Consider the following 72,089-nt stretch of genomic DNA (forward strand, 5'->3'; position numbering starts at 1 on the left):
ACCAGAGAGAAGATTTGTGGTCTAGTACTCAAAGCATCACGTGGAGAAGAAGCTAGCCATCTTCAATTCTTTGGAGAATTATTTAGGTATCATTCTGCTTCGTAGAAAAGCATGTTTTAGGTTTCAATATTCTTAAAGCATGATTAATTCAAGTTATGAGCATGATACATGGCAAAATTACGCGAATAGGTTTTGTCTAAATAATCTGCTAAATAGATCTGATTATTATGTGATTGTTATTTATGCGCCCGCTTCCGCTGCCAGTTCCATCAATTGGTATCAGAGCCAGTCTTTGCAGCTTCAGAAGCAGCTACGTACTCGGCTTCCATGGTCGAGTCCGCAATGCATTTCTGCTTTGCACTCTTCCATATAACGGCTCCACCTCCCAAGGTGAACACATAACCAGAAGTAGACTTCCTCGAATCACGATCAGATTGAAAATCTGAATCCGTGTACCCCATCGGACATAGATCAAATGCCTTGTAAACTAGAACATACTCTTTAGTCCTCTTCAGGTACTTGAGTATATTCTTTACTGCAGTCCAATGTCCTTGGCCAGGGTTCGACTGATATCTTGCCACCATGCCTACGGCAAAGCATATATCAGGTCGTGTACACAACATAGCATACATGAGACTTCCAACTGCCGAGGCATATGGAACCTTTTTCATGTCCTCTATCTCTGTATGTGTCGTAGGACACATCTCCTTTGGTAGATGAGTTCCATGTCTGAAGGGAACAAAACCTTTCTTGGAATTCTCCATGCTAAAACGTTGTAGTACAGTATCGATGTAGGATTCTTGAGACAAGCACAACATTCTTTTCTTGCGATCTCTGATCACTTTGATTCCTAGAATGTGTCCCGCATCTCCCAAGTCTTTCATCTCAAACTGGGTAGACAACCAGTTTCTTACGGACGACAACATCTCATTATTGTTTCCAATTAGTAAGATGTCATCTACGTAAAGTACCAAGAACACCACATTTGCACCTTCAACTTTCTTATATACGCAACTCTCTTCTGGGCACTGATCAAAACCAAATGATTTAACAGTTTTATCGAAACACATGTTCCATGCTCTGGATGCTTGTTTGAGTCCATAAATGGATCTTTTAAGCTTCCACACCATGTGTTCCTTGCCCTTAACCTCATAGCCCTCGGGTTGTTTCATGTAAATGGTTTCCTCAAGACTGCCATGCAAGAAGGCGGTCTTGACATCCATTTGCCAAACTTCCCAGTCCATGTAGGCTGCGATGGATAGGAGAATCCGAATTGACTTAAGCATAGCGACGGGTGAGAAGGTCTCATCATAATTGACTAGAAAAGCGAATATAAACAGCTCCCACTGCAATCGCTCCCACTCTAGTAGCATCCCCCAAATGGACAGTGATCTCCCCTTCACTTAGTTTCCTTGATTCCTGCAATAAAGCGGGATCGAAACATACATGATCAGTTGCTCCCGTATCTACTACCCATTCATGGGTAGAAACAGTTGCTAAGTAAGTTTCAAGAACATGAGCTTGGTGTTTACCTTGACCATTTGGACCTTTACCCTTGTTGGGGCAATCAGGCTTCCAATGTCCCTTTTCACCACACTTGAAACACTTTCCAGTTTTTCTTGCTTTGACCTTCTTCTTGCCCTTCCTTGCCTTCAATCCCTTGGCAGCCTGCTCCGCCTTGCCATCCTTCCTAGGTCTAGTGACTTTGGAACTGGAGGCGCGGTTAACCAACATAGCTTGCTTAGCTTGGGCATAAATGCCTTCAGCGTTTTGAAGCTCAGTTAGAAGCTCAGCCAAGTTAAGGTCTTGCTTAGTCATCTCATAGTTGACTTTGAACTGTTGAAAACTTGCCGGAAGACTTTGGAGTATTATGTCTACTTGAGAATCTGGATCTATTGATCCTCCCAAGACCTCAATTTGATTGAGATGGCGCATCATTTCAAGGACATGGTCCCTAACTGGCGTGCCCTCCTTCATCGTCTTATTCATGAGACTCCTAATCGCTAGAGATCTAGCAGATCGACTCTGAGTCCCAAAAAGAGATTTAAGGTTCTCCATGATCTCATAAGCGGATTCGTAGGAATGATGCTGATGTTGAAGTACATTTGACATAGAAGCCAAAATATAGCACTTCGCCATCTCATTTGCCTTAATCCACTTATTGTACACGGCCTTATCTTCCGCAGAAGCATTATCAGCAGGTTTTTCGGGGCAATCAGTTTCAAGCACAAACTTATAATCATCAGCGATGAGAACAATATCCAAATTACGTTTCCAGTCTACATAATTTGGCCCCTCGAGTTTGTTTTCTTTCAAGATCACAGATAATGGATTGAGCGACATAATTGATATTGACTGAGAAAATAAAAGGTATCCATCACACAACCATACATGATAAAGGAATGTAAAAACCATAAAACATTCGAGAATCACATATGCTATTAAAACGCTAAATAAACAAGCACCAAAAGATGTCATGGATTATTTAGATTTTAAAAAGTTTTTCTTGGTCACAATACCGACAGATAGTCCAGAGACCATAAGAATGGCATGGCTGCCTAATATTGCCTAAGCTAGTACCATAATTCTAGTCCTCAAGAATCTTATCTTGCTTTGAATACTCCTCTAAAGAAAGGTCGCACGCCACTCAATGAGATTCTAAGACCATGGTTAACATCTTTTAAACAATGCTCACTTCATGATAATATCGCTCCCACTGGATACAATATTTCTTCAGAAATATGCCTTTCATTTAAAAGAACCATTTTAGTTATTCAAATCTTATGAAAGCTGTAAATATTACTAATAACACAACTCCTCTAAAGAAAGGTCGAAATGTTATCTAATTTACTTCACATTTGAATACCATTTATGGAGACCATATACAACATGACTGTTCGTAATTATCGCTTAGTTATTTTAATAAAATGGTTTTCATTTGATTATCATGCAAGCAAATAATTTATTTAACTCACATAAGATGTAAATCACATAGGCAAATAATTTTGCACACTTTGTCACATCACATATAATCAAATAAATCATTTGATTTTAAACCACTAAGTGTCTAAAACCAAATAATTAAAATAAATCACAATTTATCCTTTCCATGAACCATGGTACTCCGGATAAAAAGGATTAAATAAAATATATATACCCCATTTGAATAAATCAAATATCTAGGGTATAAAAATTAGGTCAAGACCACACATTGGGCCTTGCCTATTAATCGGGCCATCTAAAACCCTAATTAGGGTTTCGCCCTAAAATAAAAACAACTAGCCGCTGCCGCCGCCTTGTAGGGTTCCGCGCCGCCGACGTCTTCATCGGGCTGCCCACCCGCCGCCACAGTATATAGCAACAAAGACGTGTCTATACTTTAGATCCATTCAATGCTATACCACACCAGTGTCACTAGTCATTCTCAAGGTAAAGACGACTTTTGGATGGATACTGCAACCTTTCACGATAGGTAGCCAAAGCCTATCTAGGTTGTGAAAAAGTTTTACTTTTACAAGGTACCGGTTGGGCCACCTACTGTGATGACCTGTTCCACGACCCAACCTTCAATGTAGAAGACTTAGACTGATTTTACTTTCCGGCGCTTTAATTATACAATTTAATATATAATTAAATACGGTCAATACCCATTAAAGTAAAATACACAGTATGAAGAAAACATTTATTATTCTCATTAAATGAAGAGTGTTTACAATATACAAGCAAATTATCAAATTCAAAATAAACTCGAAAAATGCTTTTTAGTATATATGTTCCAACAGAGCGCGATTAGGCTATCGCTGTTCAAGGATGTGGCTTATCACACAACTGCAGCAAAGATGACGAAGGAGATGATGATCATCTTGGAGGATATGTATCATAAACCATCAACGACAAACAAGGTACATCTGATTAGACGATTGTTTAATTTTAGAATGCAAGAGGAAAAGCATGTGCAAAAACATCTCAACGAGTTCAATGTGATTACTTCGCAACTGAACTCGGTTGATATAAAATTCGCTGATGAAATTCGTGCCCTAATTTTGCTATCGTCCCTGACTGAGAGTTGGGCTGACACAGTGACAACAGTTACTGCTGCAGAGACAAACCTGACAGTTGACAGAGTAAGAGATTTGATGATTGGTGAGGAAGTTCGCCGGAAAGAATCGGGATCTTCTACTTCTGGTTCAGTATTGAGTACAGAACAGAGAGGCAGATCGAAGGGAATGCAAAATTGTGGAAGATCAAAATCCAGAGGAAGGAGCCAATCCAAGAAGGATTTGGATCAAGTTAGCTGGAATTGTGATGAGTTTGGGCATTTTAGAAATCAGTGTGAGGCACCGAAGAAGTATAAGAATAAGGAACAGAAAGAGAAGAAGACAGCAAACGCTACCATGCCTGATGATGATGGCGAGGCGTTGGTCCTAAGTGTGAGTAGTCCGATGGAATCGTGGGTATTGGATTCTGGAGCGTCGTTCCATTCATGCAGCAATGTGGAGGTAATGGAAAACTACGTTTCTGGCGATTTAGGGAAAGTATATCTGGCTGATGACGAGCCCTTAGATATCGTGGGAAAGGGAAACGTGAAGGTAGTGACATCCAATGGATACGTGATAATACTAAATAGAGTCGGACACATTCCTGGATTACAGAGAAATTTGATTTCGATTGGGCAGCTTGATGGATAAGGGTATACGGTGACATTTGGCTGCAGTAATTGGAAGATTACCAAGGGAGCTATGATAGTAGCTTGAGGTAATAAGGAGGGTACGTTGTATACCACAACTAACTCCAAAGATTCCATCGATCTTGCAAGTTAAGCAAATAATGTAGATTTGTGGCATTGTCGTCTTGGCCACATGAGCAAGAAAGGGATGAAGAAAATGTGCTCAAAAGGTTTACTGCCTGGCCTGAAAACTGTTGAAGTTGGCCTATGCGAGGATTGCGTGTTTGGGAAACAGAAAATGGTGAGTTTCTCAAGGGGAGACAGAAAATTAAAGACACAGAAGTTGGAGTTGGTCCATAGTGATCTATGGGGACCAGCACCTGTGAAGTCCCTAGGAGGCTCTGAATATTATATGACATTCATCGACGACTCCACTCGAAAGGTATGAGTTTATTTTCTGAAGAGTAAATCTGATGCATTTGATGCTTTCAGGCAACGGAAAGCCCTTGTTGAAACTGAAACCGGGCTGAAGGCGAAGTGTCTAAGATCCGATAATGGAGGAGAATATGAACTTGCAAAGTTTAAGGAGTTTTGCACCGAGAATGGAATTCGCATGGAGAAGACTGTGAAAGGAACTCCACAGCAGAATGGAATCGCAGAGCGCATGAACAGAACGTTGAATGAGCGAGCAAGATGCATGAGGTTGAAAAGTGGATTGCCAAAGAATTTTTGGGCAGATGCAGTCAACACAACTGCATTCCTAATCAATAGAGGTCCATCAGTTCCGTTGGAGTTTTGGATACCCGAGGAGGTTTGGACAGGAAAAGAGGTAACTCTATCTTTCCTGTGTATCTTTGGGTTGTGTTGCTTATGCTCATGTTAGTTCTATTGAGAGAAGTAAGTTGGATGCCAAATCTGTTAAGTCTACGTTCATTGGTTATGGAGGCGATGAGTTCGGTTATAGACTCTGGGATGAGCAGAACCGTAAGGTTATTCGCAGTAGAGATGTCGTTTTCAATGAACAGGTATTGTACAAGGATAGATTGGAGCATCGAGTTCTAGCAGTTCTGAGCCCCAAGTGGTCGAGCTAGACATCTCAAACTCGTGTGGGAGCAAGGAGAGTCAGAATGCTGAAGAGGTGCTTGAAGAAGAACCAAACACTCAAGATGGTGGTGAACCTAAACAGACTAGAGAGCCACGTGCACTTGATAGGTATTCGCCCTCTAATTTCTATCTGTAACTTACTGATGGTGGTGAACCTGAGTGTTATGCAGAGGCAGGAGAAGGCCCTGATAAACGAAGGTGGAAAATTGCCATGGATGACGAGTTTGCCTCTCTTCTCCTGAATGGCACATGGGAGCTCGTGGAACTTCCAAAAGGAAAAAAAGGCATTGCATTGCAAGTGGATCTATCAAATCAAAGGTGAAGCTGATGGTAGCAAGCGCTACAAGGCTAAGCTGGTTGTCAAGGGATTTGAACAACGAGACGGTATTGATTATACATATGTTTTCACTCCTGTTGTGAAACTGACTACTATTCGTTTAGTGTTGAGTATTGGTAGTTGTAGAAAATCTATTGTTACATCAGATGAATGTAAAGACAACATTCCTTCATGGTGATTTGGAGGATGAGTTGTACATGACACAGCCTGAGGGATTCGTAGTAAAAGGAAAAGAAAATCTTGTGTGCAAGTTGAAGAAGAGCTTGTATGGTTTAAAGTAAGCTCCAAAGCAGTGGTACAAGAAGTTTGATGGATTCATGATGGAGATAGGCTATAAAAGATGTTACGCTGACCATTGTTGTTACTACAAGAGGTTTGACAAGAGCTATCTTATCTTGTTATTATATGTTGGTGATATGTTGATCGCAGGAGGTGATCCAAAGGAGATGGATAAGTTGAAGAGGCAATTGTCTGAACGATTCTCCATGAAAGATCTTGGAGATGCCTATCAAATTTTGGGCATGAGAATCGAGCGTGACAAGGCGACAGGAAAATTGTATCTTTCTCAAGCTGCTTACATTGGTAAGGTTTTGGAAAGATCCAACATGAATAATTCGAAGCCAGTAAGTGTGCCTTTGGGCGGTCACTTCAAGTTGTCGAAGAAGGGGTCGCCGAGTACAAAAGAAGAACGTGCTGAAATGAAGAAAGTTCCTTATACTTCAACAATTGGCAGTGCTATGTATGCAATGGTGTGTACGAGGCCTGATATTGCACAAGCAGTGGGAAGTAGTTAAATGGATCCTTAGATATTTGAGAGGTACTACAGAAAGATTCTTATGTTTCAATGGCAAGAATGTCGATTTGGCATGTTATGTGGATGCAGACTTGGCTTCCAATGATCTTGATGGAAGAAGAAGCACAACCGGGTATGTATTTACTTATGGGGGTACTGTTATTTCATGGACTTCTAAGTTGCAGAAGACCGTTGCTTTGTCTACTACGGAAGCTGATTATGTAGCTGCGACGGAGGCAAACAAGGAGATGGTGTGGTTGCAGAGTTTCTTAGATGAACTTGGGAAGGAGAACAAGAGTAGTATACTTTACAGTGGTAGGCAGAGTGCTATTTTCTTGGCAAAGAATCCAGCGTTTCATTCTAGGACAAAGCATGTGGAGTTGAAGTATCATTACATTTGACACTTATTGGAGATGAAAATCCTTCAACTTGAGAAGATACTTGGAAGTGAGAATCCAACAGACATGTTTACTAACGTGGCGATCTTAAAGAAATTGAAGCTATGCATAGCGTCAATTGGCCTTGGAACTTGAAGAGAAGGTTAGGCGATGCTAAGAGGATCCAGGAAGCAGATCACGAGGATATGGTTGTTTAGGAGTTGTTAGTCACCAAGTGGGAGATTGTTAACTATGGAGCCTAAAATATCTCCTAACATATTTAGGATTTTTTTCCTTGAAGTATATTTTCCATGTGAGGTATGTTGCCTAGTTTGACTAGAATTAGGGTTCTTTATTTTGCTTATAAATAGAGGTGCTCCCTCATTGTAAATTCATCCTGAAATTATATAGTGAAATCATTGGCTTGGCATCGCCCCCAGACGTAGATACACATCGTATCGAACTGGGTAAATAATTTCTTGTGTTCATTCTCCTTTCATATTCGTGATTGCCTGTGTTTATTTCCCAACAATTTTCAGGCCAGACAATAAACCATAGATGGTCTAGCTATGAGCATATCATCTACATAGAGCAATAGATAGGCTACTAGAGTGTTGCCTTTCTTCTTTATGTAGAGATGCAATCATCAAACTTAGATCTTGTGAAACCAATCTTCATCATCTGCTCATCAAACTTCCTATTCCACTGCCTAGGACTTTGATTTAGTCTATAAAGGCTCTTTTTCAGTAAGCAGACCTTGCCTTCATCTACAATTTTTACATATCCCTCAGGCTGATCTATGAAAATAGTTTCCTCAAAGTCTCCATTGAGAACATCAGTCTTGACATCAAGCTGCTGCAATTCCCAATCCAACTGATTCACCACAACAAGTAAAATTATAATAGAAGTGTGCTTCACAACAGGAGCAAACACCTCATTGAAGTCCATACCTTCTTGCTGTGCAAACTTGATACGCTCGGATTTTGCACTGTTTTAAGGCCTTTATTTGGTACATTTTTAATGTCAAAATCACAATTCATGTCCATATTTTGCATATTTTCTCTATTTTGGTATTTTGACGTGTTTTGTGAGATTTGTGCATATTTGAGCCTAAAAGACAGCAAAAAATCGAAGTTGGAAATCTGGAGCATTCGAAAGGCCCAGCGGTCCGCTGCAACACGTACAACAACCGCTGAGCCAGTAGCGGTCCGCTCCGGAGAAAGTTGTGCTGAAATGAAGAACACGCCCATCGACCACTAGGAAATGCGCAGCGACCGCTCGAAGAGTTTCCGAAGCTACGGGATTATTCATAGCGACCGTTGCAACATAGTGTAGCGACCGCTATCCAAGAGGAAGAGGCTACAGATCAATGCGTAGCGACCCGCTGCGAAAACGCGACGCACGAATTTGACCTACTTTCTCCCCAAGATTTACTAAACTTAGCCACCTTTTACCTTATTTCATGCTGCTCGATTTTTCCTCTATATATAGCCCCTCAAACCTCTTCATTAAGATCTTCTTTGTGCTATATAATTCTAGAGCATAAATTTGAGAGAGTTCTTCTTGTGCACAAGAGGTTGAAGAAGGAATCAAGATAAGTTCAAGGCTATAAGGATTCTACCTTTGGATTTTATTGCTTTAGTTCTTATGTTCACTTTGTTTTCCCTACAATCTATGTTATTAGCTTATTCAATTATGTGTAACTAAATTCATAAGATTCTAGGGATGTGTTAGCAACGACTTTGGTTATACAATTCCGTTTTCTATTTAATATTCGTTTTGTTTTTACTTCTTTTCTTCCCTAAGTTGTTGGATAATATTTCACGTTTGAGTTACACATTTGGTGATGATTTAATATAACTTGCTACATAATCATGAGAGGAGGTTGGCGAGTGTGATCCACTTAGTAGACACTACAATTGGCTTCCCTTAAAACGACACTGTTAATTGAGAGTGAGGACTTTATAAGGGCCTTAGGCCATCCAGATCCCTATCTATTATCCATCTCATCTCTTCACTATTCATTGGCCCCACAGTACTTTTCACCTCATCTCTTAACTAAGAGACAACACCTGCATCCCTCCATCTTTTAACCATCTCATCTCTTAACTATTCATTCAATTTCATTTTTTTTATTTTTATTTCCAACATATTCAATTAATAAAAACACACATTATTAAATAAAAAAAATACAATTTAAAATCCTAAAAAAATAAAAAAGACATAATTTAAAATACTAGAAATTAAAAATTACGCACTTAAATTCAAAATCTCAAAACTCAAATCATAAAAAAATGGAGGCAAAGAAGCAGAAGAAAGAGTTCTCTAGTGACGATCATCTAACGATTGCCAAATTTTGCCCAAATGTGTTCCATTAGTTCCTCCTGGAGAATAGAGAGTTTATTTATGGTGGATAATTTGTGAGAATGATTTGGTATTTATAGAAGTGATTGGAGGCTTTAAAAAATTGAAAAAAACGGCTATGAACGGCTAGTATAATTTTTGGAATTTTTTTTTATTTAAAAAAAATAATTTTAACGGATATAAACGACGCCCACTTGCGTGCCGGCGAGTGGGCGTCACGGACGAACGGGAGAGTGCCACATCGCCAAGGCGCATGGCGAGACAGCTCGCCAGCTTCCTTTTCCGCGCGAGACGCGCGATGGGCTGGAGACGAGACCGGGACGAGATGGAGTTTGCATCGCTGTCTCGATGCCATCTCGATCGAGACAACGACGAGATGCACCGCGGATGCCCTTAGGAGCTTTTGGGAGTTACGGATCTAGGATTGACAACCCTAGTGTTAGTAATCTACGCTTGTACCGCATGGGCAAAACTTAATTGACTTGTTCTATCGAAATATAAACTGTGCTAGGGTATTGTAGTTGGAATTTGTATAGCTATAACTATGAACACACATCCTTGGAATTCTCTTATCTCTTTAATTATTTGCAATTAGTTGTTTTATTGCTTTCAAACTATTTTTAGTTTTCAAAATCTCCATAACTTTCGGTTTTCCAAATAGTGAACAAAGCTTAGTAGAATGTAGTCAATCTGTGCTTGTTTTTCCTATGTTCGATATCCGGTACTAACCTTTAGCTATACTATATATACTATGTATACTTGCAGGTTTATTTAGTGCTAATAAAAAGTGCATCAAGTTTTTGGTGTCATTGCCGGGGAATACATTCACTTTGTGATTGATATCTTCAAACGAACGAATTTGCTAATTTAGATTTTAATTGCTTTCTTTTTCAGGTAGTGTATGCGAACACGTTCTGGGAAGGACATCTTAGAGCTGCTCGATCTCGAATTTGAAAGGTTATGTAGGAGAATAAGAAGTGATCGAACCGCAATGGAAGAAGAGACTACAGTTGAGTGGGAAAGGCCGCAAGCCTAGGTAAAGCAGTTGATGGATACCCAATATCCAAACCCGAAAAAGCCAGATAATTGGATACCCGAAACTAGATTTTTCGGGTATCAGATCGGGATCGGGTAGTGAGAATTTTGGATTATCGGGTATCGGGTTACCCGATATCCGATCGGGTATACCCGAATTATCCGATTTATTTTCTGAAATTAATTAATTATATTTTTATTATAAGTAAATGTAATTTAATTTTTTAACTATAATTTAATTAATACTTAATAGTTAGTATATAAGATATGTAATTTAATTTTTTAATTACATTTTAATTTCATTGACTTGTGATATTTATAATTTTGAATATTTTGATGATATTATTGTTAGATCTTGATTCTTATGAATTATTGAATTGTGATATTTATAAATGATGAATGTTTGAACTTATTAATTTTGATGATTATTGACTTAATGTGGATGGATGAAAGATATTAATATGTATAACTTATGAATTTTGTATTTTTCAAAGTTTGTAGTTATTTTCTTTTAAATTCGAAATACTACAAGAATTTTGTATCCTAAAAGTTTGTAGTTATTTTCTCTTAAATTCGAGCTACTATAAGAAGTTTGTATTTATAAAAATTTGTAGTTATTTTTACTTGAATATTAGTACTTCAACTTTGTATTAAATTTGAATTAAATAATCTTAAATAAATTCTAAAAGTTTGTAGTTAATTTTCAAAAAAAAAAAAAAATCAAAATCACAATTGGGACTGGATACCCAATTTTTTGGGACTGGATACCCGAGTCGGGTATCCGGGTACCCGAAATCAAATTCGGGTCGGGTATCGGATATTGGATTTTGAGAATTTTAGGATCGGGTATTCGCAGGTATCCAATTTGATAGGCCTAGATGAGAAGATTGCTCGAGAGGCCCAAAAAAAGAAAAATAGAGAGATAGTTTATGTTATGCATATTATGTTTAATCACAGGAACATGATCACATTTCTCGAAGGCCCTTGTGTAGATGCTAATAATTTTGAGCTGCGAATACCCCTTCTACAAAGGGTTGAGCAGCATCCATTTGCAGGTAGGGCTACAAAAGATGCAAACTGCCACCTCTCGAAGTTTGTGGAGATTGCAAACACGCTGAAATTGAATGGCGTGGACGACGGCGCCATTAGGGTAAGACTCTTTCCCTTTTCATTAACTGATTCTGCTAAAGAGTGGTTTGAGTGTTTACCTACACAGCAAGTCTCCACGTGGAAGGATATAGTGGCAGCATTCCTCGATAAGTACCATCCGCCGGGCACCATTCTGAAATTGAAGAACGAGATCTTCCAGTTCATTCAAGTCCCCGATGAGCCTCTCTACGAGGCCGTTGCTCATTTCAAAGGCCTCATCCGCAAGTGCCCCAACAACGGTTTCACCATGGACTATCAGGTAGGTATACTTTATAATGGTTTCACTGAACAAATTTGTGCTATGTTGGAATCAGGGGCCAACGGAGGATTTCTACGGAAGAGTGGACCAGAAGCCATGGCGGTGATTGACGAGTTTGCCATCAACCGAAGAGGGTGGTCAAAGGAGAGACATAGCTCGCGAAGAGTGGCGGCCATAAATGACACCGAGGATAGCTCTTTAGCTAAGGAATTGGTCGAGCTTAGGGTGCGGGTAGGCCAAATGGACACATCAAGGAGAGAGGATCCGATTCCACCGACCTCCGTCATAGCGGTCACCAAACCCGACGCTCCTCCCGCTCCTTCCGAGGATGCCAACTATGTGCAACAAGGAGGCAGTCCCAATAGGCCTTATAATAGCAACAATTATCGTCCTGGCTAGGGGGCGGTAATTTTAATAATTATAATGGGAACCGTCTTCATCCCAACCTTTCATATTCAAACAACAACTTCTTGCAACCCCCTGCACGATTTAATGTGAGTAAAGGTGGGGTAGTTGAGCTCGTGAAGAAGGAAGAGAAGTATGACCAAAGGATCATGAGGATCTTGGAGGTGCTAGTGCAAGATAGAAAGACCAATGACACCAATATTGGGGTCGTTGAAGCAAGGTTGAACAGTCTCGAAGCCGGAATAAAAACCATTGCCACCGTCGTCATCAACATCAAGAACCAAATGGACCAAGTCTAACAAAAGATAGAGGAGACAAGGCAAAGGCAACAACACGAGTGGCCGTTATCAACAAAAAGTGGGTTGCAAAGCAGAAAACGGGCGAAGACAGCAACCCCGGGAAAATTCTTGGGGTCTACCCAACGCCCAAAGGGCCGCTACAAGCTCCGCAGCGGGCCGCTGCCGAACAGACAGATACACCCACAAAGGATGGACTCGTGCGGCACAATGGGATCATACTCCCTTTCCGGCCAAAGAGGAAGTTTAAGCTTGAAGAGCAGTTCAAGCACTTTTTAAACATGTTTTGCAGGAAATACCTAGGTACGCAAAGGTACTAAGGGAGGCCATGTTAAAGAAGAAGCCTACAAAAGCCGACCTTTAGTTGCCTCATCACTGTAGCGAAATCATACAAAGGGAGAGGGCCGTGAAACAAAGGGATCCCAGTCAATTCATCATTAGATGCTCAATTGGGTAAGGAAAGGTGGACAAAGTTCTATGCGATCTTGGAGCAAGCATAAACATCATGCCATTGAAGTACTATGAAAAGCTCAACATTGGATGTGATTATAAGGTTGGCCGATATCAATGCAGTGGGCATGATCGAGGATGAGTTGGTGAAGGTAGATGATTTTATTTTTCCTGTCGATTTCATTGTGCTTGATATGAAAGTAGATAAGAATGTACCTCTAATCCTAGGCAGAGATTTTCTAGCCACAAGCAAAGCTCTTATTGATGTAGGTAGGGGGTGATAAGGCTCGTTTCATGCATTGGTTTTGGGTTAAAATTCTGTGCATTTGGGGCGCTAATGTGTGTTTCTGAGTTCAGGTGCGTAGTAAATCTGCCGGACCTAGGAGTTGTTGTTACCTGACCTGGCGGATGCAAAAGAGATGAAATTGAAGTAAAAATCAGAAGTCGTCGTTCGGACCTAGGAGAATTAAAAGTTGGTGACAGAAGCAGAATGGAGCATGAGCAGATTATTTTAAAGGAGTCTTATTCAAGGGAAAAAATGTCTAATTACCAGAAGGATACCCTAGGGATTAGAGCCTCACATATATAAAGAGCTCAACCTTGAAGAACAAGACAACCACTTCTACACACACTCTTAGCTCAAGCTCTTGTTCTATTCCTTAGTTCCACACTTCAAATTTCTCATTTCACTTGTTGCGCACTTGGAGATGGAGTGATCCTGGCTACCGTGGTGGTTCATCGTTGTTCTGCTGCTGTGCAACACCGCCTTGTGAAGGCAAAGAAACAATATTTATCTTGCTTTGTTTAGTTTACTTTCGGTTTCAAGTACTTATTGGTTTTTAAATTTCGTAACTCTAGTTTCTGACTTTGATTTGCTGGATTCGAACCTATTTCTCGTTATTATGGAAGTTCATGTTGGTTTTTGTTGGATCTCGCCGAGTTGATGTTTATTTCTCACTTTTTGCTTTCGGTCTTGTTTATTGTTGGATGTTTGGAGCTGAAATATGTTGGTTTGTTGTTGGAGGTTGTGGATTTACGTATGGAGATGTTTGGATTTGTTGAATCGTGGTGGATTTGAGTTAGAGTTTCGTAGATATGATGTGTGTTGTTTACATTTTGCATGATTATGGCTATTTACTTTTTGTTTCTGCATCCTTTAGGTCCAGTAGCGTAGATCTGTTAGTTTAGGCTTTAATTTCTCGTTTTAAGTTTAGATCTGAAGTTTGCTCTGTTTTCATGGTGTTTAATACTCTGTTTTATCTGCTATTCTCATTTGATTCCCGAAGAAGATGAAGTTGTTGGTAGTTAGAACCAGATCTGCTTTTGTCAGTACTTTCTGCATATGTACTTTGCTTTTTCTGCATGTTCTCCAGACCCTGTTAGTACTCTCTGCATTGTCTTTTTACTTTTCTGCATGCTTTTCCAGACCCTGGTAGTTTAAGGAAACTTGTCCCCACTTTTTGCTTTATCTCTGTCTGTCCAAATTAGGAAAGTCCATCTAGTTAAGTTAACTCCAGTTGTCTTAGAACTTTAAAATATCTCATTTCTCTAAGTCATGCATGTTTCGTACGTTCTCATTTCTTAGACCCAGTAGGTAGAGTAAAGTTTTTCTTATCTCTCAGACCCAATAGTTTTAAGTTCTTGACCCACAAAATTGCGTGGCAGCAGCCAACCCCTTTTTCCCAAAACATCCTCAAATGCAGTTTCGTAACACATTCGTCCTCGTGGGATCGATTCTTTACTTCCCTAGTGCTGGTTATAGTATAGTGGGTCTGATAGTTTCATGATCTTCTAGCCTCTGAAGTCTAGTCGAATCCTCTAGACCTGTTAGATCGAGTGATATCACACCGCACTGCACATTTCTAAGTCTTTAGGGGGAGATCACGCTTAGCGACAATCTTACAAGTCAACCTATAAGATAGAGAGCGCGATGCTCAAGTATGAAGAGGCGCAAAAAGCAAAGACGGAATATGAATGCAGGATGGTTATGATGACCGACAAAACAAAGCCTAAGGGGCCACAAAAAGGGGAAGATCTTTTTAACCCTTCTATTTTTGTTGTTAATGCTTTGCCTCAAGCTCCTAGAGAGGGCAAGCCTAATCGACCCCGTCACAGGAAAAAACCAAAGAGGAAAGAGAAGAAAACTCAACCACAAGTCGACCCCGAAATCTATGTGATCAAGACCACCATACTAAATTGGGCACTAAATTGGTCCAATTAGGCACTAAATTGGGCACTAAATTCGGGGGTTTCAGTACAAGGGTCGTCGATTCGCCCACCTAGTAGGGTTACTTCAAGTCGAGCCAACGACTTAAAACAAAGACGCTTGTTGGAAGGCAACCCAATTTGTTCTTTCCTTCTTTTTCGTTAGTTTCATTATTTTCGTTTTTCTGTAATTTTCATGCATTTTGCACATATAAAGTAAAAAATATATTTACTCGAAGCGGCCACTGCACGATCCATAGCGGTCGCTACTCGTTTACACGTGTGCAGGTACAGGGCGGAGCCCTAGGGCGGGCTGTAGCAGTCGCTGCGCGGGCCGCAGCGGCCTAGAGAGACGTGCCATTTTTCAAAAGACGCGCAGCGGTCACTGCGCGAGAGGCAGTGACGCGAAACAGCCTCTAAAGGTAAGATTTCTCATTCCATTCTTTATCTTTTCTCTCCATTCTCTCTTATACATGACCCCAACTCAAATTCTTCATCAATTCCACACAATCACACTCTTATTCATCCATTGCATCTCAATTTTCAAGTTTTCATCGTCCAATTCACTTTAACACAAGGTATGAATCCTAACTTTATTCTCTGAGTTTAGTTTCAATTCTATCATGGATTTTGCTCTCTATTGTTGAAATTGTTCGGATGAAAAGCATGTTTTAGCATTGGGGATGATTGTGGTGATGTTTATACTTGTTTTTCATGGTTAGATTTTTGCGTAGGGTGGTGGATTGTTAGTTTTTCTTGGTGAATTCCGTCTTGTTCTTCAATGTTTATAAATTGTAATCATGTTCATAGCACTGTGGGGCTATTATTACTTCCATGAATTGCAATACATGTGTTGATTATAGAGATTGTTGTTTTGTGATGAATATGTTGATATGTCTCTGCATGGGGGATTAATTCACGTTGGAGGATGGATTATTATTGTTCTTTTGTGTTGATATTGTTGTACATGTTCACATGCTACACTCCAGAACACATATTTGATACAAACTTCATCTATTTGTTGATTTTTGATATATGTTTGGTTGAGTGCAAGTTTGGAGGAAACCCTTGTTTGTCAATTTGTTCGGTGCTCTTCTAAGAGCATGATTTTCTTTGTTGGAAGTTGATAACAAGAGGCAAGCCCGAAAATGCGAAGAGCTATGGAATTAGCTTTCCGTTGGATGTCCATAAGGCTATGTGGAGGAAGGTCTCGGCTAGAGACACGATGCCTTCTAGGTACCCTCACGAGATTCCTCTCGCCACCTTGGGGATCATTGAAGATTTTTGGGCGTTGTGCAACGTCGGGGACGGGAATGGCTTGAGCCACGTGTTCCAAGGGAGGTGGCCGTCCTATAGGAGACTCACCCTCGAGTTTTTAAGCACTCTCAAGGTGCACAAAAACCGTCGTTCCCGCATCCCTAAGACGATAGACTTCCCCCTCAGCAACCGCAACCATTCCTTCTCCATTGAGGCTTTATGCGAGGTGTTTCAATGCTACAACCTCAACCCCAGCGAGCAAGTGAAGTAGGACTACTCCGATATTTAGGGTGCCATGACTCTCGAGGGGGATGACTTCATCTCGGCTTATGCCAAGTCTTCCTCCATCCGCAACCCCGTTCTAAGGTACCTCCACCGAGCTATGACTTTATTGATGTTTGCTCGAACCGACGGTAGAAGTGTCTCCCAAACCGAATTGGACGTGATGTGGAGTATCCTCAACAAGAAGGGGATGAACTTTGGAATCCTCTTCATCATCTATGTCGACCGCATCTCGAAGAAGGACAGGAGCACTATTTGTTGCGGGGGCTTGATCATGGCGATTGCCGAACACCTTGGCATCCCGACCACGGACTTCACTCCATACATGGGTGTGATGTTCATCACCTATGAAGTACTTTTTGCGGTGGGGTTTTTGAAGACCGACTTAAATGGCCAAGCCTTCTTTCTCCAAGTGGAGCGAGATCACTTTCCCGATCCAATCCCATATTTGACTAAGGTTAACACGTGGGACAACAAGGCCAATTGGAAGCTCGACACCGCCGCCCACCAGGGAGCCATTGAGGCTAACCACATTCAAGGGGAATTTAAGAAGAGGAACATGTCGTTGTGCACCCCCTCCCCCCCCCCCCCCATCTTCAACCCCGAGGAGGATTCCGCATTCGAAGCCATCGATCAATACCATGAGGGCGGAGAGCATTTACATGCTCAAGGAAGTGGGGCACCGCCGCAACAACAACAACAACAACAACAACAACAACAACAACAACAACAACAAGAAGAAGAAGAAGAAGAAGAAGAAGAAGTTGAGGGTCACCGCCGCCGAAACACCTTGTACTTTGAATAATCACTATGAGCTCCATAACACATGTAATCTGGAGTTTCTAACTTTAGAGCAGTACCAGGGCACTTGTTGATTAGATAAGCAGTATACACTGCCTCTCCCCAGAACTTGCTGCTCAAACCAGATCTTAGAAGTAGGCATAACCCTTTTCAGATTAGTTATGTTCATCCTCTCTGTAGCCCTATTTTGTTGAGGGTTGCAAAGGACAGTCCTATGCCTCTTCATACCCTTCTCTTTGCAAACCATATCAAACTCAGTAGAAAGATATTCTAGGCCATTATTAGTCCTAAGGCATTTCACACTCATACCTTTCTCTAACTCCACTTCCTTGCACTACATTTTAAACTTTTCAAATATTTCTTACTTCTCTCATAATATAGACCCACAGCTTTCTAGTATAATCATCAATAATAGACAAATAGTACCTTCCTCCACCAACAGAATTAATAGGTGCAGAACCCCATAGATCACTGTATATGTAGTCAAGAGGGGTTGTAGTGGAAATGAATATTAAGTTTAGTTAAACAAAAATTTGGAACTTAGCATTTTTTTGCCCGATTAGCCCGACGGGTAGCACAAAGTCTGGAGGCTTAGGGTTATGGTCGAAAAACTACAACTCCCAAAAAAAACCACAACCCGAATAGCCTGCCGAATAACCTACAACCTGAGCGGGTCGGTCCGATTGACATCCCTAAGTTGAAGCATAGTATTTTGTAGCCAGTCTGTGACAGTATTCCCTGAGTTCTACAACCTTGTGCTTACCCTTTGGCTTTATTATACTCCCTCTGTCCGCCATTAAGAGTCTCATCACGAGTTTTAAGAAATTTTAAGAAAAGTGGGTGAGAAAAAGATAGTGGAATATGAGTCCCACTTATATATTATTAGTTTTAAATGAAATGTGAGTGGAATGTGGGACCCTATTACCATTTACAGTAAAATTGAATCACGACTCCTATTCCCGGACAGACTAAAATGGAGAAAACGGGACTCCTATTCACGGACGAATGTAGTAATTGTCATGTCATACTTGCAAGTAGTTGTAGTGCTAATAAAATAGTGCATCAAACACCAAAGCTTGGTTCTATCCGGTTTGTTTCCCAGACGGTGGTGTGTAACTGCGGACGTGGACAGTGACCATGGCGGTCCGTTCCTGTTGGTTTGGCGACGGCTCTGGGCACCGAATCCATATCTGATTCCTCCCAATGACAAGTCGGCACTGCCGTGAGCTTCCACAGTCGGGTAAGAGGATGTCGGTGCGGTGGCATGATTTTCCATCAAGCCATCTCCCTCTTCACCCAATGTAGGCTGCTTCAACCAAGGGAAGGGATACTTTTTTCAGTACATCCAGTCAAATATTTTCAAACTCCTCGTTCAGCCCGGCTAGGAATTTGTATCACCGCTTCATAGTTGTATGTTGCTGAAGTCGGCTAGCTCGGTTGTCGCAACAATCAATTGGTTGTTTCCGGCCTCCATCAACGTTTATCCATAATCTATAGATACGACAGTAATACGTTTCTAGATCCAAATTGCCTTGTGTGATTGTGTTTGCCTTTTCCTCTAGGTCCTACAAGAGGTATGGATCCGTGGTACTCTCGAACATTGTAGCGAGGCTGTCCTAAAATGGCCTTCGGTGTTGGTGATGGGAAAAGTTGGCTATTATTCCATTCTCGATATTGTCAATGATCCAGGAGAAGACTTTGTCTCATCCCAATCTAGGGGTGTCGAAACGGGTAGCAGGTATCAGGAAACCCTCAACCCGACCCGCTACCCGACAACAATGGAAAACGAGGCGGGATCGGGTAGTTTGTTTTATATTTTTGCGGGTATGGGTGTACCCGCTACCTGCGTGGGTATACCCGTTAAACCCGATAATACCCATTATTTTTAGAGTTAGGGTTTTCAAATATTTTACTTTAGTTTATTAGTTTCAAATCTATCATACTATTTGCTTATTTGAAATTTGGATTTGCATAATATATCATACGTAGTCATATTATATTTGAGATGAGAAATCATCATATTTGTGCATAGTTAATAGTTGGAAATTATGCAAATACAACAAAGTAAAAAAAAAATACAAATCTAAAATCATAATGTAGCAACTGGCAACAATCCCAAAATTCATTCTAGAATTCCAAACATGTACATAAAATTATTGTATTAGATGATTAGCATTGATGATAAGCGAAAACTAAAAGCATAATACCATTGAATAATATAATAGACAATTCAAATTATGTCTGCGGGTTTGGGAAACCCGATGCGGGTATGGGGTTACCCGTTTAACTATACGGGTCGTGATTGGATAGTCTAATATTGAAGTTTTCGGGAACGGGTACCCCCAAAATCGGGTTTGGGTACCCGCGGGTACCCGTTTCGACACCCCTATCCCAATCGTTATCTCATTCGATTCTTGGTTCCGACGGTGCTGGAATTCCAGTGATGTGGGAGTGATACGCTCGGATTTTGCACGGTTTTAAGGCCATTATTTGGTCCATTTTGAGTGTCAAAGTTGCATTACACGTTCATTAATCGCATATTTTATCCATTTTGGTATTTTAACGTGTTTTGTGAGAAATGTGCAAAATAGAACAGAAAAAGGGAACAAAAAGGTGAATTTTCATAAGCAAGAGCTGCAGGGCAACCCAGCGGCCTGCTGCACCCAATGCAGCGGTCGCTGCAACGAGTCCAGGGAGTTCTGGAGCTGTCCAGCGGCCCATTGGGCCTTTGCCAGCGGCCCTCTGGTAAAACGCTGCGCGCGATAGCTGTCTTCAAACTCGATTTGCCGGTAATCCTGAAGTCCAATCAGGGCGTTCTACACACCATTCTCTTCTTCTTGAACATAGCTTCAAGATGGTACAATAATCACCTTAATCAGAGTTCTGTGGAGAGAGTTATGGCCGTTCTACCAAAGTCGCGCAAAGCTGCCAGCTGCAGTCTAGGCGGAAATTTAAAGAAGGAAAGAAGATATTACCTTGTGAAGCCAAATCTTTTCCTTCTACAATGGGGAACGAAAATTACATCTTTCCTAATGTTTGGAGGAAACTTATTACCAAATTTAAATCCTTCTCAAGCCTATACATACCCCATAACCTCATTCATAGAATTAACCAATTCATAGCCCCCAAAAGTGGAGCCTTCATGGTTCCCCCCTCCATTCTCCAATCCTAATTCCTCCATCCGTCCTTCCATCACCATTCTTGGAGATTGGAGCAAGGCAAGAGAAGACTAAAGATTGCACAACAATTCATCCTTGGGTTTTGTTTGCTTTTTCTTTATGTTTTGTTCTTTAATTTTTAGTTTTTGCTATTTGTCTATAAGTAGCTAAACTATAAGACTTCTTTGGATGTGTTAGTAACTTTTATTGGTTTATACAATTCCTTTTCTTATTTAGTATCCGTTTTGTTTTTACTTCGTTTCTTCCTTAAGTTGTTCCGTAATACTACATGCTTGAGTGACACATTCGATGCTGATGTAATATAACTTGCTACATAATCGTGAAAAGAGGTTGGCGAGTTAGATCCACTTAATAGACACTACAATTAGCTTCCCTTAAAACGGGTCTGTTAATTGAGAGTGAGGACTTTTCAAGGGTCTTAGGAGCTTCTAGGAGTTACGTATCTAGGATTGAGAACCCTAGTGTTAGTATTTACACTTGTACCGCATGGGCAAAACTTATGTGACTCGTTCTATCGAAGTATAAACTGTGCTAGGGTATTATAGTTGGAATTTGTATAACCATAATTGTGAAACCATTATTCTTGGATTTCCTCTATTTGCCTAATTTACTTGCTTTATTTTATGTGTTTATGCTTAGCTAATTCAAAATTCTCTTGTTTCTCTAGATAGTATTTGACGCTTAGTACATGATACCCAGTTGCAATTATATTTCCAGTGTTCGATATTCCGGTATTGACCTTTAGCTATACGAGATCTATCCTGTATACTTGCAGGTATTTTTAGTGCTAATAAATAGTGCATCAGTGAGTAAGCCCCTCCACTCCCAATTGCGACTTTCATAAGCTGTGACCAACGGGTAATTCTCCCCGTTGAGCTTGAACGCCACTGCCACTGTGGCATTCTCACTAGTTCTTAACTCGTTGAGGACTCAATATTTGGTTTGGTATCATCTGCCATTTTGTGGTGCAGATTCTGGTTGGTTGTTTCTAGGCTAGTTTTGCCTAATTGGCCGAGAACAACGTATTTGCTATGATGAAAACGTTCTGCCCCTTAATTTTCCTGCTTTAACGCCATGTTTGAGAAAGGATCTATGAATGGTTTTTAGTATAATGTTCAATACTGTGTGTTTAAAATAATTTTACTAGTGTAGATTTACATGTATATAAGTCATAAGATAAGCACTATATGTAGGATCACAATCTTCTAATCTTGGTAAGATAACCATTCCTCTAATTCTCTGCTTGCATTTTTGGTGATTTGATTTCTTTCAAACAATTTTCGAGCACTCTTGGTAAGACAATCATTCCTCTAATTCTCTGCTTGTATTTTTGATGATTTGGTTTCTTGCAAACAATTTTCAATCATTCCTTTTCTTTTTTATTTTGTTGAATAAAGTATTCTATTGGGTGGTGCTCTGCGTCTTAGGACATAATCGATTACTCCAGCTTATACCAAAATAATATTTAATAGCTTTGAACTAAGCTAGTCTCGAAGAATTTTAGATTAAGATAATTTGTTTCGTGTTGCTTGTTTTACAAAATTTGCATGTAAAAGGGAGAGCACGTGAAATAAGAGTTTGACTAAGATTAGAGTTGACCGAAAAGCTATTCACCTAAAGTATCTGACAAGTAACGAGTGAGAGAAATGATAACATTAATTATCTTAATCAAAATATTTAAATTAGGTGGCCAACTGTTGTTAAAACTTTGAATTATCTTAACCCACCTTATATGTAAATAGTTAAATTGCATATAAAATTATGAATTTTAGTCAAATTTAGATGCGGTGTTATACTTTTCGCACTTTTCTATTTTGGCTCGTATAAATAAGACTTAGAATATTTCATTAAGATATTAGAGTTAATTAAGCATTCGCTTTGTTCACTTAAAATGCTAATTTAATCATAATAATTACTCAATTCTTAATTTACGGTTTAAAGTGAAAAGTACGAGTAGCATGGGATGAAGAGAGTAATATCTAAAAAAAAAGTATTTACTGTCACACAATAATTTTTTCAAACAAATTTGATGCTAAATTGTTGTCCATATGTTTGGTGATGTCAATAAATAATTGTATGGATTATTAAACGATTTTGTGTTGAATTTAATACTAAAGATATAAATAAGTAAATCAATCAAATTGATTCAAATCGAAAAAGTGATTTTTAAAAATTTAATAATTTGTCATTTAAATTTTAAAAAATATAAAATAATTTGATAAATGTTTAAAGTAGAAGGCCAAAATAAATGCTCCTGTCTATAAACATAACAATTAAGAACTCTTGTGCATTAATGTTTACCAGAATTTAAAGGAAAACTTTATCGCATTTGTACCACTCATTTCCTGCCCAACTTACATAACATGATCTGATATCTCATACCTATAGAATTTTGTTTTAAATAGCATAACATTAAATCATCATAAAATAGTAGTAATAAAATCCAGGTGTCTACTAAATTACCATATCAATCTTCACTTATTAATTTAAGCACCTTCGATGAGTTAAATTTTCTAAATTAATTAGTCATTCACGTTAAGTGTTTAATTTTTATTTGTTAATTTCTTTGATGAAATTATTTTCAATCTTTATAGCTACCTTAAACCAAACGATCCTACATATTTAGCATTAAATTAAGTCACTTGACGTTTAAGCAGCTATCAACAGCCAACGGGTCACTAAATTAACAAACAAACCATGCAAAATTTTAAAAGAATGATTCGATCAGTCATTCAACCCTTTGAATTAATTAAGTAACTCATATTGTAATTACAATTAATTTTGGCATAGACTTGTCCAACTTAGCAATATAAAAACTGCAAAAATCAGAGGATAATGCATGCAAGTCTAAGCCAAACTTACGTAGTAAGAAATTAATTAACTGTTTTTTAAAAATCGTCATTGTATGGACTTGGAAGTTGTGGATGGAGATTGACAAATAACGTTCTAACTTCTAATGTGTGCTACTCGTTTAATTTTCTTTTACTTTTATGATAATTGTAAATAGCTTGCTTTTTTATTATTTAATTGTTTTTTAGTTTTTTAAACTTTTTTTTTTCCTAACCTCAAACATCTTGCATAAGCACTTTGTACTACACTAAAAATAATCACGCTTTTATGCTAACAAAATTAGTTGGCTCAAATTTCCAATTTATAGGAAGCCTTAGTCTAAATCAATCATCTGAATTCAATTTAGAAAGATACTACATATGTATGATTTGAAATTTTGCATTAGATTCTATAGTTGAGAGGTCATCATCATACTTCATGAAAAGCAAAGTGAGTCATACAATTGGTGAAACCATAGGTAAAATGTCTCGTTCTTATATGATTTTTTTTTAAAATGTGTGGTTACTCATTATGAAGTCTTCACCGTGTGACACCCCCCATGTCTGGACTAATTCACTTTCGTTGAAGCATGAATTACATTTATTTTTTTAATTCTAAGAGTAGTAAATTTATTTTTGTGATTCTGTGAGTAGGTGGAATCAATTTTTTGTATTTATGTTTATTTGAATCATGTTGAGATAAGAGCATCCGCGTACACTCTCCATTCGCGTAACCAAACGCGGGCTCAGATGTTACAGGTCTTCCGAGAGTGGAAGAACGCCACCGACCCCACGGAGAAGAGGATTCTTTTCGAGATGCTCGAGAGCATGCGTGCTGATTTAGAGATCGCGACGAGGAGGCTGGGGGGTTCCGACGTGGGCTCGGATACCACGGGTGGCGGCAGCGGCGGCGGCGACGGCCACGAGGAGGGCGACGGCGACGGCGATGAGGAGTAGAGAGTGGCGGGGCTCGGGTGTTGAAGCCCTTTATTTTTTTAAAAAAAATCATGTACTTTTTTTTTTTAAAATCTTTGTACTTTTTTTTTAATGGAATGGATTATTTTTCCCGTATATGTGTCGTAAATTTAATTCCGTATATCGCAATTTTAATTCCGTAAATGTAGTATATTTTGAATTGTTTTTATTGCGGCTGGCCTATGGCTGGCCTAAATCTGACGTGGCAGATGGTTTTTTTAGTGTTACTGACGTGGCAGAGGAGAGAATGGCTGGCCTATGGCTGGCCTATTAACCATTGCGGATGCTCTAATAAATTGAAATTCCATGTATGTGCTGTAATAAATTGATTCAGTCAAAATTGATGGCAACCTGTCAAGAATTTTCAATTGAGTAGTTTTGCCAAAATTGTCATCATTGACCTACTCTATATGCCCTTTGGCACCCACTTTCTTCTCAATATTTTCATCTATTTATTAGGGATTATATGCAAAATTAAATAATGAAATTGAATCAAAACTCTAATTAAACCTAAATACTTCGACAATAGATGTTTCAACAATGAAGTATGTCTTATTTTGCTTTGTAGATTAGGAGCTGCGTTGTAAGGCTTGGGCAACGCTGGGAATTTAATTAATTACAGTAAATTTTAGTTTGATTCCTGTTGAAAAATAAGCGTTCGGGATTTCCTTATAATAAAGGTGTTGTTATGTAAACCAAATGGTATCATTATTAATTGAAAGTGTGAAGTAAAAAACTGGTATACAATGAAATTTGGATATTTAAATTATTTAATTTTAGAATTTTTAGGTAAAGAAGTGATTTTTGAGTTTTTAATTATTTGTTTTTTATTTAGAATTAATCTTAAATTGTCATATAAAATCAGAGATTAATAAAAATAATGAAATAAAAATATATAGTTCTGCCATAAATCTAATAAATGAATAGTAAACTTAGTGACTAAAAATCTTGGAATAAGTGGGTTCGATAAAAAAAATTTCTATAGTCCAGACATGTTGTCACGTTGTGTAACCAATCATTATTATATTTTTTTACTTTTTCAACTTTTTTTTTATTGTGATTAATTGGACACACAATGTAGCAATATGTTCAGATAATAAATTTTTTTTCTTACTGTGGATAGCGTTATTACGTATAGATTAAAGTAGATTTAACTGTGTACTTTGGCCCATTTATTCCAAAAATTGAAGATTCTTGTCGAATTATGCCACTAAAAAGACGTAGTAATATCTTTTAATCACAATTATTGAGTTTGAAACATAAAATATTAGAGTAACTCACATTTATCTAACTGAATGGGCTAAGAGCAACTCCAAGGAAGAGGTAAATGGAGAGATAAAGAGAAATAACTACCATTTTTACCTCTTCTTCATAAAATTTCATGCTCCAAGGGAAAGGGTATTTGAGGAGGTATTAAACCTTCTTTTATTTTGAGCAGGTATCTTTACCTCTTCTTGATAGAAAAGGTATAAAGTTAGTTATTTTATTTGCTTTTTGAATTTACCTTATTTCCTTGGAGTCCATTACTTTTTAAGAAGGTATAATAATCTTTTTGAGGAGGTAAATGAGAAATATACCTTCTTAATATACCTTTCCCCCTTGGAGATGCTTTAAGAATTCTTCAATTTGTCACTTACAATATCAAGTACCTAAGATGGAAAGTATGACCTTCATATCATGATACGATTTCATAATCTTATAGCAAAACTATTTTATTCCATGATTATTACTACTAACTATTTAATTTTTTGTGCATCTCACTAACATGACAAACAAGAACGAAATTAAAAAGAATACTATCCTTCACCCACCAAAAATACAAATAATTGTGTATAACACTAGTTTTAATGTGTAATTGATAAAATAAGGGAGGAGAAAAAAAAAAGCAAGAGAGAAATAGTATTAGTGTACTATGGGGTCCACATTATTAGTACTCGTATTTAAATATTTAATATTTTTTCTACATTTAGAATTTGATTTTAGTAAAATTAATCTATTTTTTATGGATCGAGATAATATCATATGAAAGAACAAACACCTACAAAACCACAATTGATAGTTCCACCTGATGGATTTGATTAAGGTTAGCACTGACCATTTTTTTCAGCAAGAATATTTTACAGATCACATCTTGTAAATTTTATGGAGAATTTAATACTACTTCACTGTTGCATTTTGTTTGTTTTTTACCTCGACATTTCAAAAGTGTGCATTGCTTAGTGGAGTTAACTTTGTAGTATTCCTCTTTTGCATTCCACACAAACTCTCTCATAATTACCTTTTTCTTTTGAGATGGGCACACCTGAAAAGAGAGAGAAAGTGAAATATTGTGAATTTTTTGTGACTTACAAAAAGGAAATCTGGCCTCATCAAAAAAGAGACCTTCTTTTCACCTTTTCTTCTTCAATGGAATCTGAGGAAATAGATGAGAATTGACATCACCAATCCCAATTGTTAATCGTGTTACGCCTTTTAACAAGGGAATTTCATGTTCTTTGCCACAAAAATTATAAAGCTGCCACAAGATAATCAGCCAGTGACTATTGGTTGAATTTATCATTTTACATTTAAAATGGTTTCATGAATATTAATTGATTTAAAGAGAATTAATATATTATAGTATGTGTAGCCATCTATAATAAATATATGTAGATTTTGGAAATGATTAACTTTTTCATTAGATATCTCCACAATTATCTTCCAATCACACTGAAATCATGTAGAAATGTAACACAAATCTTTTTAATCAAATCTTTTATTATTTTTTAAAATATAATAGAGGCAATTTAGTAAGAAAATAATACTCTTTGATAGTAAAATCAGTTAAATAAAATTGATATGTTTTGATTGAAAATTGTAGGAGCATCATGCATGTATAATTTATGTATACATGTATCTTGATGAATGCATATACTAGTATATTTATTGTAACGAGGGTAATCGCTTAGAAAAATGCGCTAAAATTGGAAATATTCACACTATTTACTTTGAAAATAGTTATGTGTAACTTTGAGGAAATTTTTAACTGTATGTGATTTTTGCTTATAAAAGTTTCATTTAATTAACAGAAGAAGATTTCAAATTTCTCATTGATCAATGTTATTATGCTAAGATATAGAATTATCTAATGAAATAACGAAAGATTGAGGTTTTTGTATAGAATAAGAATCTATTCTTAAGAATCCATCAGTGAGCAGAAAAGAACAAGATAAGAACTTTGTAAAAGGCTCCTTGCACATAACTTTTAAAAAAAATTTGGAGATAAAGAAACAACACTAGAATAACATTAATATAGACATAATGCAACGTTTTTATGTTGTTTTTATTTTATTTTATTTTTGAGTGGAACTTTTTATGTTTTCTGTCGGGAAAGGAATTGGCAAAGAATTTTTTTTAGCAAAGTCGCCCAAAAGTACAGGCCTATTTTGGCTTCGATCTTCATTTATATTGACAGATTCATTAACTTTATAATGGTGTTTTCCGTTCTAAAGCCTAACGATGAGGAATGATAGTTTATATATATAGAGAGAGAGAGTTGTGATCAATGTCGAACCAATTTTAAAGACCGAACTAAAGATTAAATTTGGGCCATTAGATCTAGTTTTTTTGATGAGATGTGCTGCTGGGAAATTTTTTTTTCTGCTTCATTACTAGCCCATTTTACTTCATTGTATAGGTTTATTACTTCATTCTGTACGTAATACCTTGAAACTACAACATGTTTTTACTTGCTTCCAGTAGGTTTTGAAATGATTCAACATATGCTTCATTCAAATTCATTGACGTGGATTTTTGCTTGATTAACATTTAAATATGCAATTTATTCAAGTAAGCTTATTACTTCATTCAGAAACGTTATTACTTCATTGGATAAGATTTTTACTTCATTCCAGTAGGACTTCAAATGCTTCTACACATACTTCATTCCAATAATTTATTATATTATTCCATGTGTTTATTAAACCATATTAGTGCCATGGCGGTGGTGATAGATATTGTAGAGAGAAAGAACGGCACGCGACGGCGAAACCACATTTACGTACTGGAATGAAGTAAAAACCTACTGAAATGAAGTAAAAACCTACTAGAATGAAGTAATATATTCTGGACGAAATTAAATCTTCGTAACATGTTAGTATGACTTATTTACCTTCGGATGAATAAAAATAGACTGGTGATGAAGGAGAAAATAATTTATAAATTTGTGAATCTCATCCATAAAAAACTAGATCTAAAAGCCCTAATTTGGTAGGGTTCGGTGGTTCGGTCTTTAAGAGTGGGTTTGTGGATAATGGGACTCGATATATATATATATATATAGGTATCATAACCCATATTTATGGTGATAACCTAATAACCCTCATTTTATGGACGCAAAATATCATTTTATGGAATAAAAGTATCATTTTATCGTGTATAAATATCATTTTTAGTAAAAATGATACTTTTGACCCATAAAATGATAGGGTTATTAGGTTATCACATAAATATGAAGACCAGATTTAAATACAGAAACGCAGAACAAAGTCATACATAGGGCATTTTTAGGTCATAGTTAGTTTATTTTTAGGTCATGCTAACAAAGCATGACCTAAAATGATCTTAATATGACATAAACCCAAATCTTATAATATGACCTAAAACTACTTAATTATGACATTCCGTGTTTTGAGTTAATTATTGACCCTTAGATCATCTAATCCTAGGGCCAAGATTTGGGCCGCATTTCTGAATTTAAATGCATTCTTATTTTGATCATCTCCCCTATATATATATAGGGGTATATATATATATTGTGTGATCAAATACTAACTAAGTTACAGTAATAACTAATAACTAATATCAATTTTGTATGTTAAAAATATCAACACAAAGACATAAATTTATCAATTTTCTTGTGTTGATAAACTTATGTCTTTGTGTTGACATCTTAAATTTACCTATTGTATTGATATAATTATGTCTTTGTATTGATAATTTTAACACACAATATTGAAATTTATTAGTTATTACTATAAATTAGTTAGCACACTAACACAACCCTTATATATATATATATATATATATATATAGGAATCAATTTAACCATTGATCTATAATTTGTAATCATCGTTAAAATTTGCATTATTGATAAACGCATTTTCACATGCAAGCATTTTTATAGGTCTGAACTCTTCTTACCAATATTTACCAAATGATTTACTAATATATGGCGCACGAGCACACACGATCTATTTTATCTTAATAATCTATTTTTAGATTGTTAGTATAAATTTAAAGTTCGCGTTATGGTGAATTCGAACCCAAGATTTTTTATCTAAGACATTATCACTCTACCGCTTGCTCAATTCACATACACCCTTAACCATCTACTTATTGAGGGGACAATCCTTTATATATAAAGAATGTTTATTATATGCGCATACTATATTTATGGTTTGTTGTTATGTACTCCCTCCATCCCATAAAAATATGTGTACTTTCTATTTTCATCCGTCCTATAAAAATATGTGTATTTCATTTTTGAAAAGTTCAATATAATGATGCAGGTCTCACTATCCACTAACACTATCTTAACTATTACTCCTCCTCTCTCTTACTTTATCATACAATTCTTCTCCTCTCTCTTATTTTACCAATTTTGTCTTAATTCTCGTATCATATCCATTGTCTATATTTTATTGGGGCAGAGGGAGTATAAGACTGTTTTGATTTTAACGTACCCGAATTTATATACTTCTTTCGTCCTTTAAAAATAAAAACTTTTTTGTTATTTGTCCGTCCCCAAAAACTAAATATATTCTATTTTAGGAATTCTCTCTAATGTGGTGTACCTATTTTCCACTGAAACACTTTTATTAACTTCTCTCTCTTGCTATCTTATATTTTCATTGAGCTCAGTGTTGTTTCAAAAGTTCCTATTTTTAGGGACGAATGGAGTATATCGATAAATAAAAATATGAAAAAAAAATATGGAAAAAAATAAAAGGGGCGAGACCGCTCCTAGATTTTCCCTTTCAGACGAGCTGCTCATCCTTGGCACCATGGGACGGGCCTCTCATGTTGTAGATGCTATAGATAACACATTATGAGAAAAAAATATTTAGACGATCACATTCTTTGAATTTGAAAACGAAAGAAAACCCGGTAACCTCAAATATGAATCGAAGGAACTTGAGAAGACATCTGTCAATCATGTCTAAGGCCAATTCGATATGATCCCATTCTCAAACATAAAAACAAAATATGAAAATGCTTTGGTTCCTTTTGGCAGAGGGCATTTAATTTGTGGAAAAATGATCGGACGAAGATATACATGAAAGTGGTAGGTACCAATTAGTGCGTTGCGTTCAGTACCATGGAATTCAAGCTTTGGTAATGGAATTGAAGCTTCCGATTCCACTGTTCGATATCACAAAACTATATGGATTTGGAAGGATTTAGAAATGAATTAAGTTCAATTCCAATTCTATGTACCCAACATATTCTTAGACAAACACAAAAGTGTGGTATGCCGTATGCGTATGCTTGATAGAATTTTTGATGAGTTCAACTGTCAAGATTAATATTTGATTTACTCATGCAATCTAAGCTAATTAACTATCTAACTAAAACCATATACTATTACAAAGGGAAATACGGAATTAAGAATTCATCAATTTGGAGAAAGAACTTTTAGTTTATATGCAAGTTACTTACGTTGCATTAATTTAAAACTCACTTATACTCCATTTAGATTGAGTAATGTTATTATGTATTATAGTATGCAAGATTCAGTTAGATCTATTTTGTGGTCCAGAGATTAATATTAATAATAATAAGAGTATGTAACAAATTCTTGCAATATGACATCCCATGTTATTAAAGGAGAGATAAGACAGAAACGAAACCAATAATTTACAAGTTGGATCCCTTTTGGTAAAGTCAATAGGATTAATAGAATTATTATTGTTACTGAGGAATTCTTGACTCCATCTTAATGTCATGTAGCAAAGATGCTATTCCCTTCCACATTCATCTCTGTTTATTCCAACTAAAATAACTCATCAACCTTTTTCCCAATTAGTGTCATATCACATTAATTAATTATCCATTTCAGTCCTTTCTGTATCCCCACACAATTAATTTATGCCATCATCCAACACTGCATTTTAGTTAGAAACTTTGTTTTCTGCTGACCTGTGCTTCCTTCTCCCATTTTTTCCATAGGGAAAATTTCATTAAATTGACAATGATCCAATTTTAGGTGTAGTATGAAATAAACTAATTTGGCTGAGTGCATTATAAGTCTATTAACAGTATCATTTTTTTTATTAATTACGGCGGATTCACACTAGCAATATTTATAAATAAGAGATAATGTTTGACTGTGATAATTAAGTGAACTATATCTATATATCTACTATAGATAAAATGGGTAAATTCTTTTAATTAGAGATGTTTAATTTGGTAGATGGATTAACTCAATTTTGGTACCACTAATAATCATCCAGGTCAGAGTACACAATGAATTATCTTTCCATGGCCGACTATATGCAAATAAAATCTTGTGATGAAGTTTCAATTATTTTACTACTGAACTAAACACTTTGTTTTGTTGATTGAACGAAATGGCATCTTTCCCAGTTTATTACCAAAACTATTAAAGTTTATAAAATTGATAAAAGAAGAAGTATAGAGAGATAGAATACTAAAATATTACTCTACTGAGTACTGAGTCTAAATAGTCTTCATTTTCCGTTTTGGGTTATCTCTAAAAAATATGTATCTTTCATTTTTAACAAGGTTTTCTCTATTAGATCACATTCATAATACTAAAATCACTTTTTCTTTTTGACCTCTGTCTTACTTACTAATTTTGTATTAAAACAATATTTCATCTCTAAAATTCCATTTGATAGGATAGAGGGGTATCAGTAAAAAGAAAATTTCCGTTTACCAAATTATCAATTTTTTATACAAAAATGAGTAAAAAAAATAAAAAAAATGAGATTATAAATTTTGAAGAGAGTAGTTTCCTGTTTTGACAAAATATATAGTGTTAAATGTGTATAAAAAAAAGGCGTAATATAAAATATACAAGCTCGTCTCTCATATAGTGATATGCAATAAATGCCACCTCAGTGTCTCTCTCACTGGATGCGGCAAGCATGATCTCCGTCGACCCTGACCTCCTCCGTTTCTGGCGCTGGAGGATTCTAGCCGCCATCATTCTCATCCACTCCGACTCCTTGGGCCTCACCACCGACGGCGTAATCCTCCTCTCCTTCAAATACAGCATCCTCAGCGACCCTCTCCAAGTCCTACACTCCTGGAACTACACCGACGCCACTCCCTGCTCCTGGTACGGCGTCACCTGCGCCGGCCCCGCCTCCGCCGTCACCGCCCTCTCCCTCCCCAATTCCGCCCTCCTCGGATCAATCCCCGCCACGCTCGGAACCATCCCCCACCTCCGTCTTCTAAACCTCTCCAACAATTCCATCAACGGCTCTATTCCGGACTCTCTCTTCTTCGCCTCCGAGCTTCAAACCCTCGATTTTTCCAACAATTTGATCTCCGGCGACCTCCCGCCGCTCCTCGGAAACCTCAAAAGTCTCCGCCTTCTCAACCTCTCTGATAATGCCCTGGCCGGAAGGCTCCCGGCGAATCTCTCAGGTTTGCACAACTTAACAGCTATTTCCTTGAGGAGCAATTACTTCTCCGGTGAGATTCCAGGTGGATTCAACTCTGTTAAATTCTTAGATCTATCATCGAATTTGTTCAACGGCACACTCCCGGTGAATTTCGGAGGCGAAAAGGTCGAGTATCTCAACGTCTCCTACAACAGACTCTCCGGCGATATTCCGCCGGAGTTCGCCGCCGGAATAGCGGCGAATGCGACAATCGATCTCTCATCCAACGACCTCACCGGTGAAATTCCAGAATCCGACCTCTTCTCCAACCAACGGAGCGATTCCTACTCCGGAAACGCTAACTTGTGCGGCAAGCCGTTGAAGAGCCTCTGCCCGATTCCGTCTTCCGCAGCAATCGTGCCTAATTCGTCGGTGCCGGCGATCGCTGCGATTCCGAATACCATCACCTCCAGCCCCGGTCCGCCGCAGCAGGGGAGAACGAGCGGGCTCCCAACCGGAACAATTATAGGGATCGTCGCCGGCGATGTGGCGGGAATCGCGGTTTTATTAGCGATATTTGGTTACGTGTACAGTGTGAAGAAAAGAGGAAGCGCGAAAAAGGAGGCGGAAATTGGGGGTGAGTTTGACTGGGCTTCGGCATCGGCCAGCTGGCTCCGTGGCTGGACGTGCCTCAAAAAGCAGCGCAATGCGGCGGTGGACGACGCCGAAGAAGCCTCCTCCGATTCGACGAGCTCAGACGGAGAATCGGCGCAGCAGAAAAGCGGAGGAGCGCTGGTGACGGTGGACGGGGAGAAGGAGCTGGAGCTGGAGACGCTGCTGAAGGCGTCGGCGTACATTCTAGGGGCGTCGGGTTCGAGTATTATGTACAAGGCTGTTTTGGAAGACGGGACGACGCTGGCGGTGCGGCGGATTGGGGAGAGCGGCGTGGAGAGATTTAGGGATTTCCACAACCAGGTTCGGGTCATCGCGAAGCTGGTGCATCCCAACCTGGTTCGGATCCGAGGCTTCTATTGGGGCTCCGAGGAGAAGCTCATCGTCTATGAATTCCTTCCCAACGCTAGTCTCGCTAACGCCCGTTACAGTAAGTTCGCATTCTTTATTTCATTTCATTTAATTTAATTTAATTTCATTTAATTATTTACATTGGTAAATGAATAGTAACTGAAAGTGTAGGATATGTGAATGAATGTTAAAGTGCAATTGAAGCGGTGGTGGAGTAGTTGTAACTGAAACTTATTGTGGGAGTATATTAAATGCTTCTCTTCTGCGCGCCACCACCAGTTTAGTTGGTAGTCAGCTTCGTCTTCTAGTGTGCGACTTTTTTCATCATAGAATTCAATTTTTAGTCCTTCAACATTGCATTAATATCACTTGTGCTCCTTATTCTTTCAAAATATCATCATACCTCGCTACAACGACTTTAAAACATTTTTCACCAAAATACCCCCCAATCTATGAGTGCTATTTATTATGAGAGAGAATTGTCATTTTGGCGGTTTATTCATTTCCGTCGCCAAAAGATGTGGCGAATAATTACTCTTCATCACACATACTTGAAGGAGAATGAATGAACTAATGTGTCGTCTCTTTCTCATAGAAGAAGACATAAATAGCGATTATAGCATGAAATATATTTGGATTAAAAAAATACAAACGTCTTTCATGCTTTATTGTATCAATCTTCATATTTTTGAAGAATATAGACTGTGGATGATATCAGTATATTTTGATCCAAAAAATGCAGTCTTTTATGATGATAGTTTTGAAGAATAGAGACCGTGGATGATATTAGTGCGGACTAAAATTTTAATTGTCGATATAATTAATACACTCAGATTTATTGTTACATGCTAACTTGTTCTTGGGCGTGTGATTTTCTCAGGGAAAGCTGGTTCCTCGCCATGCCCTTTACCGTGGGAAATGCGGCTCAAGATAGCCAAAGGCGTGGCGTGCGGGCTGTGCTACATCCACGAGAAGAAGCATGTGCACGGAAATCTCAAGCCCACTAACATCTTACTGGGCTGGGATATGGAGCCCAAAATCGGAGATTTTGGACTCCAGCGCCTCGTCACATGCGACAACAGCAGCTCCAAGGCTTGGGCCGGCAGCTCGGCCCGTAACTTCGGGAGCAAGCGGTCCACAGCCTCGCGGGACAGCTTCCCAGACTATGCGAGCGGGGCCACCCCAAGCCCGAGCCCTAGCATAATGGGCGTGTCACCATACCACGCGCCCGAGTCCCTTAGGAGCCTGAAGGCCACTTCGAAGTGGGACGTGTACTCCTTCGGAGTGGTGCTACTGGAGCTCCTTACGGGCAAAGTTATAGTGTCCGAGGAGGCGGGCCCCGGACTGGCATTAGCCGGGACCGCGTCGTCGGACGAAGACAGGGGAAAAGTGGTGAGGATGGCCGACGCGGCAATCCGTGTTGACATGGAAGGGAAGGAGGAGGAGTTGCTGGCGTTGCTTAAATTAGGGTACAGTTGCATATCGGCGGCGCCGCAGAAGAGACCGTCGATGAAGGAGGCGCTTCAAGCACTAGATAGGTTTCCGGCGGCTTCGTTTTCTTCTGCTTGTTATTGATTGATTGTAGGCACAGTGTGATATGAGTGATGAATGGCTGACATGTTGTAGTTTTTTTACTAAACTATCTTTGATAATATTACTATCATAGGTTAATTTGTTTTCAAGTTTTGGCTTCGATTGAATATTTTGTATTAATTAAATGCAATTTTTCTAATACATATGCCAAAAATAATGAGCACGTACCTCTCAAGGCATGGAATCGGTTATTTTGCAAGAACGTTGCAGGCCATAGATGTTGCAAAAATGCTCAGACACAATGGTTCCGGAAATAATAATTTTGAAAATAAAAAATTGGAAAAGTAATGAAGTGTTTAACTACATAGAAAAATATCAATTTTGTTGAATATCGTAGAAAATGACAACAGTTGCCCTATTAAAAAAAGTTTTTAAGTGTTGAAATGCAGAGCAGTGCCGACACTGCTCTGTATCAAACTTCTATTCGGAGTATATTTATAATTTGATATCAAGGTAACATATCAGAAACTTATATCCTTTCTTAGCTCCATATAAAAATAGATCTGTCTAAGTCAAGTGATAAGAAAACAAATACATACATACTATAATTTAATTTTTTAGTACTTTATAGACCATCTCCTACTATATATTTAAAATGCGTTTTGGTGTTATTAAAAATTCTCCAGCTATACACCAATCGAACCTACTATTTTTTTGATTTTTATTATAGAACAATACCAAATATGGTACTACTACAAAAATTTATAAAACATACTATATTCAAAATAGTGTAAAATTTAAATTTAGTGTAAATGAGTGGAGTAAAACTATTTTTTAATGTGATATATACTAAAAAATATATTTGAATTTAAATAGTAAGGGATGATATTATTTTTTTATTTACACTATTATTTTCCATTTAAATTTTGTTAATAATAATAAAACTCTATCCTCCATAGAAATAGCTTGCGAATGATCTATTAACATAAAAGTAGTGGTGTGGTGTTCATCACTAGTTTAAAATTCTCCTCTAAAAAACAACCGTTATTCTAATCTCCCTAAATGGGCCTAACGCGACAAAAAAAGCCCAGCGCATCACCACTCCCGAAACCCTGATGATTTTTTCAACTACAAAAATAAATTGTCCCGCTCTCGCTTCATTTCAAAACAACCTCACTCAACGGCTCTCTCTCTCAAATTCAACACCAGAGCGCGTCTCTTCTTCCTCTCCACACTAAATCAAAGATCCAAACACACTTTTTCAAGGCAGAAAATGGCAACCAATATCGGGATGATGGATTCAGCATACTTCGTCGGAAGATCGGAGATTCTCTCATGGATCAATTCCACTCTCCGTCTCAATCTCTCCAAAGTCGAAGAGGTACATTTCCGATCCCAACGCCATTCCTAACTGATTTCCTCACCGTTCATCAATCAATTATCTCTCACTGTCTTCAGGCTTGCACCGGCGCCGTCCATTGCCAGCTGATGGATGCGGTTCATCCGGGGATGGTTCCGATGCACAAAGTCAATTTCGACGCTAAGAGTGAGTACGAGTCCATCCAGAACTACAAGGTCCTTCAAGATGTTTTCAACAAACTTAAGATCACTAAGGTATCTATTCGTCCGATCTAGGTTTTGATCAAGGAAATTGACGATTTAAGTAAAAATTTCTCTGTTTTTGCCATCTAATTTGCATCCGTCCTTAGGTTTTACTTTTGTGTGAATTTGTTGTATTAAATTGGTATTGTTTGCAGCATATCGAGGTGAACAAATTGATCAAAGGAAGGCCTCTGGACAATTTGGAATTTATGCAGTGGATGAAGCGATACTGTGATTGTGCTAATGGAGGTCAGATGAACAGGTGAATTCTGCGCTCTAAACCTTTTTTCACCTTATCCTTTGTGCTTGTTGATGAATGCTCGTTATTTGAGTTACAGTTTGATATGTAAATATGATCTAGATTCAAATTTGATGAGGCTAATCATCGCTCAGATAGGTTAAAACGTAGAATGAGTTTGGCTCTTTTGTGCTGTATAAATCATATTCATGTATCCATTTGTTTATTCAATTTATCCTTCATGTGGTTCGCAATGTGATATCAGGACGGAACAGTAGTCTTAGACCTTGGTTTAGTTGTTTGCAGTTTTCTCTGCGTACCTTATCAATTGTTGTGGGATTTTTCTTGTTCCTCATCTTCTGTACTCCACTATTTAGCTACTGATCTAACAGAAGCTTTAAGAGCTACTATGGTACAGTTGCTGGGGCATTATGGGATCGTAGTACTTAATGGACACCCTTGGAGCTTATATGGCATTATTGTGTTGATGTTATTGATTAACTTGCTATACTCTTTTACTATAGTAGCTTGCTTTAAAAATACAAAATGGTGCCTTCATGCTTATAGATTGAGCCATGGCAGAGATTTTCTGAGTTTGTAATATTCTGATTATCTAATGTTTTTTTGAGTAATGTTTAGTTACAATCCCTTGGAAAGAAGAGAGGCATGCAAGGGTGGGAAAGAGCTGAGCAAGAAATCTGTAGCAACACAACCTTCAACCAAATGTTCAGCCTCTGTACCCAAACAAGCCACTCATAATGGTAGAAGGACAGATGCTGCTCATGCAAATGCAGCAAATCAATCCATTAAGGCAGTTAGACCTTCTCCAGGTGTTGGACAATCTGGCTGCTCCGAAGCAGAACGCACAATGTTCGAGCAACAGGTTACAAATTATATCCCCTAATGAATAATCAGTAAAGCCTTATGGGCATTTGAAAGCTTATCTAGTTTTGTGTGTGTGCAGATTACAGAGCTGAAACTATCAATAGATAGAGTAGAGAAAGAGAGAGACTTCTACTTTGCCAAACTGAGAGACATTGAGATCTTATGCCAGACCCCTGATATTGAAAAACTACCTGTAGGCACCACTCATGAACCCAACTCTTCTTGTTGTCATTATGAATGAAAGAATGGTGATTGAATGGTTGTGATATATATTGATGACAGGTGGTGGGAGCGATGAAAAGGATCTTGTATGCTGCAGAAGATGATGCATCGGTTGTTGCCGAAGCTCAAGCTATGTTATCAGAGCAGCAGCAGGAAGTGGAGGAGGAGGGAAAGCAGAAGAGTGATTCTCAGAAGAGGAAAAGCATTATCAATGTTGATGTTGAAGCTGCTGCTAGCAACACATTGTCTCCGAGGCAACGGTTGTCTGAAGTGTCTGATGTCCACTGCAGTGGATCTCCTCTGGTTACATACTGATCATCTCTGTTATTATGCATCTACTATAATATTGCCGGTTCAATAGATTATTGGCCTGCAGCAAACCTTGTTGTTTGTTAGATCAATATAACAGAAAAATACCATGTTTTGGATATTGTGCTTATTTTGGCAGCCTGCTGTAATTCATGTGTGCTACTTGTGTTCTGCAAATAAGATCATGTTATTCATGGTCGACTTCATTCTCTCTGTTTTGAGTATTATTTGGGCCTTCTCTTGGTTCTTAGCTGTATTTTATTATTTAATTTGGGCCATATTTATAGTATAGTAGTTACTTGACGGCCCAATAATAATTTTTGCGTTTCTAGTCCACAGCAAAATAACCTAGTGGTATTCACACAGTTGCATAAAATATTCTAAAGTCTAATCTTAATTCAACCTGAAATCATTAGATTTTTATTGGATTGGCCCAATAAAAAATCCAAACTTTATTTGGTTTGTTATTGTATTCAAATTTTCTAGCCCTACCATTAAAGATGGATGCAATTCGAGTTGACGCTATATAGTAACGATCTGAACCCGATTTTATACGATTAAAACTTGGTATTATACGATAAAGTCTGATATTCCACGATAAAGAACACAAAATACCACGATTAAAATTTTATCAAGATTTCAGTCTAAATAATAAAATTAAAGTATAATACTATTTTTCAAAATAATATAAATGTTTAAAATAATAATAATGGTCAATCGGATAAAGAGCCAAAAGCATAATTTTGTACGTATTGGTATCGGATTTTCATGTCGTGCAAAGATTGTCGGTCCTAAGTCCCATACAAAGTAGTAGGTTCCACTTATTAAAACAACTTTGTTTGGTATATAATCCTTTTTTTCCATCTATTTCTTAGAATGCTGACTGAATTAGGATTGAGGAATGTATGTTGGACAAGCATTTTCCCGATTATATCGGAAGCAAGCAGTTTCCATAGCCACTTCTTTACCAAAAACATCGGAAACAAATTCTCCAAAATAAAAAAAAATGAAACAATCATATATTAATTTCCTATAAAGAATCTCCAAAATATAAGCAACCAGCAAACACAAATATGAATGCATCAGCAAACCAGAAGGTAGTATGTTTTTCTTTTATATTTCCTGAATTGCTAAAATGACATGATACTTGAGATTTTTAATTTATCATAGAATTGAATTTTAGGAATCTGGGGATGGTGGTGTTGGACAGAGGCAAATGAAAAAGGTAGAGACCGTTGATATTTGCGAATCGGCCGGGCAAAGGCAAGAGCCGGTTAGGCGCGTGCAGGTTGTGCACGAGGTGCATCCCCAACCGGCTCCTGCCTCAAAGACAAGCGGCGGCATTTTGTCAAATGCCGCCGCCTCTGTCGTCTCTACCCTCGAGTCGGCCAAGGATACTCTCCAGAGAAAATAGATCAACATCATTCATAATAGTACATCATTTTTCATTGCAAATGGCAATGATTTTGTAAGGCCACATTATGTATAGTGTTTGTTCATATGAAAATTGAAAATGGTTAAAATATGTAGAGTTAATAGTACCCATAATTATTGAGGTAGTGTTGTCACAAGTTACATAGCTTTATTTTGTTGTGAAGCAGAAGCCTGCCCTCAATGCTTACTCATTTACTACAATATATTCTCTCATTACCAATCTTTATCTGTAAAAGTAAATGCTAAATTTATGTTTTGACACAGCTGTTCATCTCAGTCGTTATACCATTTATGGCCACTAATTAATTTTCAGCATCGATTTCAGTTTTTTTAATATGCTATATACGTACCATACTATGCCACACTTTCTTGAATTTTCTGCAAAATCAGAATTTTCATGAATTTCTGACCAAATCAGAGCAATTTATTTTTCTAGATTATGGTAGTTTTTAGTTTTTTATTTGTTTCGACTTTAGACTTCAGTCAAATAATGATTTCATGAGACCATTATTTTATTTTACACATATTAATATTGTTAGTTAAAAAGTGGTAATTTTTTTAATATTCAAACAACCTCACGTCGGAAAATTAAAAAATGTGCAAGTAGTAATACCTACTCAAGGTCTTTCGGAAAGTGTCTAAAGAATAAAACTATATAATTGTTTAACTCAAAACTAATACTCCCTTCGTTTCCTAAAAATAGTTGGAAACAACACATTTATGCAAAATTAATAAAGTAAACGAGAGAAAGAGAAAAAATGGGTAAACTAAAAGAGATGGAGAGGAATTAGTGTTAGTAGATTGTGAGCTCCATTTTCTAAAATGGATAGGTTCTATTTTTAGGAAACAGGCTGAAAAATAATAATTTATATTTTTAGAAACGGAGGAAATAGTATCATATTAATATAGAGTTCAATCGTGCACCATCAAATCCTCACCATTTTCAAGTGTTTAATTTAATTAAAAGAATGACCCATCATTTGAGTGTGTACGAGAATACAATTATTAATCTCCAAATGTGCTTTGAATTATTGGATTAGTTAGGGTTAGGTGTATGAATAATTGAGAGCAGATCATACAAAGGGTAACATAAATACTGCAGCTCTCAATTGATGAATGTAACTGTGAAAAATGTTACATATATATATGTGTCAACAACCGTATAAATTTCAATTATTGACATCATTTGAGCAAAACCAGCTGTCCAATTTTGACAACATGTTTTATTGAATCCAATATACTAAATGGGAAAGCCAGAAAATGAATTATCTGGGGTCAGAAATTCATAAATTAGTATCATAACTGCTTTTAATACAAAGGAAGCCTCTGAGGTAGTAGTCCTTATTGTCATCGACCGAATCACGCAGGGGGTTGTTGGATTTTGGCCCATTCTTAAATTTCTTTCTAAATTCAATCTTTGACTCTATTGTACAGGTTAATTTTTTATTTGACCTTGAATTCTCAATCGTGTTTTTAGGCCATTCATGATATAATGAAATGAAATGAGGATGGAATGAAATGAAGCATAAACCCATTAGGGCATCCTTAACCTCGTCCCGGATTTGGGCCGCAAGTCCCCTCCACGTCATCATTCCCCTAAATTTGGGGACCCAGGCCACAACTCCATTAACCCTGCAGGCCACAACTCGGGCCACAACTATTCATTTGCACTATTTACAACTCCAACCTATTTTACTCATAAAATTGAATACATTGAACAATTAAAATCGGGAAAATTAATTGTTCAGTCGAAAAATAGAAATTAGAAATCCGAGGAAAAAATTTTACAAATCCTAGAAATTTTTTTTATTAAGACCTAGAAAATAAAAATTACGTCCTAGAAAAAATATTGAAATAATTTAGAGGATAGAAATGGAGAAATTGGGGGAAAAATGTTGAAGAAATGGGTATAATAAAATGGCACAAAATCAAAAAAATAATAAAAATAAAAATTTTGGGGGTTTGCGGCCCGTCCCGATGCGCATTAACCCTGAGCCGGGCCAGACCCTGGGAGCGGCCTAGGGACGGAACTGCGGCCCCGGGACCGTCCCGGGCCGTGACTCTCCCCCCTCCAACGCTGAAATCGGGCCGGACTCGTGAGTTGCGGCCCGGCCCAGCAGCGTTAAGGATGCTCTTAGGAACAGGACACAAAACATGGACCTAAAATATCAAATCAATGCGTGTAGGCGAATTGAATCTACGGTGTTCTACCTTCATGGTATATGTAAGAATGAAATGACAATCATAATAAGCCATTAGGATTCAATATAAGTCAGAAAGCATGGATCTAAAATATCAGAACAATGCGTCCAGGCGAATTGAATCTACTTAAAAAGGAAAACTGAAATGTTGAAATGAAAGTGGATGTACATACACTTAGATTATGTGTGGGAAATCATAAATTGCATATGAGATATAATTATATTTTCAGGTGGTGTTTGTTTTCGTAAATAAAATAGTAGTACCAAGATACTATAATTTAAGATTGAATTGTGAGATTATATTAATTGGAGGGGTTTAGCTATGACCAACCATCCTATAATTATCCATCTAGGATTGAGTTGTGGGATTGAATCTCATGAACCAAACATATTATAAATTTAATATTGAGATATGCAAACCGAACACCCCTCATATTGTGTAGACATTAAATCAGCATAAATCCCAGCCTTTTCGTATTAGAGAATTAGTGAATCGTAATTTCATTTTGCTTATGCTATTTTTTTACTTCTTGTAATTATTTTATTCCAAAATCCACCTCTTAATTTGCAAATAGTATAGGACTAGTTACACTCTGTAATCAAAAATTAAAATAAGAAAAATCTGGTCATACACTAATTTAATCCATATTGGCCATTTACTCCAATCCATCTTGCATTTATGCTATAAGCAACCATAATGTCCCACATTAGTAATACAAAATTAAATAAATGTCAGTGCTCTTGGACATGTTTGGTGACACATTTAAAAACAACCCAGATAATCAAATACTATAATTTATTTAAATAGACATGTAAATTTCTTCCCCGACATAAAACTTGATTTTTGATTACATCCATATTTGACTTTGAACAGACGCTTTGATGTGAATATTTCTACTCCAGTGGACTGTGGGGATCGTCATTTCCCACTTTCACTTTTATTGACTATTCCCATCATCAAAACTCTACAAACTCATTACATAATTAATAAGCCAAGTCTAGTACCTAAATTCATGTAAATACACGTTTTATCAATACATTTATAATTAAATGTCCTAGCACTTGCCGAGTAAAGGACCGATCGAGTAGATTACAGTACTCTGATCATCTACAATCATACAACAATTCTCATTTTTGGTGTAGAAAACTTTTCTAATAGCATATATTGTAGCTACTGCAAAATATTTTTAAGACATAAACTCAAAAATTTTATAAATTTGAATAAATTTTGTGCTTTGTAACCTAAGAAATGTCATCGGAACCTATGACGACATAAACTCTAATTAACCGCATTAACCAACCAACCCTATGTTCCCGAGCACACAATTTCTCAAAATATTAAGAGATTATTTAAATAAATAAATTTACTGAGTATGATTCTTCTCTGAAGCAAATAGTAAAAATATATGTCGAGCAAAAAAGTACACTTGGTAACATTAATGTTAAAATAACTTTCTAAAATACCGATCACCAAATTTACTTGGTAATAATTGGATTAATTTAATACTCCCTTTGTCCCGTTAAGATGATACATTTCTTAGTCATCGCGAGAGTTAAGGAGTTATTGGTTAATGTGGTTAATTTGAGAGAAAGAGAGTGTAAATATTAAATGGAGAGTGCGTATGTTGTCTGTCACCCAACCAAAAACATTATCCAATAGAATTGAACGAAAAAATAAAGTCTTGGATACTAAAAACTGGAATTAAATTAAATAAACCAAAAGAGTTAGTCTCAAATCCCTAGAATTCAACAAATTAGTTACCCATAGACAAGGTAACAAAATCGACATTATTGAAAGAAAATACAAAAACAATTCAAAGACAAAACTCAGAAGGATGAATCTTGAAGTCTTCGTCTTCAATCTAGCCTTGCTCCAAACTCCAAGTGTGGGATGATTGATGATTAGTGGAATGAAGGTGGATGTTTTTTTTATAACGAATTCTCAATTCTTGACTGAATGAATTATTAATGTAGAGTTATGCAAAGTATTTATAAACTTATAGGTGTTCCTCCATTTTGGTGACAACTCTAACCCAAAAGGTATGTCTTGGGCGAATTAGGGCTTAATGTGTGCATCACTCGAACTCAGCAAACTGCTGGCAGTGTCTCAGTAGGCCGTCGACTGCTCTCGGGTCTCACGGCATTGGACTCGGTAGGCTGTTGACTTTGACATAGTGGACTGCTGGGTGGGAGGCTAACTCAAGCATAATTTTCGCAACGGGCCGTTGGACCTCCATTGACCACTGGGTGGCTCGGCGACCGCTGACTTTGTGTGATTTCCCTAATCTTCGAATTTGACTTTTTTTCTCTTTCTCTAACTCTATTACTAACAAAACACTACAAAATAGTATCAAATTGTACAAATAATGCAATTAAAGAACCTATTTCGCATGAAAGATAATTAAAACGAGTCAAACGTAAACCTCAAAGCATGCCAAACCCATATTTATCACCACTTAACATAAATTTCTTAAATTCCGTGCTCAAAATAAATATCTCAACTACAAATAGGTGAAGGAGATCTATTTTACTAAGTATATGTACTTTTCAAGAGTTGTTCGATTGTTTGACATAAGAATATATATGTGACTATTTACTTTTAGAATTTGGACGAGTAAATGTATATTGTTAATTAGGAAATGAAATACAAATACATGCTCATCCTGTAAAAAGGAAATTATTTTGCAAAACAAACTAAGCAAAACTTAGCTTTTATATAATTGTATTTTATAAAGATGGTGAATGAGGTATTGTGCAAGGCAGCAAGCTAACTTTAAGTCTTTAAGCACTGCAGGTAGCAACTCTAACAAAATATTTTGTCAATAAAAAAGAAGCAGCTGTAATTGAACAAATCCCCGAATATACAAAACTCACCATATAATTTCCTTTCGATAGTAATTGGTTACATGTATTTGTGTGCAAATAACGACTCCACATTAAAAGCAGTTACTGACTTACATCTCTAATAAATTGTTGAGTCACTATCCAAGAATATTTATTTCATGGGACTTGAATTTAACTATTAGAGAGACAGATAACGGATTATAACATTAAAATACAATAAGTATATGCTGATCTCTTCCTACTAATAATGGGAAATAAATGCTGCAAGATGATATTTCTATTTTTCATAAAAAATTAATTATGAGCAATGCCAAAAAAGTAAGTACTAATAAATTAAAAATAAAAAGTAAAGAATAATTTCATCAAATTTAGGGAGACCTTACTTGAATGATCACATATAGCTGTTGCCAACTATGTAATATATTTATGCTGTCTGCGTCTCCTCTGATTTGCTCACATGAATACTATTCTGTTAATTTCTAAAAATAATTGTACTATTTCCATTTTCATGTATCATCACTTTTCCTTATCCTTATATTTTTCAGAAACTAATGATGAGAGTAAGAATGTAATTTGAAGTTAAATAATTCGTTTATGAATGATACATAGAAAAACTTCCATCATTTTCTCATTACCCTCACTTTTTTTCTTTTTACTAGAACCTATTATTTGAGGTTAGAAAATTCAAAATAGCATTTCTTTTAGCTGTTTTTTACTGTCGTATTTAATTGAGTATATTTCAAACTTTTTGATTTAATTAGGATTAATTATGGAGTACTATAACTCTTTCATTAGAATTTTCTCTTCTGTAGTCTTACTAGTTTATTCTTTCTTCTTAAGATTAATGAGGATATATCATAACTGGTGTACTTCAAAGATAACTCAAATTAGAATCACAACATCCTTCTAATCATATGCTGTCACGTGGCATATATAAGCAACAAAACAACGTTATTAAGCAACAAACTTAGTGGATGACTTAGATGTGCGGATTGCATAAAAGACAATTTATGTTGCATTAAATGCAAAAGACAGTTTATGTTGCATTAAATAATTGCATTTAATGCAACATAAATTGTCTTTTATGCAATCCGAGGTAATTTTTTTGTGCCATCCTTTGTTGCTTAATATCGTTATTATGTTGCTTACATGCTGCTACGTGGCAGCATGTATGTGATTAGAAGGATGCTGTGACTCTAAAGATGAAAGGACGCTAATGCCCCCTGTATCATACTTCAAACAAACATGCATTTACTATTTCAAAAATGTAACAACCAAATTGTGAAATCCTTACATCAAACGTAATTAATAAAAATAATTTTTTTCCCCACACTCCAATTAATTTGTTGTTGAAAATTTCTGAAATCCTTAGGTGTTAATTACGGTACATGTGTTAATGGCGAATTGATGATTAATTTTCAACCAATATTAATTAACTAGTGATTATGGGTTTAAACTCATTGGCAAATGGTATTTTTTTCGGTGGACTTTATAAGTTGTTGTTTATACCTATTTTTATGAAAAATGTCATTATTGAGAGTACTAGAGTTTGCAGCTGATATTATTGCACACTTACATTAAATTTATCACAACTTATAATTTTATTGCAAATTTCTGCTTCTTCATTTCTTGGGAATATTAGTTGTCCTGGTTATTATGGGTCAGTAACGTTTATCCAAAATAGTACTAATTATTTTCAGTCGTTAGATTTTCAAGATCTATGATAAAATCATTACTTTATTTAACGAATTTATAGTTTAAGCTTCCAATTCATAAATGACAAAAATTCCATTTTTATACTACATCGAATTTAAATAAATAATATAAATAGTTTTATATACTACTAGTATCAACTATATAGAGAGAGACATGTACATATATCAAGTAAACACTGGTCACGTTTAATCTACATTATAGCTAGTATTTGTTTTGTTTTATACAGTTATTATAGTTCCAATACTTTAAAGTTTAGAGGGAACATCATTTTTGGTCCACGAACTTTGCCAAAGTATCATTTTAGGTCCGTGAACTTTGAAAATATCATTTGAGGTCCATCAACTATTAGATAATATCATTTGAAGTACTCTTTTACTATTTACAAGTTTTTTGGACGAAGATACCCTCAATATTTTTAAGGGTATATATTTTTAATAAACTTATGATATACTCATATTTTTTATAAATATCTTTACTATATATTTTTGATGAATTTTCTAAATATAATTTGACCTTCAATATTATCACTTAATATTGTGACATACAAGAAATAATCCTTATTCAATTTTTATATTATTAAAGAAGTTCTATATTCAATTTTAAAATTCTTTAATATAAATAATTGAAGAAGCAATTTAACTTGCATGTCACAAAATTAAGTGATAATATTGAAGGTCAAATTATATTTAGAAAAATCGTCAAAAATATATTGTAAAGATATTTATAAAAAATATGAGTAAATGATAAGTTTATTAAAAATATATATCCTTTAAGGTATTGAGGGTATTTTCGTCCAGAAAAACTTGTAAATAGTAAAAGAGTACTTCAAATGATATTATCCCATAGTTGATGGACCTCAAATGATATTTTCAAAGTTCACGGACCTAAAATGATACTTTGGCAAAGTTCGTGGACCAAAAAAGAAGTTCCCTCTAAAGTTTAATATTGACATCATCATTCATCACTTATACTCCCTATGTCCGCGAACATGAGTCTCGTTTTTTCATTTTACTCCGTCCGTGAATAATAGTCTGAAGGAACTGGCAGCGGAAGCGCTGGTGGCTCAATTAATTTGCATGAATTAACATAATTTAGCAATCATTAATCGCACCAATAAATCACATAATAATCAGATCTATTTAGAAGATTATTTAGACAAAATCTATTCGCGTAATTCTTACATGTATCATGCTCATAACTTGAATTAATCATGCTTTAGAATATTGAAACCTAAAACATGTTTTTCTACGGAGCAGAAAAGTACCTAATTAATTCTCCAAAGAATTGAAGATGGCTAGCAGCTTCTCTACGTGACGCTTTGAATACTAGACCACAAATCTTCTCTCTGGTTCCCGAACTGTACTCCGATATCAGTGTGGGCTGATCTCACCAGAATACTAGGACTTAAATAAAGAAGACAGAAGAAATCATTTTGTGAAAAGGAGAGGAATTCAAAAATCTCCTCAGCTGGGGAAGGGAATTTTCGAAAATTGCAAGGCTGGAAAAATTGTTATATCTGTCTCATTTATTCTCCTATTTATATTAAGTTCCTTTTGGGCCCAGACAGGGATCTATGGAAGGTTTTGGATATGAGCTCATCCAATTTACTTTTTACTAATTAAATTGAACCCACAATTTAATATAAGTTATAATTGGAATATTATCTACAGAAGTAATATTGAACTCTCCCCATCCAAATCCGAAATTATAAGTAATCCGGGTTTCCGTTTAACTTTCATTTCCCACGCTTAAGATAAAAATGTCCATTAATTAATTAATGTCTGCTATGGACTTAATTAATTAACTTTATTAATTCCAAGAGTGGACTTAGCATGAAACGCTTATTTATTATTCATAGAGTAATCAAACTCCAACTAGCTAGGTTCCGAATAATAAAACCTTGTTTCGCGCTCCTCTTGAGGACATTATCAAACGAGACTCACCTCGCGCACGATTCAATATAATAGCAATCCTAGCACCGCTAGATATTGATCAACACTACCCAATATATCAGGATAATTGGGTTACGAAAAACCTGCACCATTTGATAAGTCAAAGTAATGCATAATCAATACCGTATGCTCAATGCTAACCTACATTGATTAAGAAACAAATATTATCAAGACCTCGCCTTTCAGTAGGTAGCCCAAGGACAAGTCTTGCTGTTAGATCCGTTCAGTGCTATACCACACCAATGTCATCTTATTTCAATTAAGACTTAGAAATATGCGGACTCGACATTGCAACCTTTCTCGATGGATAGTCAAATTCCATCTAGGTTGTGAAATTTATCTTTTTCTTTGTTTAGAACTGACCGTGTTACCTTAAAGTAGACGACGCCCACAACCGGTCTACTAATACAAAGACTTAGACTTTGTTAAGTTAACTTATATATTTAAACATGCATTAACATCCATTAAATGTAAAACATAACAACATTATGACAAAAATAATCTGTTTTATTCATTGGAAAATAAAATAAGAGTTTTACAGTATTCAATCACTCGAAACGTGATTTCTAGTATACAAACTCTAACATAGTCCTGGTTCACTTTTACCATAAATGGTAATAGCGTCTTACCTTCCACTATCTCATTCCACTGACATTTTATTAAAACTAATATATACAAGTAGGACCTCTATTCCACTAACTTTTTTCACCCACTTTTCTTAACATTTTTTTAAACTCAAAGCCCATAAATGAGACTCCTGATGGCAGACGGAGGGATTACAAATTAATTAATCCTCTATAATTTCAAATACATAAATAAACTATTAAATATAGCATTGATTATTATGTGAGATGTGAACTTTAAAATGTTAATAACAATTTTTACTATATTATAATCAAACTAAATATAAACAATAGTAACATAAATTACGTTAAATGTGCATTAATCGAAAATGGTACTGACAAGGGATGCTTATAAAGGTATGTAAGATAAAAAATTTCTCTTATATATGTGTGTGTTGCACATCTTTTCACATTAAACTAGTACTACATAATTATTGTTCAAATTCTAATCTTAATTTTTTTTTCTACTATTAACAATTACATCTCTTTCATTTGTAACAGTGTCACTGGCATTTGAACGCTTCACTAAATATACTTACGATTATATATCAATATTTTACTCTCAACCAAAAATGGTAACCTAATTAGTAGGTTGAGCATTCAAATGACCTAGTGTATGTATCGATGTAGTCAATTCGCAACGCAACTGGAATCTCGGTTGTCGTTGCACAATGATGGAGGGTCGAGGGTGATTCTTTATTTTACTTATTTATTTTTTTACTAAAATTCATCTATAAATACATCAACATGTTCATTTTTCATAGCATTTGAAATTACAGTCCATTTCATCCTTCGTGGCTCATGAAACGGCAAAGGGGAAGGCTCTGGAGACGACGAACGTTGCATTTGGCCCAGAACCTTTTCTCATCAAGCATTGCGAGAGAATGGAAAAGCTCGGGGGCGCATTGTTGATCAAGCAACACTCCTCTCTTCTTTACTATGATACATCGATAATGAATACTGGGTAGCACAATTATAAATATAGAGCTGATTTCCGCTCTCTTTCATGCACATGGTTTGGATTTTCTACAAGGTTTGTTTTTTAAATTTTTAGTTAGTTTTTTTATTACTACTATATTTTATAGTATAGTAATTTTTATCTTAGTTGTATTCTTAATGGGTTTGTAAGAATTAGATTTTTTTTTTTAATATCAGATAGTTAGGTAGCATTAGTATTATTTTATCCCAATTATATTTTAATGCCTTGGTACGAATTCGAAATATGCAATATGCCGCCATGTCTTCTAATTAGTTTAAAAGGTATACTACTTTTAATATTAGTTTGTTTTTAATATGCCATGTAATTATTAATATTATACGTAATTCTTACTTTTGATTCAAATTTCTGAATATGCCATTGAGAATGGGACACTACATGGCAACAATTTCAAGCTTTAATTACTTGCATGTAAACTATGACTATGATTTTTCTAATTTCAAATTTTAAATATTTAAATTTGTATATTTAATTATATAAATTTAAATTAATTAATTTTTGAACTCCTATTTATTGATTTATTCTGTTTTCATAATTTAAATAAATATATAAAATTGAAGAATAGTAAAATGATGAAATGGATAAAATTAAATCGTAGTGTGACAGTAAAATGAAACCAATTCTGAAGAATGTCGTATTTATCAAAGGTTAGGCGGCCCCCACTGAATCTGAACCCTCACAAATCATTATTGTTTCTCATTTTCTATATAATCCTAATCATAGATTCATAATCATACTCACTGCTTATATTGATTGTATCACTCTTTACTTTTCATTCTAAAATTTTAACTCATCCAAATGATACATACCTATTCATACGTATGAAACACTAAAAAGTAACTATAGTATTAAACTTATATAGCCAAAACTACTTTATTTATTATTAATAGGATTAGTATTTAAATTTAAGTCCAATTATTCGTTAAACAAAATTCAAACTTAATCCCACCATGTACACATCATTCTTGAAGTCATCTCGATTACTTCCCATCCTAATTTTGATGTCCTTGACTGTTTCAGCTTTTTCCACTTAGTGATATTGCAAAATATACAAGTATTTCACCTTTGTGCAATATATATATTCGAAGACAATGGTCCCATCCCAAGATGTAAATTTTGTAATATCTTATGGTCCCCTTAAAGTGTAAAAAATATCTTAATAAGCTAAAGAATCAACCATGTGAAATCTTCTAAAAGATAACTCAGCACCAGTCATTCACTCATATTCAATGCCAACCACACTAGCAAAAATTTCTCATCAAATTCTCATTAACCCTAAACCCTTTTCACAATGAGGTGATCCTCACACTGAACCCGTCCGACAAAATTTGGCCATGAGACGATCTCACACTACACTCATCCGATAAAATTTGACTATGAGACGAACTCACACTAAACTCGTCCGACAAAATTTGACAATGAGGCAATCTCACACTAAACCAGTCTGACAAAAATTGACCATGAGACGATCTCACACTAAACCCATATGTCATAACCAACTGATGCGGTACATAAAGTCCTCGACTCGATACATTGCTTTCTAACGTGCACTGATGCAACAAAACGAACCCAACAAGCAATCAACCACAACTCTCCAAGACTCATACTGATTAATGAAAAGCTAATTGGATAAATTCATCTTGAGACTCTTGTCAACTATCCTAAACATGAAAATACTCTAAAAATAAACCAGAGATCATGTGATTGTGAATTAGGCCAAAAATAAAGCAAGAAAAGCAAAAGTTGAATGAGAGACTTCTCTTTGCATTTAGACAAGCAATAATAGGAAACAAGTTGAGAAGCACATAGTCCTTTGACAACCTAATCTATCCTAGATTAAAAACCTTTTACGTCTTCAAGTACCCCTACGCACCCATCCCTCTCCGTGCTTCTTCATTAAACCGACCTACAGCCATCATCTGTGTATGATAGTATGCAACACCAACGCAATGTATAGTTCAAATGACCATACTCATCAAACCAAAATGGTCTACAATTAGAGGGTAAAAAACCTCAACAAGCCTCTCTCTTCAATTTCACTCTCCATCCACAATCAAAGAGGCGGTGGAGTCGATTGTTTGGATGTATAATCCATCATCTCACATGAATAGGTCAGAAATACAGCAAGTAATGTTGCAAGATTTAGCTAAATTATGAGTTGAAAAAACATTAGAGGAGTGATTATTAAGTACCACTGCCAATATAATGAAATAGAAGAGTTCAAGTAGCGCGATTAGCCAGGCCGGCAGACATGCTGCTTAGAGGAGCTACATCCCTGCTTCTCTTGAACAAAGGCTCCGGTGAAGATGATGCTGACATTGCAAAGGCCCATGAATCCACAGAGCTATCAGAGCTGAAGTAGGCATCAATGACACCGCTCGGGCTGCTTGGAATCGAATCAAATTTGCGCTTCAAGAAAGATTTATGGCTTATACCACCAGTTGCCTCCGAGATGAGGGAGAGGCAATCATCAATCTCTTCCTGCGAACAATATTTAGCAAACAAGAAATCCATTAACAACGGGTTTCCATACACAAAACTACATTACATCATTTGTTAATAGGATTTTTTTGATCGAACAAATGAATCAAACATTCAAACCTTGCTAGCTCTCAACACAATCATAAGTTGATCTTCATATTCCACAGCAGCTTCATCTTCAATCTCTCTAATTGCATAAATCATTGTTGCAGCAGCGACCACAGAAGGAAGATAACGAGTCAACCTAGAATCTGCACTAACATGGAGTAACATTTTTTGGTCAAAAAACAATCTAAATTTTCAAGAAACCATAAAAATCATTTCGACAACAGATCAATCTATCCATTCCAAACCCAATCAAAGATGTAATCAAGCCACAAATCAAGTGATCTACATACCAGCAATGGCTGAGAGAATCACACTCTCGCATCTCCTCAAAAATTCCCAATGTAGGTTCTTTACAAACTCAAATCTCCTGGCAATGTGGTCGACGAACAACATCGGCGTCACCGGATTCATCCTCCATTGGAGCGTGGAGAGCACAAGAAGCTCCATTCTCTGAATCGTCTTCGCCTCAAACAAAAACTTAGATTCTTCAACCTAAAACACGCCCAAAGCAAATGAATAACTCTCACAGGCATTTCAACAAACATTTACTGGACAAAAACAGCATTAGATCAAACCTACTTGCAAATCTAACAAAAGGGGCACTTGCGTCTCTTCCACTTTCGCAGCTACAGAGAGACAAGCGACAGCAGCCAACTGACTCATCCATGGCTTCTCCCCTTGAAAGCAGCGGCTAGTGACAAATCTATCGTAATAGTTCACGGCCAAGGCAGCGGTGGAGGCGTTGAAGGCGTAGCAGCGAATCACCTTCAACATCCACGTAATAGCCTCATTTCTCGCCGATTTCAGAGGCGAATCGGAATCAATTTCATCGATTATTAAGGGGATTTCATTTTTCTCCTTGATTAACAGGTTTTTAAGCTCCTGCTCCTCCCAGTAAAAGTCGTGGTCAAGGAGAATCGCAGAAGGGGGTTTTTCAATCTCGGAGAGATCCTCGAATTTGGGGTCCTCTTCGCAGTAGAGAGCGTCAAAGATTGGATTTTGGTGATGGGTAAGCTGGATTGGGGCAACCATCTTCTTCTTCGGAGAAGAAGACGCAGGGGGCTCTGCTCATTATCTTTCAAGACAAGAAGCGAAAGCTCGAAAGGTTGAATCTTGGGCTCACTCGCATTCTAGTAATGTTTGTTTTGCACTTTCTGAGAAGGGTTGGGTTGCAGAGAGAGAGAGAGAGAAGAGAGAAAAGGGCTTAACCAAGATAGGTAGAAGAAGAGGGCTTTTATCTGAGAGACCTTTCACGCCTGTCCTCTATTTTGTTTTTCTTTTATTTTTTTATTTTTTTGTGAGTGAAGATTTTTATTTTAAGTAGTAAAATTAAAAATTTTGGCGCTTTGGCGCCCTTGAGAAATTGGAATTGGGGGGAATGTTCAGAGGCCATACAATAATGATCTACATTCTTGTACGGTACAACATACATACCACTGTAAAATCATAAATATCGCCACTTAAATTATTGTTACCCTCCAAGAATATGAATTCGAATTATACAACCTATACAATTTTTTCAATATGAACAGCGACAAGCCGATAAAGTAGTTAGACAAATGTGTAAACTAAAAATTCTGTATAAATTTTTAAGCTATAGGCGCCAAATCAGGGGCCCAATCTCGCGTGATCGGGCTCCAGATTGAGCATTCATTGCGGATGCTCTAAGGGTTCTAATTAGACCTAGGTAAACAGTGCTCCGATACTAAGTAAAGTCATTAATCAGTTAGATTCGATAACCACTGGCCGGTTTAGTACTAGTAGGTGCAATTAGATTAAATTTTAATTTCAATTTTGATTTTTAATTAATAAAAGTTAAGGAAAATTATTTATTGTTAGGTGAAAATAAAGCACTTGACTGTGTGTGTTTTGTAACTCTTGTTGGATGAAGTATGAATATCATAAATCGGTTTGCACATTCTGTTTGAATTTCGATTATTAGGTGAAAACTTGATTAATTATTTTGGTACTAATATGTGATTAATTCTGTTTTAATTGTTGGACACTGATTAATCTTATTTTGATGCTTAATTAAAAAAAAATTCTTATTTTTGGTTTAATTTAACTCACTTTAAATGCTTTACTATAAATATATCTGCATCACATAATATTAAAATAAAATTCATGTAGTATGGATGGTATAATGGTTTGTTTTTCACTTGCCAAACTAAGGATTTAATTTTACTCACACCTTTCTTTTTATTTTTTTATGTTTAATGATCCGTTAATTATAATACACAAACACGTCATACAAAAAATTAGAGATATAAATTATATTACAAAAATATTTTAAAAATCTAAAAAGGATGCATGATTTCTCTAATAAATACTACTATTACTCACTTCGTCCCCAATTAAAAGTCTCATTTTTCCTTCTTCGCTCGTCCTCCAATAAATATCTCATTTCACTTAAACTTTTTTTGGTAAGTGGATCTCATATGCCATTAACTAATTTTACTCACTTTTTATATTAGAGTGAGCTACGCAAATGGTCCTTAAAATATTACAGTACGAATATTTAATTTTTAATTAATCCAATTTTTAAATTTTTAATATTTAAAAAATAATTGAATTACAATCAAAATTAAATTTAGCTACAAGTTATTTTGATAAATAAATTTATAAATTTAATTTTTATAATTAGTGTTACATAATTTCATAGTATTTTTTGTTTAATTTTTTACCATCTAAAAGTTTTAGAGAAATAAAAAAATGACAACATAAAGTGATTGAAAAAATGAAGGGAAAAATATCATTTTAGATACTCAAATTATAAGAAAATATCATATCCAATACTCAAGAGAGATGGTGAAAATATCATATCTGTACCTAGTGAGAAAGTACCATGAATGTGATTACTATCCATGATAAAAAAATCACATATTTGGTTCTATTTAATTGAAATTCCAAAAATATCCTCCATAATAAAAAAATCACATGTTTGGTACCTAAGGTTATTTTTGTCATGGAATACCAAAAACGATATAAAATAAAAATCAGATACCATTTATGTGCGAAAGTGAAAGATTAGATACCATTTATGTAGTTCACTCTTATATTAAAACCAGTATATAAGAGTATGACACATCTTCCACTAATATTTTTTTCACTTTCTTTCATAAAGTTAAATATTTTCTAAAATTCGCACAAAACAAAATTGGAACCTTTATTGATCGACACATGGAATAAAAAAATTAATCATATTTATTTATTGTAAAATACTCCATTAAACTGGGAGAATTTTAGAAATTACTCATATACATGTACACTGAAGCATGATTATTGTAAAAAAAATTACTCATATACATGTACACTCAAGCATGATTATTATTATAAAATTTTAAAAACTAGTACGATACTAGTATTAGATAAGAATGATTTCACATATGTTTTATATTTCAAAATATTTTTTAGGGAACATGATTTTTTCAGTGCTTTATCTATTATAGTACATTTTATTACTTCCTTGCTCTCCTTATATTCATTTTTGCGATGTTTCACTCTAAAATATACTCCCTCCGTCCCATTGAATATGACCCACTTTCCTTTTTGGTTTGTCCCAATCAAGATGACTCATTACTTAAAATGGAAATCCCTTTATCTCTACTTTATTCTCTCTCTCTTACTTTACTCTCTCCACTTAACACACAAAATAAAGTTGCATAAAATCCCGTGCCGCCCAAGAAAGGGGTCATCTTCCTTGGGACGGAGGGAGTACAAAATATATTTCTTAAAATAAAATATCACTCTTTTTATTTTTCCGTCTCTTAATTTATTATTTATTCATCTAACTCACAAAACAACACTTCATAAAATTTTATGCCGAATAAAATATGTTCCACTTAGAGTGGGATGGAGGGAGTATAATAAAAATCAAAACTACAAATATTACAATATAGTATTAAATAGAAATTGAAGATTTAATTTATTTAGCATGATTATCATTGAATTACCAAATTATTGTCAAATAGTAATACGAAAGAGTAGAGAATAGTTGTACTTAAGGTTTTGGAGTACTGAGTTTAGAGTTTAGTTGTCAAATACTGTTTCGAAGTTTTTACAGAAATATGGAGTAATAAACAACGCTATATACTTTTATTTAAAATCAATTCATGTTCATAAACGAATTAGTCTTGGGTCGGGTCAGGCCCATCATTGAGAAGTACAGTACTTACTCCATATACATATACATGCCTTTATCTTTTTCTCTTTCTTTCAAAAGTTGGATTTTGTTATCGTACATCAATTTTTTTAGCATCAGTTTTGCCTCCATTCATGATCATGCATGGAGTACTTTTTTTTTCTTGGTCAAAAGCTATTTTCTTTATTTCAAGAAATTAACAGCCAAAGTATCCGATTTTAGTAAAAATATGATCAATAGGTGATAAAGGAAATGCTACTTATAATATATCCAAAGAAAAAAAATGAAAGAATATAAAATTAAAATAAACCCTATTAACTTATGTAAATAACCTATATAAATCAATTATTCAACTAATAAGTTTGCATCTATTTTCAAAGTCTGCATCTATTTCAAAGTCTGCATCTATTTCCGTAAATTTCTTTATGAGTAAGAAGTCATTGCTCTTTTATAAAGCTCATAATGTCAGAGTTTAAATAATTGAGCTTAGGTATTGAAAATTGAATACAAAAGCACAATTGAAATAAAGATAAAAACAAGAAGAGGACAGGTTGGAAATAAAAAAAATACAATTGTAATTTTACTGTTGCTTATAACTTATAAGACACTATACAATAACAACGATAATGATAAATTGATAAGCTTCCAATACACTATTCTGACTTGTTCGATATTTTGCCAAAATGTGCAGCTAAAGCTCTAAAGGGCATGTGCAAGTGCAAGTGCAACAACGCTTGTAAATGCGCTGCACCCATTACACAACATTGCAAAGTACTTCAAACACAACGCGTAACATTCGATGTGTTACAAAAACATCTTAACGTGTACTACTATATAATAAGCGCATGTATTCTAATATGAAAACTGACTTTGTCAAGTTAGGAGATATTTAGTAGCTATGTTACAATAAGATAAAAGCTCTTATCAGGTATTAATAGTGTATTTGGTTGTAATATTAGATTTAATTAGAAACCCGTGCTAATGACCAAGCTAATTCATCTCAAAGCTTATATTTTAAGAAATTAATGTAACTCCATATTTTTATTGGTTAGATTATAAGCTTCTCTAATCGAATCAGTAAATGGAAAGGTAAAAAGAAATAACTATCATATTTTTTTGAAATGAGTATGTTGCAATTATCTTTTTTATAAAATAAATTGTTATGTCATCGCCCTCTTCTTATAGTATCTGGAGCAATCTAATTTTAATCCCAACAAAAACATTCCATTTAAAATACATAATTAAAAAAATTATAAATTAAAATTCTAAAAATTAATATTTGTATAATTAAAAAATAAATAATTAAAATCCTAAAAATTTAAAAATATACAATTTAAATTTTAGAAATTTGAAATATATATATAAAAAAAAATTGAAGGAGGTTTTGTTGCTGCTCAAACAGCGAGGCGACGTCAGGGGGAGTCCCAATTGAACCCTCAAATGCTCAATTCCTTGGCAACACTATTGAAACTGTAACAACGTCATATGAGAAGCGTCGACCATTGTGGCGGCGAACCACAGTCCATTAAACGGTCATACCGCTCTGGAGTTGGTCGTTGGGCTTGGTTCACCTCCTCCTCTGCCTCTAGTTCTAGCCACCTTTACCGCCTTCACACCAATCGGACAACGTCGCCTACTGGAGCTCGAGCTCCCTGCATCGACTCTCGCGAATTGGCTAGCAACCTCCTCCTCGCCCGGCTCGGATTGGCCACTGCCACCTCTTGAAGTGTATTGGCCATCTGCCTTGTTCTTCGTAATTAATGACCTGGAGTCCATGTTGGACTCGATGCCACCCACCCACCTATTAATATTTTGTACCTTCTCCCAAGTATTGTCATACTCGAAGGCCTGCCTGGTGTCTTGTTGTAAGACAATCATAGCCGCCTTCAAAAGGTCGGTTGCACTTGTTGCACTTTGGTACTGCATTTCATCATTCCTGTGCATGCTGGAAAATTTTTTAAAGTCCATGTCAACTAGAGCAAAATAACAGCGAGGCATCTTCGTTGTGTGTGTGGGGGGGGTTCCCCTCGGGCGCTTGTTGTTGTATGTCAGCCACCTTCGTACAAAACCCATTCTGGTTTTGTTGGTTCCCCACCATTGGATCCTCCGAAGTGGCGATCCACACTTCGAACAATTTCTCTGTCTCGGACGGCACGTAAACATGACTAGTAGTAGCTTCGTATTCGTTCAAAGTTTCTTCCATATCTCCTTCCTCCTACCGCTGGTTCTCCTAATTTGAGATAACAATTGCGTCAAGTCGTCGAACCGGCACCGGTAGTGCACCATAGAGGGCATCAACAAGCCTTGAGTGCCTGGGTTCATTATATGATTCTAATTATAGATGATTTTAGGATGAGTTTTAGGGAAAAAAATTATAAAAAATGGGAAAAATAAATTCTCCCTCCGTCCACGAATAAAAGTCCCGTTCACTTTTTTGCACTTGTTTTGGAAAAATGATACTCCCTCCGTCCCGGCTAAGATGACATATTGCTTAGCCGACACGAGATTTCAGGAGTTATTGGTTAAAGTGTTTAATTGGAGAGAGAGAAGGTGGTTGTAAGTATTAAAGTAGAGAGATAAAGAAAGATGAATATTTTAATAGGAGTGAGAAAAAGTGATTGAGTGAATTAATTGGAGAAAGAAAGTTACCAAAAAAGGAAATGTGTCATCTTAGTTGAGACAAACTAAAAAGGAACGAGACTCCTATTCGTGGACGAAGGGAGTAGGAGATAGTTAAATGTGAATGTAATGGTTTAGGTGAATGATAAGGTCTACTTCCTTAGAATAGACAAGAAAAATGAGACTTTAAATCACGAAAATCCCGAAATGATATAATAGAACATTGATTAAGACCGACTATAAAATTGATGTCATTTTAAATAAAATAAAGGAAAGGGTAGTGTTGAGTGAATCTCAAGCGAAGAAAAAGCGTAGAAAATGGGTGCCTAAAAACGTTGACCACTTCTAAGTGGTTTTGTCTTATATCGGGTTTGGTGGAAGCTGGTTGCGCCTTTGTGTTTTTGGACCACAATCACTTTAACTCTTAATTTTATCATCAAATTTCTTAAATATTTATTTGGATAATCAAATATTGATTTTTGTAAAGCCCCAAACGTCATTTTTGCCATGTGAATTTTAAAATGTTAAACACACCTCCACAAATACTTTGATCAACCATGTTAATTTTCTGGAGCCCAAAAATTGAACGAGGGCACAAATCAATTGATACTCCTACAATTTTTGTTGTAAATCATTCACAAATTGTTAACTTGTGAATATTAATTTATTTTTAGCGCAATGCTTATTTCCTCTGACGACAATATTCTCTCACTTTGTACTAATTTATATTCCGTTAGTAGTAACAGAAACATACTACCCCATAATCTTTTCATTTTCATTTTCATTTTCAATTTCAAGAAGTTTGTTTGCATCCAAATAGTTTTAAATTCTCCTTTATATTCTACCACAAATATGGTTGATAAAGACGTGTAGTGTAAAACAAATAATACTACAATGCTATAATTTCGAAAATACATAAATAACAAAGGGCTAACTGATTCCAAAAATATATTAATTAAAGTAAAAATTGTTACTTTTAATGATAGTACAAAAATGAATACAGGTAGCTAAATAAATAGCAAGAATGTGAAATATTCTTTTTGTAAATGAGAACAAACGACACCCGACAATCTTACAAAATGATTGCACATAGTATAAAGCAGGTTAGACACATAAATCAATTTTATTTTGAAGTTACATATAAATTAGTTTATGAAAGGGCACACTAAATAATGTTCTTAGAAGTCAAATTCCCGAATGCCGATTGCACCAATATCAACTGTGTATATACACATTGGGTCTCCAAACTATTTTTATTTTTCTTTAGAACCAAATTTCAATCATATTTGAACTAATTTCACATTGGTTATTTGAATATCTCTCATTCAATTAGAATAACCGACCATAAATAAGTACAATCACAGTATATTTTAAGCCAAAAGTACCGTGCTTTTAAAAAGTAAATGGTCTTTTATACAATTAATGATATTTACTATCAATGAAATACCTACTAAAACGCTAATCAATCAAAACACAGTGGATCAATCACATTAGTAGAGAAAACAAAGGGCTAAGAAAATGCCACTCTTGAAATAAGTGACCATTGACTCACTCTTCCAAACAAAAGTAGTTTAGAAAATTGACCCTTATTAATCCAAGGGTTGTGGTCAAGTAGCATAACACTCGTTCATCATTAATCAAATGGTTAGGGGTAGGGCTGACAATTTTTGACACGACACGATAACACGACACGAACCGGCACGAAATTAATGGGTTTGGGTCAGAGCTTATCGTGTTCGTGTCCTTATCGGGTCGACCCATTAAGGACACGAAAATTTCGTGTCGTGTTCGTGTCGTGTTCGTGTCGGGTTCGTGTTATCCGTTAACAATGCGTGTCGTGTCGTGTTCGTGTCGTGTTCGTGTTATCCGTTAACCATAATATTTTAATATTATTATTCTTATTAACACATAATATTTTAATATTATTATTCTTATTATTTTCATTTTTTAATACTTATTTTCGTGTCATTAATGGGTTCGTGTCGTGTTCGTGTCGTGTTGACCCGAAACGGTTCGTGTCGTGTTCGTGTCTGAGGATAGCGGGTCGTGTTCGTGTTCGTGTTTGAGGTTTTCTTAACGGGTCGTGTTCGTGTTTGTTGTTATCGTGTTCGTGTCGTTATCGTGTCGACACGATAACGACCCGACACGCACGATTTGCCACCCCTAGTTAGGGGATCGATTCATGCCTTTGGGTATGGAGCAACTTTAAATTCTTGAGCCAGTTGTCTCACCCTACGAGGTGCCTACTAATCAGCACGAGAAATAGTCACTGGGTCCACCGGTAGATATCCCTAGTCTAATAGAAATTTTTTTTTGACCATTATTACATATCACTATATATTTTTTTAAAAATTTATTATATTTCTCAATTAGCTTGAAATACTCCACCAATATATACATACATTTGGGTAGACGATAAAGCGTACCTTATTAGCTAGGACGTTTTCCCTCATATTAATAGGTTGGAATATTCGAGTCACCTAGGAGCTAGATACTTTACTATACGTCAATATTTCAAGGATAAATTATGTATTTTTATATTTAAAATCATTGAAATTTATAAATGATTTTGTTGACTAAACAATATCATGCTGTATTTATTTATGGTTCAGCAAAATGAGTACAATGATGGATCAATAACTATGCGAGTGTTTTTAATCATAACTATGTGTATAAAGTTCCATCAACTAGACCAATTTAATGTTTTAGATATATCAACTCTTTAAAGACTGTCCATGAAAAAAGTGAAATGTATTTCCTCGAAACTAGTAATAAAAAAACCCAAATTGGTGACTTGAGGGATTGGCATGTTTGAAATCAAGAGACGTTGATTGTTTAAATTTCATTATATTATGTCTGAACTTTAATTTCAAAGCTTTTTACCAAAGAATTCGAATAAGTAATTCAACAAATCTCCAACTTTAGTTTTCCGAGTACAAATAGAGAGAGGGCTTGCCTTTGGAATGAGAGAGTGGTCAATGCCGTAAGGATTCAATAGTTCATAGTCAAGATAATAATGACAATTAATAATAAGTAATTAAAAAAAGTAGTGTTCATGATATAAAATTATCAAATTTTGATAGGAAAATAATTTTAAGCATGGGACACGAAAATTGGCAGCGTATGTTTTACGGTTGAATTGGATTTTGTGCTATTGAATGAATCAAGCTTAATAGGTGACAGCTCAATGGTGCTAGTTTTAAGGCTCACAAGAGGATCACTATGTTGTGGGTTAATATAAGGGCAACATGTTCGAATTTTATTAAAGCTTCTTAACAAGTTTTGTAAGGTACGTTTGATTGAAAAATGAATTGGATTTGTTTTATTGTTGGTAATAAGATAAAGAAGTGATTAATATTAGAAGTAATAGTTGCTAGTATCACCAACTTATATAGTACTTTTCGATTTTTTCGGTAAACTTTATAAATAGTCAATTAAATCATGAACTTTTGAATTTTATTTAATTTTCACAACTCGATCCAACCGTGTTGCTTTCGATGAAATTAAACAGATGTGACATGTTGTTTTGGTCCACGTGGATTTACTATAATGTTTGATCAAACTAGTGATAAATGGTTATATGCCTTGAGTGTTGTGGGGACGATGACGATCGGTCAACGTGGGGAAGACATGTACGACGTCAGTAGACATCGGGACCTACTAAAGTTCCGATGGATTTTTAGGGTTTAATTGGAAAAAGGGAAGGAAAAGATTATGATAAAGGCAAAAAATATTTGTAAATCTACGTTCTTATTATGAAAGGAATGAAATACTAATAATTAAGACTTTTATACAGCTATTGAGAAATTCTATGCGATTCAACTCTCTCATGCAATTCTGAAAATAATTCAACAAAGATAACTGAGGAATTGAATGAACACATAATTTACTTGACTCAATCACATTAACTAAATACTGCTAATGAAAGTAGAGCTAAAATACAAGGCCAGTCAGACATAAACCCTGCAGATGTGGTGGCCATCCCACATTATGCTTTGAGACATAGTGTGGAGCTGGGCAAGAAGTGGGCATGTGGTTTGAGCCGGGCTTAGGATATGTCGTCATGCGATGTCGTATCCGTATCAAATGGCTTCAATTTATCTGAGAATATGAAGCGATAATGTGTAATGACAAACTAAGCCAAGAAATTAATTAGTCATATATTTTATCAAACAAACAGTTTAGATCCATTCTTGTAAGTATTATTTAAAGTATTTACTTTAGAAAAGAACTTAGTTAAATACAAACAATATAGATACATTGAATGTTTATGAATACCTCAAGATCTAATATCTATCATTGAAATAATGTAAGAAATTCTAATAGCACCATCAAACATAGTACTCCCTCCGTTCCGGAGTATTAGACTCACTTCTTTTGGGCACATGATTTAAAGAATTGATATTTAAATAGTTAAAGTGGAGAGAGTAAAGTATGAGAGAGGGAAAAAGTATGGGAGCGAAGAGAAAAAAAGTAGGTGAAAAATAAAATAAGATAGATGCTTTTTGCTAAAAAAGGAAATGAGTCTAATATGTTGGTATATCCCAAAAAGGAAAATTGGTCTAATACCTTTGGACGAAGGGAGTACTTAATTATATATGGAAAATAAATATATTCTCGGTGATGTTATCGAGGATAATCATGCATAGAAATATAAGAAACACACTTATAATCACTCAATTCAAAATTCATATCCAAAATAATCATTATTGGATATGCATTTATACTCTAAAATAATCATTTGGTTTCCGCTAAGCATATTAGATATGAAGTCTAAATATATTGGAAAAGTTTATTATTATTGCATTCCACCACACCACCATAAAAGACTAGTCTAGTCATTTAAATTTGCAGGTACGAAGATAAATAGTAGTAGTACTAGTATATTTATTTTCTTTGTCAAATTCTATTGGTCATCTCTTATTTGCGCACTGGTTTTGTAATTTCCAATATGCACTTTCTTCTGCTTCCCCCTCACACTATCACATCCATATTTATTTTATTGTGTTTACTCTTTTCCATGCAAATGTGTTACAGTCAATTAATTAAGCCTCTTTCGCTAAATTCAATTAATTACTTTTTTTAATGCATTAAGATTGCTAAATTAAACTGTTTAAATTTCTACTATCATTAGAGCATCATCAGTGGGGGCGGATGACCCTCCCCCTTCCCGATGGACTTCCCAAAAACACCTCCTGCTACGTCATAAGAGCATCTCCAGCCGTGAACGTCCCGGCGGGCGTCGGACCGGCATGCCCGACGTCCGTCGGGGACGTCCGCCATAATGCGAGGCGGGGACGGACGCGGACGTCCGTAGCAGACACGGGAGATCCGCAGCATTCCCGAGACGTCCCCCACTGTTGCATGCTGACGGACGTCCGCCGTGGACGTCCGATGCGATTTTTAACTCTTTTTTTACAAACTCTAAATATACGGCTCGTTGCAAACTCTATATGTACGATTTTTTTAAAAACTCTAACGCATGTATTATCGTTGAAAATGAAGGCCTAAAACAAAAACATATCAGCGAGACCCCCGTTCGGCTAGCGTCAAACTATATAGATTCAACACATATGTATGCTTTTTTTAAAAAAATAAAATCGTTTCATTTTTCCCGTATTCGTGTCTAAATTTTAATTCCGTAAATTGTTTAATTTGGTGAATTTGTGAATTTTTTTTATTGCGAGAAGTCCACGCGGGAAGTCATTGGGATGTCCGCCACTGTGCAGTGGGAAGTCCTTATGACGCGACAGTGTTGTGGGAGGTCCTTATGACGTGGCAGGAGGTGTTCTTGGGAAGTCCATCGGGAAGGGCGAGGGACATCCGCCCCCATTGGAGATGCTCTAAGGACCTCCCACAGCACTACCACATCATAAGGACATCCCACTGCACAGTGGCGGACATCCCATGGACTTCCCGCAATAAAAAAAATTCACAAATTCACCAAATTAAACAATTTATGGAATTTAACAATTTACGAAATTAAAATTTTGAAACGAATACAGAGAAAATGCAACCACTTTATTTCAGAAAAAAATACATAATTATTTTTAAAAAGATTGGGTCTTACAAAAGTTTGTGTTGCACTTTTCCTTAATGCCATCTCCGCATACTGGCGCAGCATTGTCTAACAAGTTATTTTCTATGCTTTGTGATTGGGGAATTGACAATAAAGTGTTTTCTTTGACTTTAGATAATGCTAGTGCAAATGATTTGTCAGTGGAGTTGTTGCTCACACAAATGAATGTGAATAATTCGGGCAACATATCTTGGTGAAATGAATGCCCGCAGGCAGTTGCTCTGCTTGATTCGAACAAGTTAGGCCCGGCTCTTACTCGAATTCCCCTGACATGTATACGACTCCTACAAAGAGAATGTGTTTGTCGATTTAGCAACATCCACAAGGAGTGTAAACAAAGCAGCGGGATTTTTGGCAAGAAGGGGAGCCGAAATTTCAAGGCTCCAATTCGGGGAGAGCAACTCGATTCCGAGGTTGCTACAAGCGATCATTCGAATGGATCAGAGAGGAATACCGAATGTCGTACTTGCCGAGGAGGAGTGAGTATGAGAAAAGGATGGGAAGGTGGAACACATCACAGAGTATACGGGTGTTGGGCCCGGAAAAGTGGTTCGTCCCCTTTATACTCTCCATGATGGAGTTGCACCCGCAAGGATCATTACATCTAACTCAGCAGCTTGGTTTGTAGTAGTTCTGTTGTTGTTCACTTTGGGCTTATCACTTTTGGATAAGCCATGTAAAAATTGGTTTGATGAAATGAACGGGTTGAGGGTCCACCTAACCCTCCGCCGCTAAAGGCGATTTAATAAAAAATATATATATAAAAAAAATGAATGTGAATAATTCACTTCTTTCTAATGGTGAATTCTTTCTAGTCAATTTGGTTGTTCAAGTTGGTCTGAAGGATATTGAGCAATCTGTTGTGAAGATTCGTGAGAGTGTCAAATATGTGCGAGGTTCACAAACAATGAAGCAAAACTTTCTGGAATGTGTCTACAAAGTAGGTTTGGATCGTAAGAGAGGTTTGAGGCAAGATGTGAGTACTAGGTGGAATTCAACCTTTTTGATGCTTGATAATGTTAGAGTTTGTATACTAGAAATCACGTTTCGAGTGATTGAATATTGTAAAACTCTTATTTTATTTTCCAAGGAATAAAACACATTATTTTTGTCATAATGTTGTTATGTTTTACATTTAATGGATGTTAATTGCATGTTTAAATGTATAAGTTAACTTAACAAGGTCTAAGTCTTTGTTTTAGTAGACCGGTTGTGGGCGGCGTCCACTTTAAGGTAACACGGTCAGTCCTAAACAAAGAAAAAGAAGAATTTCACAACCTAGATGGAATTAGACTATCCATCGAGAAAGGTTGCAATGTCAGTCCGCATATTTCTAAGCCTTACTGAAATAAGATGACATTGGTGTGGTATAGCACTGAACGGATCTAACAGCAAGACTTGTCCTTAGGCTATCTACTGAAAGGCGAGGTCTTGATAAATATTTGTTTCTTAATCAATGTAGGTTACCATTGAGCATACGGTATTGATTATGCATTACTTTGACTTATCAAATGGTGCGGATTTTTCGTAACCCAATAAACCTGATATATTGGGTAGTGGTGATTAATATCTAGCGGTGCTAGGATTGCTATTATATTGAATCGTGCGCGAGGAGAGTCTCGTTGATAATTTCCTCAAGAGGAGCGCGAAACAAGGTTCTATTATTCGGAACCTAGCTAGTTGGAGTTTGATTACGCTATGAATAATAAATAAGCGTTTCATGCTAAGTCCACTCTTGGAATTAATAAGATATTAATTAATTAAGTCCATAGCAGACATTAATTAATTAATGGACATTTTAATCTTAAGCACGGGAAATGAAAGATAAAACGGAAACCCGGATTACTTATAATTTCGTGATTTGGATGGGGAGAGTTCAATATTACTTCGTAGTGGCTGCTCGTAATATTCCAATTAAGCTTATATTAAATTGTGTGTTCAATTTAATTAGTAAAAAGTAAATTGGATGAGCCCATATCCAAAACCTTCCATAGATCCCTGTCTGGGCCCAAAACGAACTTAAATATAAATAGGAGGATAAAGGAGACATAACTATTACAATTTTTATTCTTAAAATTTTTGAAAATTTCCCCCCCCCTCATATTGAGCTGGTCGAATTTCCCTCTTCTCTTAGGAGTAGTTTTTCTGTCTCTTTTATTTAAGTCCTAGTATTCTGGTGAGATCAGCCCACACCGATATCGGAGTACAGTTCGGGAACCAGAGAGAAGATCTGTGGTCTAGTACTCAAAGCGTCACGTGGAGAAGCTGCTAGCCATCTTCAATTCTTTGGAGAATTAATTAGGTATTATTTCTGCTCCGTAGAAAAGCATGTTTTAGGTTTCAATATTCTTAAAGCATGATTAATTCAAGTTATGAGCATGATACATGTGAGAATTATGCGAATAGATTTTGTCTAAATAATCTACTAAATAGATCTGATTATTATGTGATTTATTTGTGCGATTAATAATTGTTAAATTATGTTAATCCGTCGCACCGCTTCCGCTGCCAATTCCTACAGATAATGCATTATATTACAAGAAAGCTTTCATGCATTTTCAACTCTATGATTCCAACTATAAGTTTTGTCCTTCATTAGAAGAATGGGTCAAAATTGAGAAGATTCGTGGATTTTTGAGCTTCTTTTATGACGTCTCTAATTTGTTTTCTGGAAGCAGCTACCCTACATCTAATTTGTATTTCCGTCCAGTTGTTATGTGCTATAGTTCATTGAGACAACATCAAAATAGTTCAAATTCGTATCTCAAAAAAATGGCTGAATTGATGCTACCAAAGTGTGAGAAGTATTGGTCAGATTTCAGTATGATATTGACCATAGCTGTAGTCTTTGATCCGCGCTATAGGCTTCAGTTTGTGGACTTCTTTTATAAGAAACTATATGGCCCCAACTCTCGTCAGTTTTCATTGGTGAAAGAGAAATTTTTTGCATTGTTTGAAGATTTTGCAATTCCTACAATGAAAAATTTGATGTTGATAAAAATGGGAATTCTACTGCAAGCGGACAGAACTATGACTTCACAAATGCTGATTCAATGGCAGTGGCGGAGGTAAGCTACTCTCTAGTGTTATATGTTGTCAATATTATTTGATTTTAATGATTTTTCATTTTTATTTGCATCTTAATTGTAGGAGTTCAATTAATTGGATGTTGAGTTTGGATTGAGCCATCAAAAATCCTAATTAGAGTTGTACATGGAAGAAAAAAGATTGGATGTCAAATCCAATCTTGATATACTTTAACTATTGGAAAGGATCACAATTCAAGTATCCACATGTTGCTTGCATGGCTCGTCACATTTTGAGCATTCACATAACCACTATTGCTTCTGAATCTGTGTTTAGTGTTGGTGGAAGAGTTCTTGACCAATATCGTAGTTCACTCAAGCCAAGCAACACGGAGGCAATAATTTGCACTAGAGATTGGTTGTTTGGAAAAAAGGTGGTAACTTTTTATTTATTCAATGTTAACTTTTATGATTATTATAGTTATTTTATTAATTCTAATTTTCTTTCAAAGGCATTAAAGGAGAAATACCAACAAATGACTTAGCCGAGGTCTTTTTAAATGTTGATGATGAACCGCATACCGGAAGCTCCACAACCTAAACAGCCTTGACTTTTGCTACTTCTTGAAAGCATCAAAGGTTAGCTTACTACTTCACTTAATTTGTACAAATTCCTTTCCTCTATTTGATTCTTAACTAAATACTCATTATTTGTTTTTCTTTCATTTTCAAGAATATAAAATTTGATAAATGGGATTGTGAGGAATATAGGCAGGAACCTGTTTATTAGTTTATCCTATTGCTTGAAGCTTTCAATAACAAATTCTTGAAGCTTATTCTCTATTTATTTGATTCACTTTCTCATGATGGAGAGGATTTTAAGCTAAGGTTTTAATCAAGATCGATAATTTCTCCTATTGTTGATGAAATTTCCTATTTGCTTGTCTGGTTTATCATGTTTTCCTGTTTGTTACCTGCTCTATATATACATATTGAGCTTTGTAATTATACAAGATTTCATTGCCTTTTCTTGCCTGGATGTTTGATCTATAATTATCACTATGAGAGTGGTTTTAGCTTGGTTGGAATTTAAGATACTGAATTTAACTTGCAGAATTTGGATTTAAACTATGTGAATGAGGATCAGATGCTATTTCTGATTCTGTGAATCAGGTTATTGAGATCATTAAATGGCTTAGAATAAATTTGATATGTGAAATCTATAATTTGATTAATTTCTACCTTGTGAATTTACATTTTACAGGTTAGGGGACTTGAGGTTATCACATGCAGCAACTAGCCAAGCTGCCAAGGAGTATGATTATGTTAGCTTGATTGAGGATTTGGAACAAAAGTTATGTATTTTGTTGGGTTATTTTGGATTGTGTTGGAGTTAGTCTTGATCATTTTTTAAAGCAATCTGTAATCGTGAATGGTTGTTATCGTGCTTAGGTTGTTGTCGTGCTGTTATCGTGTCGGGTCAACCCAAAGTGGTTCGTGTCGGTATCGTGTTCAGGTCGATATCGTGTTGTTATTGTGTCGGGTCAACCCAAAGTGGTTCGTGTCGGTATCATGTTCAGGTCGATATTGTGCTGTTATCGTGTCGGGTCAATCCAAAGTGGTTCGTGTCGTTATCGTGTTCGGGTCGTGTCCGGGTTTGAAGGTGGCGGGTTGGGTTCGTGTTCGGATTTGGGGTTTCCTTAACAGGTTGGGTTCGGGTTTGACCTTATTGGGTTGGGTCGTTATAGGGTCAACCTGATAATGACCCAATCCGCAAGATTTGCCAGCTCTAACTTTTCATAGGGGGTGCATGTGTTAGAAATAGTCCCTATGAAGCTCTGTAGTTGGCTATTGCATCATAGAATATGTGTTTCTTATATTCGTTAATTTAGTTTTATTAGTTACCAAATAAAATAATCGCATTTAATTACTTTATTATCCTCTTATGTTCTAATTACTTTATTTTTAAAATCCAATGCTAACAATTGTTTAATACTACTCAAAATTAGTATTATTACATCATTTATTGTTTTATCAGAAACTAAAAGGGGTGGAAAATAAAAATAAGATATATAGGCTTCATAAGTATTAACTGTAATAATAGGCCAGTTATAGAGTATTTTAAATAAGCCCAAAAACTTAAATCTTGTATGAAATCACTTTCATTCTAAAGCCCAAAACTAAATCTTCCATTCTTCCTACTGCTCGTTCTCTTCTACCTCTGCATTTACATTACACAGTTAGCCCTCTCTTCTTACATAATAGGACAATATAATTTTTGGGGGTCCAATTGTTCTTCTTTAGATCCGCCAGCATACTTAACTATATAAGATAATAATGATAGTTGTATTTTGTATTTCTCCTAACTTTTATGTTATGATTTGGGAAAGATCTTGGTTGATGAAGAATAAGGATTGAAGCTAAGAATTTGAGATGAGAAAATTGGAGAAATCGAGAGAGAATTTTATTAAACAATGTGTAAAATATTGTGTATTACACTCTTCTCATTACTCTATATACTTCCCAGCTACTAGCTGCTGTTAACCGAAAACAAGAAAAGGAAAAGAAGCAAAATAGAATTTGCAACAACTATTCTGACGGCTAGTTCATGAGTTTGAACTAATTTCTCCTTTCTTCACTTAATTGCTTGCTTAGTGGGCTGGGCTCCTTATGCACACCATT

General features: G+C 35.9%; 4 protein-coding genes across 5 annotated transcripts; 3 read left to right on the top strand and 1 right to left on the bottom strand.

The window, feature by feature from the left end:
* The first annotated feature begins 32,826 nt into the window (after positions 1-32,826).
* LOC125194366 (probable LRR receptor-like serine/threonine-protein kinase At4g37250) lies at positions 32,827-36,079 on the top strand. Of its 2 annotated transcripts, XM_048092547.1 has the most exons (3): positions 32,827-33,417; positions 33,505-34,476; positions 35,278-36,079. In XM_048092547.1, exons 1-3 carry the CDS (start codon positions 32,913-32,915, stop codon positions 35,970-35,972), a joined length of 2,172 nt encoding a protein of 723 aa, XP_047948504.1. In that variant the 5' UTR covers positions 32,827-32,912; the 3' UTR covers positions 35,973-36,079. The 2 variants fall into 2 exon arrangements, with proteins under 2 accessions (XP_047948504.1, XP_047948503.1); XM_048092546.1 differs by having other exon boundaries at positions 32,827-34,476.
* Positions 36,080-37,110: 1,031 nt separating this feature from the next.
* Positions 37,111-39,413, top strand: LOC125193419 (microtubule-associated protein RP/EB family member 1C). Its single transcript, XM_048091208.1, has 6 exons — positions 37,111-37,311; positions 37,389-37,544; positions 37,688-37,794; positions 38,410-38,653; positions 38,735-38,848; positions 38,938-39,413. The coding sequence occupies exons 1-6, from the start codon at positions 37,204-37,206 to the stop codon at positions 39,190-39,192; spliced, it is 984 nt and encodes a 327-aa protein (XP_047947165.1). The 5' UTR covers positions 37,111-37,203; the 3' UTR covers positions 39,193-39,413.
* Positions 39,414-40,228: 815 nt separating this feature from the next.
* On the top strand, positions 40,229-40,883 carry LOC125192449. Its single transcript, XM_048090023.1, has 2 exons — positions 40,229-40,283; positions 40,370-40,883. The coding sequence occupies exons 1-2, from the start codon at positions 40,260-40,262 to the stop codon at positions 40,598-40,600; spliced, it is 255 nt and encodes an 84-aa protein (XP_047945980.1). The 5' UTR covers positions 40,229-40,259; the 3' UTR covers positions 40,601-40,883.
* A 12,066-nt stretch (positions 40,884-52,949) lies between these two features.
* LOC125191635 (cyclin-D3-3-like) lies at positions 52,950-54,761 on the bottom strand. The gene is made up of 4 exons (XM_048089031.1): positions 54,122-54,761; positions 53,833-54,034; positions 53,555-53,685; positions 52,950-53,434 (listed from the first exon to the last, which is right to left on the bottom strand). The coding sequence occupies exons 1-4, from the start codon at positions 54,572-54,574 to the stop codon at positions 53,174-53,176; spliced, it is 1,047 nt and encodes a 348-aa protein (XP_047944988.1). The 5' UTR covers positions 54,575-54,761; the 3' UTR covers positions 52,950-53,173.
* Between the last annotated feature and the right edge of the window lie 17,328 nt (positions 54,762-72,089).

The sequence above is a fragment of the Salvia hispanica genome, chromosome 6, assembly GCF_023119035.1.
Source record: "Salvia hispanica cultivar TCC Black 2014 chromosome 6, UniMelb_Shisp_WGS_1.0, whole genome shotgun sequence".
Classification (NCBI taxonomy): Eukaryota; Viridiplantae; Streptophyta; class Magnoliopsida; order Lamiales; family Lamiaceae; genus Salvia; species Salvia hispanica.

Bases quoted from the DNA above. Each gene is read 5' to 3' on its own strand.
- LOC125194366 (XM_048092546.1), top strand. From the start codon at position 32,913: ATGATCTCCGTCGACCCTGACCTCCTCCGTTTCTGGCGCTGGAGGATT. The intron at 34,477-35,277 runs GTAAGTTCGCAT...TGATTTTCTCAG, and splicing joins TCTCGCTAACGCCCGTTACA to GGAAAGCTGGTTCCTCGCCA.
- LOC125193419 (XM_048091208.1), top strand. From the start codon at position 37,204: ATGGCAACCAATATCGGGATGATGGATTCAGCATACTTCGTCGGAAGA. The intron at 37,312-37,388 runs GTACATTTCCGA...CACTGTCTTCAG, and splicing joins ATCTCTCCAAAGTCGAAGAG to GCTTGCACCGGCGCCGTCCA. The intron at 37,795-38,409 runs GTGAATTCTGCG...AGTAATGTTTAG, and splicing joins AATGGAGGTCAGATGAACAG to TTACAATCCCTTGGAAAGAA.
- LOC125192449 (XM_048090023.1), top strand. From the start codon at position 40,260: ATGAATGCATCAGCAAACCAGAAG. The intron at 40,284-40,369 runs GTAGTATGTTTT...ATTGAATTTTAG, and splicing joins ATGCATCAGCAAACCAGAAG to GAATCTGGGGATGGTGGTGT.
- LOC125191635 (XM_048089031.1), bottom strand. From the start codon at position 54,574: ATGGTTGCCCCAATCCAGCTTACCCATCACCAAAATCCAATCTTTGAC. The intron at 53,686-53,832 runs GTATGTAGATCA...ATGTTAGTGCAG, and splicing joins GATTCTCTCAGCCATTGCTG to ATTCTAGGTTGACTCGTTAT. The intron at 53,435-53,554 runs GTTTGAATGTTT...TATTGTTCGCAG, and splicing joins TTGTGTTGAGAGCTAGCAAG to GAAGAGATTGATGATTGCCT.